We start from the raw sequence: 70,396 nt of genomic DNA on the forward strand, positions 1-70,396 counted from the left end.
TTGAGACCTTGCAAGGTAGACTAGTGGTGAAAAAAGAAGCATACATCCAATTCTGTAAGAAGATCAACAACTTTGGCCAGCAAAATAGCTCCGATAAGATCCCCCATTCTGTCAGTATCTAGTCCCAACATGCACTCGACAAACGAGATCATCTTCTGCAAAAGGCATTACCAGAAAGTAAGAAATGATGCTCTATGAATAACGAGCAAAGTCGTCGGCTAAATTGTCAGCATATAAGTGAAAAAAATCAGAAAGCATAAATTGTCAACAAAAGCTGATAGGCCAAGGAGTCAAATGCCAACTATCACTTGATATAGAAGAAGCTTTCAAGATAAGGTCATCGCACAAACATACAGAAGCTAAAATGATGGCAAATTGGCATTTATGTTCAATAAAATCTGCAGTGTTGTTGAAAGGATGTAGCCGTGTAGGGTCTAAGGATTTATGGTTAACTAGAATGTGAACTGGGGAGACCAAGACCACTTTTCAGCATTTGTGTGTTAGATAGCCTAGTATTAATTCAGGCTAATTACGAAAAGCAACTCATAGAACTCAACGGACTACGAAACAGAATATGTATTATAGAGTTCACACTTACAGCTTTGTTATCAAATAACTTCGGCATACTCCGATCTATTATATCCCTTAACATCCTTGGTGCTAAGGGTACAGTATCGGAGATCGTTTTCAAACTCCCGCACAGATGAGAAAAAATATCCTTCTTCCTCGAGACTGCCCATGTAGGCACCTCATTGCGTTCAACAATAGGCGGAGTGAAGTTGTTCACGAGCATCTGCAAACATTCTCTGAGATACTGATCTGCCACTGCAGCCTGAATGGACGAATATCAATTAGTTAGACAGTCATAAGCAGATCATGCAGGAAATAATGTAAGTGCAATTAGAAGAATACCAATCTGGTTATTAGGTCCAATAAAGCAACCATTGTATCTCTTTGCAAGTACCAGATGCGGACAGCAAATATCTGAAATGCATGTGTTTTAAGTGATGAGATTCAAGTAACTCGACAAACCAAATGGAGATGTAAGAGCAAGTAGTCAATATGAGATTACATTGTTCAAAAGCGAATGATGGTACGTGATGTCTATTTTGGATACTGCTTCTGACAATGCCTTCAAATACGTCTGGAAAAATAGGCAATATGTGCATTTTATCAGAAGTGAAGTCAAGTACAAAAAATGGTAGGATAGATTAACAGGATCAATGTCTTACCACATACAAAGCCTCGTCGTCACGATTCTTTGTCCTGCTGGTGTCTAGAGTGCCTACCATCATCCTATATTGCTCCAGATCATACGGGGCAATTAGAAACGGCTCCTAAATCAAAGACAAGGTGTCAACAGTTCAAAAGGCGTTCTTGAAATATATATAGTTGATTGATACCACACAACAAAAACCATGGACGGAATGGACTCCTCTAGTATGGATCAACCTGACGAGTGAATTACTCGATAAGTGGAGTCAGAGCAGGAACAGATTTTCACACAACATAAATCACCCATAAAACAACAGTACTTTAGGTTGTATCCCCAGTGAGTATGGTATGACAGTCACCCTCGATAGAATGTGACAGTCACTCTCGGTAGAATGCATATATACCGCAATAAGATCTGATTGAAGAAATTACTCGATAAGCAGTCAGAACAGGAAAGAATTTCAAATAATGCCCATAAACAACATAAGTGCTACCTCCGTATCAAAATATAAGACGTTTTGGTAGGCTTAACTAGCCTACCAAAACGTCTTATATTTTGGTATGGAGATAGTATAATTCTATCTAGCGAGTCGGTTATGGACTTATGGCTGTCCTGCATAAAATACATATCTACAGCAATAATAAGTACTCTCTAAAAATGCCTGAGGCTGAACAAATCTATTTGTTCGCTGGCAGAAACATGCAACATTTGGAAGCTCCTTAGTGATTTTCAGGTATGAATAGAAGAAATAACATGCACCCTCCTGCCTAACCCACAAATTGGCATTCAAAAAATTGCGTCCATAGGAAAATAATCACCTTACAATTATCCTAACTCTCACACTGCACATCCATCTGGCATAGTGTCTCACATCTTCAATAACAGCCTTGAATTTTGAACTTGAACCCACTACTAGATGTCTCGATATTATTCTGAAGAAATGCATTATTTATAAAATGATAAACGAATGCATTTATTATCTTTGATCTCAATAGTACACAACGGATGGCCTGAATGTGTAAGGGGTGGACGCAAGCACCTGGCTCCCAAAATTGACTTCAATACACACAACAGAAGTGAACAAGGTATATCATGGGGTCCAGACTCCAGAAGGCCCCAGAACCCCAACGTCTTCTCCACATAGGAAGGATGCCTTTACGATCATTACATGCTCTGCCTTTGCCCGAGCAGTCTCAGGGAAGAAGGTGGAAGCTGTATATCAAATTAGATTTTTACTCGTACCTGACTTCCACAGAGTAACAACAGCAATTTCAACCAAAAATTTAAAAATTCAGTATCACAACACCATCAAATTGGACATTAAGCATTCCAATGAAATGAGCGCTTATCCTATTCAAAAGATTCTCACATTTGGTTATCATGTAAAAGTTGTATTATTTATTGTCTCAGATCATGTCCTACCTCTAACAAGTATAGTACCATACCTGAAGTGCTAAACCGTTGGTTGGCTGCGGGGTTTCCCAATAGGATTACCAATTTAAGGGGCTTTTCAATAAGCTAGGAGACTGTATACTTTTGACTGATTTCTAAAGTAATGTACTAGTTAAGTTAGTTCGGCTCCATGATTGCAACCGGCACTCAAATGGGGGGAATTTGCAGTCCAAGGTTCCACCAGCTAAGACGCTAATTTTACTAGCGAGTGCAATTCAAGCTAAAAGCGTTCGAGGCTAACGATCCAGCAACAAAACGAGCGTCTCCCCTGCTCCAGGCTCGCGTAACCCAGATCAAAACTGCAGACGGGCAGCAAAGGGGGGCTGCTGGAGGCACGACTCACCATCCGCACGGACTGGAGCACGCGCTCGACGAGCCGGAACGCCACGGAGTCGCGGATGGTCCCCGCCTCCTCCGCCATGTCGTCGCGCCGCAGCTCGGCCACCATCGCCTCCGCGCCCGGCGGCCTCCCTGTGAGATGTGTCGCGCTTGGAATCCCTGGCGAGAAGGTAGAAATTCCGGGGCCCGGTTAGCGCGGGGAGAGAAGAGTAAGGTGGGGGAAGGGGGAGGGGTGGGGGTGGGGGGCTCACCGGCTCGCCGAGAGGGGCAGGGCGGCGGCGGCGAGGCGAGGCGGGAGGTCTCTAGGGTTTTTGCGGGGGGCGAAGCGAGAGAGAGGGAGCGGTGGAGGAGACAGGCGGGACTTTATTCCAACTGGTGACACGTGGCGTCGGAGGCGGGTCCGTTTTTTTTGTTCGGGTTCGCATCCACGTACCCGCCTCCTGGTTTCCTAGTGGGCCGGGTCGCGGACAAGGCGTCACGCGAAGCCGGGGCGTGTACGCGACGGAGCAGACGCCGCGGGATGGAGGGCGACGGCGGCAGACGGGAGACAGAAGGCAGCGAAGCGATTTTTCTTTCTTTTTTTTCTACTACTACTAGTCGAACGTTAGAGCATGTTCAACGGATGCTTAAATTTTGTATGGCCCAAAAAATGTTAGGCGAGGAGAGAGAATACTTTTAGGCGCCATAAAAGTATCTGCTTTTTTGACAGCTTTAATTTAAAACTGGTGCCTTAAAATTTGAAAAACAAATTAAACATGAGATTCGAAAAAAAAAGAGTGAGACTAGAAGGAAAGAAGTCCCCTGGCTTATTCTTATAGGAGAATGAGGAGACTCGAACCCGGGTCGATGACAGCAACCTTTGTGCTGTCCATCACTCCACCCAGAAGAGCTCCTCACTAAACATGAGATTCAACGGTGGGGAGGCAGGCAGGGAGGCGGATTTGACGATCACCGGGTTGCGAGCTTGATTTTGGCTGGCAAAGGCCTCTGGAGGCCGAGGAAAGGCGAGGAGGGGGCGGGGGACAGAGGGGAGACGTGGGTGCAGCCAATTCCAGTGGCGCAGTGTCGCCCAAACGACGAGATACTAGCCATAGTACACAATTTGATGGAAGGTTACTAATCATAACAACTATACACAAAGTGTAAATTTGACGGAAAAGCTACTAATCAAGGTAGGTAAAGTGCATAATTTGCAGGAAGGCCACTAATCTCATATACCAAATCTTGTAGTTTTTTAAGTTAACACTATAAATGAACACTTGAGGTATAGGATTAAATGGCCGGCTCTCGTATCCATGTTCGGGAACGGATACTATGTATGTGTTTTAGGGAACGGCGTTGGAGATGCCTAGCGGGGAGTGTTTCAAATTGGGCAGCTATTGGAGTTTTTTTTTAATTCTAAGTGATTCAAACGGTTGTCTTTTAGGCACAATGGCTACTTTTAGATATTATGGGAAGTTTTTCGAATCCTGCAGCCGTTGGAGGATTTTTTTTACTCTAGGTCACCTAAACAACAATTTTTTTGTTGTGAAGGCTATTTTTAGACATTATAGGAAGTGTTTCAGATTGGCGACCGATCTAGCATTCAACGAATCCAGCACCTCCAACGCCGCCCCCAAAAAAATACCTATCACGTCGACGAGATCGTGCGTCATTAGACCGGGGACCAATGCGTCGTCAGACACTACTCTGCATTGGTCAGCGGATCCAGCACCGGATCGGCCTACTCCCGCGTCATACGATGAAACCCAGTCATCCAATCTCATAACTCATCCATGTACGCAGCTCCCCTCCTCCACAAAAAGAAGGGAAATGATATTTGGCGAATGTCATAAATATTTTCCCTTCCAAAGAACGTGCTTGTTGTCATCAGATGCGTTGTACGGATTTTGAAGCAGGGAGAGTGAAAGGATCGATATAGTTGACTAGAGGGGGGTGAATAGGCAACTAACAATTTTTAGCTTTTCTTTACCAAATTAAACTTTGCACCAAAATAGGTTGTCTAGATATGCAACTAAATGAACAACCTATATGATGCAATGACAACAAGCACGCAAGCAAGTAAGAGATATAACACGAGTAAACTTGCGAAAGTAAAGGAACGAGATAACCAAGAGTGGAGCCGGTGAAGACGAGGATGTGTTACCGAAGTTCCTTCCTTTTGAAGGGAAGTACGTCTCCGTTGGAGCGGTGTGGAGGCACAATGCTCCCCAAGAAGCCACTAGGGCCACCGTATTCTCCTCACGCCCTCACACAATGCGAGATGCCGTGATTCCACTATTGGTGCCCTTGAAGGCGGCGACCGGACCTTTACAAACAAGGTTGGGGCAATCTCCACAACTTAATTGGAGGCTCCCAACGACACCACAAAGCTTCACCACAATGGACTATGGCTCCGCGGTGACCTCAACCGTCTAGGGTGCTCAAACACCCAAGAGTAACAAGATCCGCTAGGGATAAGTGGGGGGAATCAAATTTCTCTTGGTGGAAGTGTAGATCGTGGCCTTCTCAACCAATCCCGAGCAAATCAACAAGTTTGATTGGCTAGGGAGAGAGATCGGGCGAAAATGGAGCTTTTGGGGGAAGAGGTAAGTCAACTTTGGGGAAGAAGACCCCTTTATATAGTGGGGGGAACAAACCAACCGTTACCCCACTTCTGCCCCGCAGAGAGCGGTACTACCACTGTGCCAGCGGTACTACCGCTTGCCACAATAAGCGGTACTACCGCTCCTCCTCGCGGTACTACCGCTTGGCCCACAGCGGTACTACTGCGGTGGGAGGGCGGTACTACCGCATACGAGCGGTACTACGGCCCCCCACAGCCGCGGCCAGTACCGTAAAACCCGACACGAAAAAAGTGCCCTCGAATCGAGGCGGTACTAGCACGAGACCACCGCGGTACTACGGCTGGGGGCTACTAGCGGTACTACTGCTCTGGAGCGGTACTACCGCTCCCAGAGCGGTACTACCGCTTGTGGCACCCAAGCGGTACTACCGCTCCGTCCCGCGGTACCACCGCTGGGACCAGAGTGAGCACACAGTTGGGGGCTACCAGCGGTACTACTGCTCTGGGCGGTACTACCGCTGGGACCAGAGAGAGCACACTGAGAAGAGAAACGAGCCCATCATCGAAACGGAAAGGCTCGGAGGGAGGGGCAAAGGAAGTGTACGTGATGATTCCGCCCTAGCCTTTCCAAGACGGACCCCCTCTTGATAGTACGGTGATCCCTATGAAACTAGTCCACCAAACTAATCCGAAAGGACTACACCGTCTTCGCTTCAAGCTCCGAGGGGAGGGAATCGTCTCGTGCCAAAAGGATGAATCTCTAAAAAAACACTCAATGCACACGATTAGTCCGCAAAAGCATTGTCATCAATCACCAAAACATCTTAGGGATAAATATGCCCTTCCAATCTCCCCCTTTTTGGTGGATTGATGACAATACGGGATTTGCACAACTGGGAAAAGACAAAAGACATAAGCAAACCCCAAATCTCTAAAATATAGATGGGCTCCCCCTAGATGTGTGCCATCAAGATAAGTGCTTTGGACTGCACGACACACATACTAGGATCAACACTCCCCCTGTATTTTAGAGACCAACAACCTAAGCGAGATACAAGATAGCAGGATATATAACATAATGAAGCATGTAACTCATGAGATATCAAATGACTAGAGACAAAGATAAAGATATGATAAGGATAGGGTAGCATATGTCTCACACCATATGACTTGAACTAAGGTCTCACTGAACACAAAACCAAGCAAAGCACAAGGTAGCACACAACGAAAGCACAAAGGCAAAGACACACTCGCAACACAACGACGCAAATCCCTAAACTCTCTCCCCCTTTGGCATCGAGACACCAAAAGGGGCAAAGAGCTAACCTACGGCTCTAGGTGAGAGCATGCTGAGGATCTCGAACATAAGGACTCTGCGTGATCATCTGCACTGCCGTCCTCGCCCGGAAACTGCTCGGCATCTGAATCGGTCCACGGACAGTGCTGCTGGATCCACTCCTCCTCCTCAGTAATCTGACCCTCAGAGCCGCTGGTGACGGTCGCACCCATCTGACGCATAAGCTCCTTGTGACGTCCCCTTGCCTTCTTCTCAACCACATGAGTCATGTACTGACCATGAGACTCCATGCAGAACAGCTTCTTCATCTTGTGTTTGAGCTTCTCTGCCCAAGAGGGCTCTGCCGCAGAAGGCTCTGTCCCAGAAGGCACATAATCCTCATCATCATCACCGGCATCAGCCTCGTCCTCGGTCTCCATGGCAGCAGCAGAAGATGGAACTCCAGATCTACCCCAATTATCCTTCTTCCTCAGACGCTTGATCTCATGAGAGACCAACTCTCCAGTTTCCAGCTGCTCCTCAGGATAGGTATGTCTCCAGGCCCTCTCAATGAGCAACATAATGAACGGACCATAAATTGGGCACTTGCACTCAGAAACAGCCGCCAGAAGTTCAGACCACATGACATGAGAGATGTCCAGGGACTCGCCAGTGTCTGCTTCCTTCTCACGCTGGCAGAAGAGAAGCATGTCCACAAGATAAGAGTGTACCATGTCCAGATTCCCAATACGAGGGAAGAGAGTCTCGCGGAAGATACGGTGAAGGATGTCCAGATAGGCAGACAACTCATAGGTTTCCTTCCTGGTCTCAGGGTTGACCTTCCGAGTACAGTAGGGCCAGAGGGCTTGCTTGTGAGTGGAGGTAACATTTTGGTGAGGACGAAAACCGACAGGAGTCTCGAGCCCTTGATCTTCCACCTCAAGCAGCCCCATGAAGGCCTGCCACTTGACAGCTAGCACCTTCCCATTAGTCATCCAAGTCAGAGTCCTGTCTGCATCAGTTCCTAGGTAAACAGTGGCAAAGAACTGCGCCAGCAAATCTGCATCAAAGTCCTTGTTGAACTGCATGATCCTGAGAATGTTCAACTGAGAGCACATCTAAAGGGCATCACCAAAGTACTCAGGGTCCTTCTCCATAGCATCCGTGTTGATGGAATGAACATTGACAAAGAGGTTCTTCTTAGCCTTGATCACATCAAAGTATGTGGCATACTGAAATCGGTTCCAGAACGGGCGATTGACAAGGTTGGGTTCTTGGTCTTCCTCATAGGGGTTGCGCCGACGCCTGTCCCAGAATTCCTTGCTAGACATCTCAGTCACCTTCTTGCCACTTGGCTTCGGTCGGCTGGCAATCTTCTTCTTGCGAGGAGGATTAGCACTTGAGGAAGCACCCCCTGCCGGCGGTGGAGCGCTGGAAGAACCACCTGCAGTCTCAGATGAGCGGTACCGCTTTGACGTTGAACGCCCGGGGTTGACACGACGGACTTGCTGCTCAGGATGTTCATCACCTGGAACCAAACACACGGACACAAGAAACAACCAGAAGGAACGATCAAAACCAAATAAACACAACACAAATGGATCAACATGTGGTAGGAAACGATGGAACTGGGCATCCGGCGGTAGTACCGTGCCTGCACTGCGGCAGTACAGCACAAGCGGTAGTACCGTGCCCTCCCGGCGGTAGTACCGCGCAAAATGGGCGGTAGTACCGCCCGAGACGGGGCACGGAGGATCCCTACTGCTGTGGTCAGATCCGGCACTACCGGGGATGCCAAATTCAAAAATAAACCTACCAAACATCAATCCAAAGAGTCTAGTTGCCTTCTCCAACCTACTCAAGCCTAGATTTGGCCAAAAATCTAGAGATGCAACTACTACTGCCCCTAAAACGCGAGATCTGAACACTAGACAAGAAGAGAAAAGGAACGGGGGCAATACCGGCATCCATGGCAAGAGGACGAGGTGGGGATCGACTCCACCGAAGGGAATGGAGAAGGACGGTCCGGAGACGGAGGGCCGCCGGAGCCCTCCCGCGGCGAGATGGCGCTGGAGAGAGAGGAAGAGGAACCAGGGGACGAAGCAAATGTTGGGGAACGTAGAAATTTCAAAAAAATTCCTACGCACACGCAAGATCATGGTGATGCATAGCAACGAGAGGGGAGAGTGTTGTCCACGTACCCTCGTAGACCGACAGCGGAAGCGTTATCACAACGCGGTTGATGTAGTCGTACGTCTTCACGATCCGACCGATCAAGTACCGAACGCACGGCACCTCCGAGTTCTACACACATTCAGCTCGATGATGTCCCTCGAACTCCGATCCAGCCGAGTGTTGAGGGAGAGTTTCGTCAGCACGACGGCGTGGTGACGATGATGATGTTCTACCGACGCAGGGCTTCGCCTAAGCTCCGCAATGATATTATCGAGGTGTAATTTGGTGGAGGGGGGCACCGCACACGGCTAAAAGATCTCAAGGATCAATTGTTGTGTCTCTGGGGTGCCCCCTGCCCCCGTATATAAAGGAGCAAGGGAGGAGGAGGCCGGCCCTAGGAGGGGGCGCACCAAGTGTGGAGTCCTACTAGGACTCACTAGTCCTAGTAGGATTCCACCTCCCATATGGAATAGGAAAAGAGGAAGGGAAAAAGAGAAGGAAGGAAGGGGGCGCCCCCCTTCCCTAGTCCAATTCGGACCAGACCAAGGGAAGGGGTGCGGCCACCCTTGAGGCCCTTTTTCTTCTTTCCCGTATGGCCCAATAAGGCCCAATACGTATTCCCGTAACTCTCCGGTACTCCGAAAAATACCCGAATCACTTGGAACCTTTCCGAAGTCCGAATATAGTCATCCAATATATCGATCTTTACGTCTCGACCATTTCGAGACTCCTCGTCATGTCCCCGATCTCATCCGGGACTCCGAACTCCTTCGGTACATCAACATACATAAACTCATAATAAAACTGTCATCGTAACTTTAAGCGTGCGGACCCTACGGGTTCGAGAACTATGTAGACATGACCGAGACATGTCTCCGGTCAATAACCAATAGCGGGACCTGGATGCCCATATTGGCTCCCACATATTCTACGAAGATCTTTATCGGTCAGACCGCATAACAACATACGTTGTTCCCTTTGTCATCAGTATGTTACTTGCCCGAGATTCGATCGTCGGTATCTCGATACCTAGTTCAATCTCGTTACCGGCAAGTCTCTTTACTCGTTCCGTAACACATCATCCCGCAACTAACTTATTAGTCACAATGCTTGCAAGGCTTATAGTGATGTGCATTACCGAGTGGGCCCAGAGATACCTCTCCGACAATCGGAGTGACAAATCCTAATCTCGAAATACGCCAACCCAACAAGTACCTTTGGAGACACCTGTAGAGCACCTTTATAATCACCCATTTACGTTGTGACGTTTGGTAGCACACAAAGTGTTCCTCCGGTAAACGGGAGTTGCATAATCTCATAGTCAGAGGAACATGTATAAGTCATGAAGAAAGCAATAGCAACATACTAAACGATCGGGTGCTAAGCTAACGGAATGGGTCAAGTCAATCACGTCATTCTCCTAATGAGGTGATCTCGTTAATCAAATGACAACTTATGTCTATGGCTAGGAAACATAACCATCTTTGATTAACGAGCTAGTCAAGTAGAGGCATACTAGTGACACTCTGTTTGTCTATGTATTCACACATGTATTATGTTTCCGGTTAATACAATTCTAGCATGAATAATAAACATTTATCATGATACAAGGAAATAAATAATAACTTTATTATTGCCTCTAGGGCATATTTCCTTCAGCAAATGGGTATGGGGTGGAGGAAACCACCCCTGCCCACGACTTAACCCCCTGGCCCCGCCCCTCAGCGGTAGTACCGTGGTGATGGGCGGTAGTACCGCTTAGCCACATAAGCGGTAGTACCGCGCCTTCACAACGGTAGTACCGCCCAGCGCAACTCAAACCAGACTCAACACCTATGGTGCAAAACGAAAGACGGGAAACAACGGCAAGAAGACCAACAAGAGCACTAGCAAGAGAACAACAATCATACGCCTCTATACAAGAGGGCGGTGGCCGAGGCCACCTATGTTTGAGTCACTTGGTATGGCACCGCGAAGAATTATCCTTGGGCCCATGACCAAAGCTCGTCTTTGAAGCACAAGTACCATCAAAAATGGCTAATGTGAAAGAGTGAGATCAGTTTATGCATTATGGGGGGGGGAAGTTCATTGAGAGAACAACACTCCCCCTACGTCCATGCCTACACCTAGACAAGAATGCACAATGAATGTGAGGGGTGTGCAAAGGTTCAAACCACATTGCTCGAATCAATGATATTTAGCTCATGCCTTAACTCGCGAAATCTTGCTTCATCCAATGGCTTCGTGAAAATATCTGCAAGGTTATCATGAGTGTTGACATAGTTGAGCTCGATCTCCCCTCGCCTAATATGATCCCGGATGAAGTGATACCGAATCTCAATATGCTTTGTCTTGAAGTGTTGCACCGGGTTGAGAGAAATCTTGATAGCACTTTCATTGTCACACCAAAGAGGCACTTTGTCACAAATGACACCGTAATCCTTTAAAGTTTGCCTCATCCATAAGAGTTGTGCACAACAACTTCCGGCCGCCACATACTCCGCTTCGGTGGACGAGAGAGGCACACAACTTTGCTTTTTAGAAGACCAACTTACCAAAGAGCAACCAAGAATTTGGCACCCTCCGGAAGTGGACTTCCTATCCACTTTGTCTCCCGCCCAATCGGAGTCCGAATAACCTACAAGCTTGAAGTTTGCTCCTCTTGGGTACCATAGGCCAAAGTTTGGGGTATGAGCCAAATATCGAAAGATTCGCTTGACCGCCACAAAGTGGCTTTCCTTAGGTGCGGCTTGAAACCGTGCACATATTCCCACACTCAACATGATATCCGGTCTAGATGCACAAAGGTAAAGCAAGGATCCAATCATGGAGCGATATACCTTTTGATCCACCGCTTTACCATTGGGATCAATGTCAAGTTGGCACTTGGTGGGCATTGGAGTGGAAGCCGGCTTGACATCACTTAGCTTGAATCTCTTTAGCATGTCTTGAGTGTATTTGGCTTGGTTGATGAAGGTTCCTTCTCTTCTTTGTTTGATTTCGAATCCGAGAAAGAACTTCAACTCTCCCATCATAGACATCTTAAACTTTGAGGTCATGAGAGCGGCAAATTCTTCATTGAAGGCTTTGTTAGGGGAACCAAAAATAATATCATCAACATATAGTTGGCACACAAACAACTCCCCTTTGACCTTCTTAGTAAAAAGAGTGGGGTCGATTTTCCCGATTTCGAATCCACGATCTTGTAACAACTCCGTAAGATGCTCATACCACGCACGTGGGGCTTGTTTAAGGCCATAGAGTGCCTTGTGGAGTTGATACACATGATCGGGGAAATAGGGATCTTCGAACCCGGGGGGTTGTTTGACATATACCAACTCATTTATGGGACCATTAAGAAAAGCACTTTTCACATCCATTTGTTGCAATGTGAAATTATGATGAGAAGCATAGGCAATCAACAAACAAATAGATTCAAGGCGAGCGACGGGGGCAAAGGTTTCACCGTAGTCGATACCCTCGACTTGGGAGTAGCCTTGTGCCACCAAACGAGCCTTGTTGCGAACAATGATTCCATGAGCGTCTTGCTTGTTCTTGAATATCCACTTGGTTCCAATGACATTATGATTTCCGGTTGGCCTTGGCACTAACTTCCACACTTTGTTATGTTCAAAGTTGTTGAGTTCTTCATGCATGGCGTTGAGCCAATCCGGGTCCTCGAGCGCTTCATAGACCTTTTGGGGTTCGACACAAGAAACAAACGCATGATGTTCACAATAGTTTGCTAATTGTCTACGAGTGCTTACCCCCTTTCTTAGGCTTCCAACCACATTCTCCATGAGATGACCTTTGGTGGTGAGCTTGGAAGCGATCTTAGCGGCACGACGCTCCAATTCCTCCTCGGAAGTGAAGTGAGGAGGGGTTACTTGATCATCTTGAGTGTCGTCTTGAGCTTGTTCTTGATCTTGAACTTGCTCGAGGGGAGGAACTTGACCTTGGGCATCATTTGGTGGATCACCACCATCTTGAGGTTGATCTTGCCCTTGATCTTGTTCATGAGGTTGAGGGCCTTCACTTTGTTCTTCGGAAGCGTGTGGGTCTTGGGTTGGTGATGGCTCCACTTGAGTGGAGCATTGTCCTTCTCCTTCGGCCACAAGGGGTTCCTCAATGGGTAGGATATATCCAACACCCATTCTTCTTATGGCTTGGGGAGGAATTTCATCACCTACATCACAAGTACCACTTTGCTCCACTTGGGAGCCGTTATTCTCATCAAACTCCACGTTACACGTCTCCTCAATAAGTCCCGTGGACTTATTGAGAACACGGTAAGCATGGGAGTTTGTAGCATAACCAACAAATATGCCCTCATGAGCTCTAGTCTCAAATTTAGACAAACGAACACCTTTCTTGAGAATGAAACACTTACACCCGAACACCCGAAAGTACTTGAGGTTGGGCTTGTTACCGGTGAGTATCTCATATGGAGTCTTGTTCAAGCCTTTGCGGAGATAGAGCCGATTTGAAGCATGACACGCGGTGTTGATGGCTTCGGCCCAAAAGTTGTATGGAGACTTGAACTCCGCCATCATGGTCCTTGCCGCATCCATCAACGTCCGGTTCTTCCTCTCCGCAACACCATTTTGTTGAGGGGTGTAAGGTGCGGAATATTGATGCTTGATCCCCTCATCACTAAGAAACTCATCCAGGGTGTAGTTCTTGAACTCGGTGCCGTTGTCACTTCTTATAGTCAAGATCTTTGCATTGTGTTGACGTTGGGCTTCATTTGCAAAGTCAATGACTGTTTGTTGGGTCTCACTCTTCCTCTTGAAAAAGTACACCCAAGTGTATCTAGAATAGTCATCCACAATTACCAAGCAATATTTTCTACCCCCAAGACTATCAAAGGATGGAGGCCCAAAGAGATCCAAATGAAGGAGCTCCAAGGGCCTCTTCGAGTAAATGAGAGTCGTGGGAGGGTGAGCCTTCTCATGAAGCTTTCCTTCGATACAAGCACTGCAAGCACGATCTTTAGCAAAACTAACGTTCGTTAGTCCACGGACATGGTCCCCCTTGAGAAGACTTTGCAAAGATCTCATATTGACATGGGCTAAACAGCGATGCCAAAGCCATCCCACGTCAACTTTAGCCATTAGGCATGTCGCGGTCTTAGTGGGTCGCTCCGAAAAGTTAATCACATAGAGACCATTCTCGACATGCCCAACAAAGGCTACTTTAAGAGTCTTGCTCCACAAGAGGGCCACGGTATCAATATCAAAGAAAGTGGCAAAGCCCATGATAGCAAGTTGACGAACGGAAAGTAAATTGTATGCAAGGGACTCAACTAGCATGACCTTCTCGATCGTGAGATCATGAGAAATGACAACTTTGCCGAGTCCCAATACCTTAGAAGACAAGGCATCACCCCACTCGACATTGGTGGGCATAGATGGAATCTTGTGCACGTCCACCACCAAGTCCTTGCTTCCGGTCATATGATTTGTAGCTCCACTATCGAGCAACCATGATCCCCCACCGGAAGCAAACACCTACAAGAGATCAATGCTTGGTTTTAGGTACCCATTTTGTAATGGGTCCTTTGATGTTAGTAACAAGGGTCTTAGGAACCCAAATGGACCATTCAATATACTCATGAGGAGAACCAACAAATTTGGCATAAACATGCCCATCACTTGCACGACATAACACATAAGAAGGATTAAAGTCGCCGGCTTTGTTGGATGGGGTGGAATTGCCCTTCTTGACACCGTCACCCTTCGCATTGTTCTTCTTCTCCTTGGAAGTACCCTCTCCCTCTTTCACAAAAGTTTGCTTGAGAGGGGGAGGTCGTTTGGTCTTGTCATTCTTCTTCTTGTTCTTGGGCTTGGGAGCGAACCCAATCCCCTCCTTGGCTACAACTTCCTTTTGGTTTCTCAAAAGGTCGTTGAGGTTCTTCTCACCTTGTATGCATGACACAAGGCCTTTCTCAAGTTGCTCCTTCAACTTAGCATTCTCCTCAACAAGATGCACATGCTCACAACAAGGGTTAGTAGCATTTGCATTATCAATTAACACCATATGAGGAAAGGTGGCTTTCTCCTTAGTTAGCATTACTTGGAGTTGATCATGAGACTCCTTGAGGCTAGCATGAGCACCCTTCAAGACTTTGTGAGCCTTGTCGAGAATGTCAAACTCCTCTTTAAGTCTAGCAAGATCAACCCCAAGTTTTGCCTTCTCGGAGTTTAGCACACGAGACACAACAAGAGCATGATCAAGATCTTTCTTTAACTTAGCATGATCATCGTTGTATGACTCCTCAAGAGCCAAACGAAGACCACGCTCTTCGTCAAGAGCATTGGAAAGATCCGAAATCTCATCGGCATAGTCACGACTATGCCCCTCCATCTTAGAGATGGTATCTTCGTGAGCCTCGATCATGTCATTGGCTTCACCAAGTTGTTCCAAGAGAGCAACGAAGTGCTTCTTGGATTTACCCTTGAGTTTACCCATAAAGATCTCAAACTCATTTTCCTCCACATTTGTCCCCTCATGTTCATCAATGCTATCCATCGAAGAAGGATGATTAATGATGGTAGTTTTGATGTTGGAGGTTACCTTATTGGTGGCTTTAGCCATGAGGCACTTGGCGGTGATGTTCTCATTGGGTGAGTCGAAGAGAGACACCCGTGGAGTCTTCGCAATGGCAACGGAGGCCATGGCAACCGACTCACCATCTTCATCATCGTCATCATCCTCATTGTACTCTTCTTGTACCACCAACGCCTTGGGAGGAGTCTTCTTGGTGAAGTTGCTCTTGTTGGGGAACGACTTGGCCTTGTCTTTTCTAATGAGCTTGCCACCATTGTCTTCCCTCTTCTCGTAAGGGCACTCCGCAACAAAGTGGCTCACATTGCCACAATTGAAGCAAGTCCTCATCCGTTGCTTGCCCTTTGCGCCACTTGAATTGCTCTTGTTGAAGTTTGGCCTTGTGTTCTTCTTGCTCCAAAATTGCCTTGAAGCAAGAGCCATGTGTTCATGATAGGCATACTTCGTATCTTCGAGGTCGCCCTCCTCTTCTTCCTCTTCATCCTCTTCCTCCATACTAACCTTGGCCTTTAGAGCAAGGTTGGGCTTCTTTACTCTTTGAGAACGAAGAACCGCATTGTCGGCGGTCTTGTCCAAGATGCTCATAGCAACAAATTCATCCAACACTTCACTTGATGATAAGGTGTGGAAGTCCGGCCTTTGACGAATTACAGAGGACATGGCTTTGTGGTAGGGCATCATTGCCTTGAGGAATTTGCGCTTGATCCAATTGTCATCCGTGTCCTTACTTCCATGATCTCGGAGAGAGACCGCGAGTTTGGTTACTCTCCGAAAAAGCTCACGAGGTTCTTCATCTTCTTTCATTGCAAACTCGTCGGCTTCATCTTGCACCACTTCATAGTTGGAGCGTTGAATGCTTGCGCTTCCCCGATAGAGGGAAACAACTTGGAGCCAAGCATCTTTGGCCACGGTGTAAGGCCGGAGATGAGGAAGATCTTCGGGTGGGATTGCTTCTTGGATGATGAAGAGAGCATTCTCATTGAATTGATGATCCACAACTTCTCTAGGAGTGAAGTTACTTCGGTCATGCGGATAAAAACCCTCTTCAATGATTCTCCAAAGATTAGTGTTCACATGATTTAAATGACGCTTAAAACGATAGACCCAAGAATCAAAATCTACATTCTTCTCAATCTTAGGGGCCGGGCCGTCATGATTCAAATGAGTGGAAGGGAGCGGTCCACCATAGACAGGTGGAGGTTCCACATGGGCAAAGATACCGGTCCCATTTTTATCACTAGAACAAGGAGCTTTCTCGCTAGTAGCTTCCCCCTTGTCGGAGGTAGCATCCGTCACCTTGTTAGCGGGATCACCCACTTTCAACGGTGCGGTGGTAAGTTTAAGCCCTTCTAAGAATTTATTCAACATGCTTTCGACCTTGGTCGTCATGGAGGTTTTCAATGTGTCCAACGCCACATTGAATTCCTCACGAGAGGCCGCGGTTCCCCCATCTCCCGTAGACGAGACTGGATTCTCACCGGAGTGCTCCTCCACACCGTCTACGACGTCAACCATACTCTTTGGACGGTAAAGTCCTTAATAAAGAGACGAGGCTCTGATACCAATTGAAAGGATCGATATAGTTGACTAGAGGGGGGTGAATAGGCAACTAACAATTTTTAGCTTTTCTTTACCAAATTAAACTTTGCATCAAAATAGGTTGTCTAGATATGCAACTAAGTGAACAACCTATATGATGCAATGACAACAATCACGCAAGCAAGTAAGAGATATAACACGAGTAAACTTGCGAAAGTAAAGGAACGAGATAACCAAGAGTGGAGCCGGTGAAGACGAGGATGTGTTACCGAAGTTCCTTCCTTTTGAAGGGAAGTACGTCTCCGTTGGAGCGGTGTGGAGGCACAATGCTCCCCAAGAAGCCACTAGGGCCACCGTATTCTCCTCACGCCCTCACACAATGCGAGATGCCGTGATTCCACTATTGGTGCCCTTGAAGGCGGCGACCGGACCTTTACAAACAAGGTTGGGGCAATCTCCACAACTTAATTGGAGGCTCCCAACGACACCACAAAGCTTCACCACAATGGACTATGGCTCCGCGGTGACCTCAACCGTCTAGGGTGCTCAAACACCCAAGAGTAACAAGATCCGCTAGGGATAAGTGGGGGGAATCAAATTTCTCTTGGTGGAAGTGTAGATCGTGGCCTTCTCAACCAATCCCGAGCAAATCAACAAGTTTGATTGGCTAGGGAGAGAGATCGGGCGAAAATGGAGCTTTTGGGGGAAGAGGTAAGTCAACTTTGGGGAAGAAGACCCCTTTATATAGTGGGGGGAACAAACCAACCGTTACCCCACTTCTGCCCCGCAAAGAGCGGTACTACCGCTGTGCCAGCGGTACTACCGCTTGCCACTATAAGCGGTACTACCGCTCCTCCTCGCGGTACTACCGCTTGGCCCACAGCGGTACTATTGCGGTGGGAGGGCGGTACTACCGCATATGAGCGGTAGTACGGCCCCCCACAGCCGCGGCCAGTACCTAAAACCCGACACGAAAAAAGAGCCCTCGAATCGAGGCGGTACTAGCACAAGACCACCGCGGTACTACGGCTGGGGGCTACTAGCGGTACTACTGCTCTGGAGCGGTACTACCGCTTGTGGCACCCAAGCGGTACTACCGCTCCGTCCCGCGGTACCACCGCTGGGACCAGAGTGAGCACACGGTTGGGGGCTACCAGCGGTACTACTGCTCTGGGCGGTACTACCGCTTGTAGCACCCAAGCGGTACTACCGCTCCGGCCCGCGGTACTACCGCTGGGACCAGAGAGAGCACACTGAGAAGAGAAACGAGCCCATCATCGAAACGGAAAGGCTCGGAGGGAGGGGCAAAGGAAGTGTATGTGATGATTCCGCCCTAGCCTTTCCAAGACGGACCCCCTCTTGATAGTACGGTGATCCCTATGAAACTAGTCCACCAAACTAATCCGAAAGGACTACACCGTCTTCCCTTCAAGCTCTGAGGGGAGGGAATCGTCTCGTGCCAAAAGGATGAATCTCTGAAAAACACTCAATGCACACGATTAGTCCGCAAAAGCATTGTCATCAATCACCAAAACATCTTAGGGATAAATATGCCCTTACAGAGAGGAGGCATATCAGCTTTGGAAAGTCGTTCACTAGGAACAAAAGCGACGTGAACGCTCCTCTGTCCAAATATACCTACCCACCACACTGGCTAGCACCTCACGACTCCACTTGGGAGACCTCTGTTTGAATACCGGTCCTTTGTTTTTCACTTTTCTTTTTGCCAAGTGTGAAAAAAGCGAAAAATAGGTACATGGCAATTTTTGGCACTAGGTACAAATGTCATCACTACAATTTGTTTTGATTTATCTTGCAATGTTTTTAAATGCCAAACTACATGACAATTTTAATTGTATGCATCATTTCCAATTTTGCCATGTGTCTATGCCAATTTTAATTATGTAGACCATGATAGTTCTATTGTAGGTAGCATGAAAAATTAATTATTTAGACCATGGTGGGTTTTATAGATAGGATGGAAAAAAATTAGTTAGACCATGTAAATTTTGTTAATTAGACCATGTTATTTTCTTGTACACTGCATGACAATTTCATTATTTTAGATCATGACAATTTTTTCTGGTAGACTATGGCAATTTTATTAATTAGACTATGGTAATATTATTGTAGATGACATGGCAATTTCATTATTTTAGATCATGGCAATTTTTTCGGTAAGACCATGCCACTTTTATTAATTGTACCATGGCAATTTTATTGGAAGTAGCACGATTTTTTTAGAGCATGGCAGTTTTTGTTATTTTAGAGCTGGTTAGAGCGTGACAATATTTTATTACTACCTCTGTTCATTTTTATAAGACGTTCTAGACATTCAGACACTGTTCAAAACAGTACAAAGCAAGTTGTCTGAAACATCTTATAAAAACAAACAGAGGGATTATTTTTGGAGTGGTTTTTAGAGCAACACATTTTTTGTTATTTTAGAGCATCACCATTTTTGTTTTGCAGTTTTATTATGTACACCCATGGCAAATCTGTGTGTAATTTTTCTATGTTTTGTTTTCTAGATAACACGGCACATTTATTTTTAGATACCATTGTAAATTTTATGGGTTTCACCTCTAGCCTACCCCAACTTGTTTGGGACTAAAGGCTTTGTTGTTGTTGTTGTATTGTAAATTTTACAAATTACATGATGGTGGTTTTATATATTATAGCATGGCAATTTTTTAAAACTTAGATCATGAAAATTGTAAATTTATATTTCTATGCCTTTTTCATAAAAAACTTTGTTGTTCATGGCATTCCTTTTTGCAAAAAAAAAACAATTAAGTGGGCCTCTAGGCCAACCATGGGAAGCATGAAAAGTTTGCTGGAGGATTCCTCCCCCCAGTCGAGGTTCGATGCCTATTGGCATCCAAAACGTATCAAGCAAAGCTTTTCCCTAGAAATAGACTTTTTTACAAGGCGAGTGATACGCGCCGGCGCACCGGCCAAATTTGGGCCGGTCACCATATAGCCGTGCGATTCAGCACATAACACCCGTTCGATCTGCCCTTAAAAATCGTCTTCTTCCTTCCGTAGGTCAACGCAAGCAGAAAAAATGCTCGATCTGATTGTGCCTCCGGCCAGCGTGCCATCCAGCGAGGGCAGCAGCGCGCCCTCCGGCGAGGGCAGCAGCACCTCCGCTTCCCTCCTCGCGACACCGCTCGTCGCAGCTCCCCCGCATCACCACGCGCCCCCGGTTGCAGCACACAGTCTAGCTCCCCATCTCCTTCCATGAAACGCCTCGTAGCATCACATGGCCACGAGCGATGTGTCTCCCACGACGCCGGTTTCCCCCGGATGCATCTCCTCCAGCCGCCGGCCGGCTTGCCCCTCCCCCGCTCTGCCAGCATCTCGTGCTGCTCACCATTGTAGTAGCTGTGCATGGATGTAGCAAAAATCATTGCGGGTCGTAGCAAAAACCGAAGACAGTTGTAGCAAATATACCCGTCGCCATCGATGCATGTGGAAGCACTGCCATGAACGGATGTAGCAATAGTCGATGACGGTTGCAGCAGAAAAACATCGTCGCCTCCGCCGCACGTCGCAGCTAAGGCGTGAATGATGTAACAAATTTCTAGACTAGACAGTTGCAACAAAAAAATTGCCGGATGTAGCTATGCACGTTGTCGGATGCAGCAAAAACCCGACGATGTAGCTCCCCCTGTCATGTTGGTCCATCGCCGGTTCCAGCAAAAAAAAATGCCGGTTGCAGCAAAATAGACACATGGTTTCAGCAAAAATACATATGCCTTCGTCGCCTGCTCTGTTGGTTGTAACACCGCACATTGCTGGTTCCAGCTCCCTGCGGTGCTGGTTCCAGCAAAACGGCGGCGTGCCGTTATTGCCATGGAGCAGCCGGATGCAGCCGGTGCTCATGCTGGGTCGTAGCAGCGCGCATGCTGTTGCTAAAACGCGGACGTGAAGAAGTACTAGGAGACGTGGGCTGGAGGTAGAAGAAAGGGAAGAGATAAGATTGAAAAAGGGTCCAGTTGTGCAGGACCCACCATGTGCAGGGAGCAGTTTACGTGGTGCGCGTGCAATCGTGCTGCATGTGCGGGATTTGTGCGTGAGAGCGAGCGGCCGGCCGGCGCGCCGTTCCGAAACGTTTCCCTTTTTACAAATAGTTCATTGCACCACCGGAAGTGAGAAGGAAAGTACCACCGACGTCTTGTACACTTCAAAAGAGGGTGGTTCCTCAAAAAAAAAGAGGGTGAGAACGTGAGAAAGGTTGCTAAGAGCCTCTCTAGCCGATCCATTAAAGGCTTTAGAGGAGTAAAACCTTAACTTTTGAGGGGTAAAACTGCACCTAGCCTATCCCTTAGTATCTTTTAGAAGAGTAAAAAAATACTCATCATCGCGTCCGCCCCTTATATTTACTCGAGCGGCACCTCTTCTTCGGAAAATACCCTCCCCTCCCACGCTTCCACATGTGGCATAAAAAAAAGAAGTCAAATACGTATTTCTAAAATGGGCGGGTGTTTTATTGCTGGGCCGGGATTTTGTCTTTTTTGTACAACCTACAAATCACAGTATTTTCAAAAGATTTTTCACACGTTCCTGCGGACCACGTTTAAGTTTCCACAATTTTTTTTTTTTATTTTTAAACTTTCAAATATGATTTTTGTATTTTTTTTAAATACCGAGCTCACTAATGCTCGGTCTCCATTGGCATTTTCCGGCCATATAAGGGCTATCCTTTAACACTACATGCTTCATAGATCTTTTGAAAACTATCTTAATACGGTGTCAAACAATAGAACAAAAGATGCTCACGCCGGGCTACTTGTTTTCGACCACTTATCTTGATTTTGCGCAAGGTGGAGAGATCAATTGCTCTGCTTTACAAGCTCCCAAGTAAAATTACAACCGCACAGTGATGATCCAAGAGACCGCCACTCAGACTTGGGATTGAGCTGCAGTTCAAATGGCTACTCTGACCCGAGCTGCTGAAGTGAACAAACACATGCAACTATATATCTTGTAAACGCAGGCTGCCAATCCTCATCCACTGGGGCATGCATGCTGCTTAGTGTCGAGTCGCTCCAGCTTTAGACAAAAAGTGGAGCAAAATACTGCAATGACCAAACATTGTATATAATGCTAAAACTTGTACTGAATCTTCTAAAAAACCAGCCAAACGGGTGAGTACAAACTTCTATACGGCAGAAAACTCATCAAGGCGAAAATACATGGAAGCGCAAAGAGTCGGTCCAAACTTCCGAAGTCATTCTAAGTAGATTGGCACCAGGCATCAACAAATGAAACCACATTACAACCAGCCATGTCAATATACATATTAAATGGCCTTGAACACATAACACTGGTGCCAGGTGAGGAAACCATTGTAGTTGCAGGAGCTGATCGCTAACTAATAAAGTTAAAACAGCAGAAATAGCCAGTGCTTGTGCAAGACTAGCCAAAACCCTTCAGCAACATCACTGGCTAGTACCATAGACTAGACTGGGGTACAGCCAGAGGCTAGCCAGATGACTGTAGTCCGACGGGAATGAAAGACCATAGTAAAGGCTGTGAACAGTTTCTTTTCGCACTCGCTGGCCAACCTCAACAGCAGTCCAAGTTTCATCGGGATCATCAAATAGCTTGGCAACATAAACGCGGTTACTTTTCCCTCCCCATCTTTCAGGGCTCATGCAAGCAAATGCAGGATTCCTCCTATCAAGGCTAACAAACAGAGCTTGATTTTCCAGCTTCTCCTTCTTCACCCACTTGGCTGGCTCGACAGAAAAGTCAAGGTGAAAGACCTCAAAGAAGCGATAACACGAGTCATCATTCAACTCGTCAGATCCTATGCGAAGGTCAAGCATGAGAAGCATGTCACCAGAGACCACCAACCATGGGCTAATAAAAAAGGATTCAGGGTCCCGCGCGATTTTTACTTTCTGCATGCTGAATTCAGGTGACAAGTGTATAGTGTGGAGCCTCACAAGAACATCCATGACAAAGGTGACACCTTTGAAGAACACTATCTGATGGATGCGTTCACCTTTAAGGGTAAGAGGGTGTTCTGACCAGGAGTTTGTTCCAACCTGCCACTCAAACATGGAGGTTCTCGAGCATAGGAGGAGGCATGAGTTGGGTGAACTAAGTGGACCTGTAAGAATGCCTATGCCACCAAAGTACCCAAGGCGGTTGTTGGATCGAAGTTTGGGGGGCTTCACCTTCGTACCACTGTGCACATCAACAAGGAGGCAGTGCTCCTCATAGGAGGAGATAAGATACCCATATGAGCAGCCCAAATAGTGCATCTGATTTGGAGTGTTTTGGGGCACAGAACAGCAAAGGGATACGTTTTTGTGGGTAGGATCACTCAGCTTCCATTTGCAGTCAGATAAAAGGACGGGCTTAATACCATGGCTATGCGGACGAGCATAAAGATTTGGTTTTAGGTGCAAAGGCGGAAAGTTGGAGGTATAAATGGAGGGGAAGGAAGAAAATGCAACGCGCCAAGAGCGGCAAGTGCCTATAAAAGCAAGGAAGTCGTGGAAAGAATTAAAAAGAGCAATGATCTCATGAAGCAGGGTGTCCGGGAGATCTGCACAAACATGAGGTCCTGACGACAGCAAGGAGGTAGAGCCTGAGGTGCCTACAACAGCAACTTCTCTGTCCAAGAGAAAATCCAAGAGTAATGGATCAGAATAAATAAGCGAAACATATTAGAGAGTAGAGACATACAACTAATAAACTGTCAGTAGGCTTTAACTGAACAGTAAGGCAAACAGAGAGTGTCTATTTAAGCATGCTAAATTTCCACCAGAACAATATACGCCGGAACCACCTACAGCTTGATTTTTTTTTCCACAATGGCAATAACTAGAATATATTTCAGTGAGCCAACCATATGTAAAATTGTTTATTTCAAATCATGGCAGAGGTTATTTTTTTTGTAGAGTATCCTCAAACAGGCAGTGGTACCACCACTACTGACAACAGTAATACTCACGAGAGGCGCTTTTCCTTGATTTTACTTTGGATCCAACCTACCCGCCCAATAAACCAAGTCACATCAGGAGATGAATATAACATTTTACATTATATAAAAAGGGCAATAAAGCCTGTTGCATGTTTATGTGGACAGTTTCGAATTTTCGATTGTTTTTAGTTTATCCCTTGTCGATAAACGGTGTCACCGTAAAAATATCCATCAAATCCCTTGTCAATAAACATAGTTCTAGGCAGGATTTAGAAGTGGTCTGGAATTGACTTGTTCCATGTTAGACCAATACTAATGCAAACTGTATTCCTAAACTAAAAGGCTTACAGACTTGCACCGATTCAGAAATTACCACTAGTCCACTACTAGTTCACCAAAATACCCTACATATCACTGCCAGTTCATCTGTCACCAACATCACTAGTAATTCACCGAAACACCCCACGAATGCCTGCTAATTCACCAAAAGACACTTGAAATTTCACTACTGATTGATTCACTAAAGCGGCAGTGGTGATCGATTGATGCGTGGCCGGTGTTGTTCACCCCCTTATTACCTCAATTAAACAGGTCATGATCAAGGAGGGGTGGCGATCGAAGAGTGAGGCGGCGAGGGTACTGACCTGGAGCTGAGAGCAGCGGGTTCCGGCGGCGAGGGTTCGGCGGCCTGCCGCAGAGTGCGCGCTCTTCTGCGCCGGCGGGAGCGGGTGCCGGCCATCCGCAAGCCACGCCCCTCCGCGACGTCGTCAGCGAGGAGAAGGAGGCGGCGCAGCTCGTCGATGCGGCAAAGAGAAACTCGCGTCTCCTATACGAGAAGGCCTTTGAGAGGACGGGTTGGCCTTGTAGGCACGGGCCTTGTAGGCTGGCTCTTTTCAGTTTTTCCTTGGCCTCTGAAAACAAGGTCTATAAATTTTGTCTAAAGTATTTCTCAAAAAAAAATTATCTAAAGTTGTTTGAAGGAAAAACGTCCAAAGTACTAGATATTTTTACGGTAGAGGGGAATTTTTAACAAAATATAATCTGTGCAAAGGGAATTGCAAGATAGCATAAACCATTGCTTTTCCAAGAGGATAATGTCATCCTGACTTGGTCCGCAATGTTCATTAGGCCTACCGCAAATGACTTTTTTTTTACGGGATAAACTTTCAATCTATTCATCATCTTTCAAAGCAGTACAAAGAACACTAGAAGTAAAAATTACATCAAGGTCCATAGACCACCCAGCGGCGACTACAATTACTTGAGCGAGCCGAAGGCGCGCTGCCATCATCGCCCCTCCCTCACTTGAGCCGGGCAAACCTTGTTGTAGTATACAGTCGGGAAGTCGTCGTGCTAAGGTCCAAAAGGACCAACGCACCAGAACAACAATCGCCGCCGATGAAGAGAAGCGTAGAACAGAAGGATCCAATATGCAGACACATGAACACAAACTAACGAAGGACAGATCCATGTGGATCCACCGAAAACAAACGCCGACCGAATCCCGCGAGATCCGCCGGAGACACATCTCCACACGCCCTCCGATGATGCTAGACGCACCATCAAAACGGGGACTAGACGGGGAGAACTTTATTCCAACTTCAGGAAGCCGCCACCGTCTTGTCTTCCTGAGCAAAACACAAACCCTAAACGCACACAGAAAAACCTTCAAAAATGAAGCAGGAGCCCTCCCACCGGCAAGAGCCGAGATCCATCACGCCTCCATGACTCTCTAGCAGTGAGTGCTACCAGTAGAAAAGACAACAATGATCAAATGGAAAAGTCGGCATCAGTAGAATGCAGACAACATGAGCAGATGCATCACGAGGTTTACCTATCTAAGAAGTTTGATTCATCGAGATGAATGCGCAGAGATGACATCGAGCTATGCTCATGGCGTGCCGTCGATACAAACAAACCCTTACATAAAAAACAAAATTATGGCCAACTTCTTAGGGATACCGAAATCTTTCTTCTGTATCCACGAGAAAATATGAGTCATATGCCATCCTCCAGATCATCGTCCGCTGACACCCCAAACAGAAATACACACTTGTGTAACATTTCCATGATTGGTCCATGGCCACCGATGCTATAATATAATACCTCGTATAGCCAGATGCAGCAGTGTGCTACAACAAATACTAGGTATTGCTCACGTCGCTCGCTAACCGGAGAAGCCAACTAGATTGGCCTGTTTTAGTGGTAGCGAAGCTCTAGCTACAACCGGTTTTCTTTCACGGTACCAAGCTATATCTACACATGGCTTTGTTCAGCCGATTTTATGAAACTTTTGAGATCCTTCCTTTTGGGTTTGGGAAGGTTCTCCAAAAAAAACCTGCTTTTTTCAACATGGTTTTTAGGTTTTCTTTCTATCATTTTTCTGTTATTCTTCTTTTTAATTTCCTTTTTTTCCTTTTAAGTGTCTTCCTTTTTAATCCGAGAACATTTCAATTACATGAATACTATTTGAATTCACAAAGACTTTCTAAACTTGTGAACATTTTTCAGATATGGGATATTTCTTAAATTAACAAACATTTTTTAATTCATGTTTTTCACATTTGTTAATGTTTTACAGTCATGTTTTCTTAATAAGCAAAAAATCATGAATTTGTGAACATTGTTTAAAATTAATAAAAAAACTGAAGTCCTATTTTTTTTAAATTCGCAAACATTACTCAAATTTGAGAATGTTATTTTAAATTCATGAACCTTTTTTTGACCTTGCTAAAAATCATGGGTGGATAACAAAGAACAGTGGCGGAGCTAGACTGAAAATGCTGGGGGGGCGGGGAACGTAAAAGATGAAGAGTTGAGGGGGCCAAACACTAATTTTTTTCCTAACCTAAGCCCTTCAAATAAAAAATTCTTTAGGGATATCTCCAAGACTGGGGGGGGGGGGCACAGCCCCCCAGCTCACCACATAGCTCCGCCGTTGAGAAAGACGACCATATGTTTTTTTTGGGTAAACACACTCGACTTTGTTACTCAAAAAAAAGTTTTTCAGGAATAACATCGGGATCAAGTTGGTTTAATAACACATGACACCCTAATGACAAAATCAGGACATGTTTATAGCTAAACAATGCGCCTCGACATTTGACAGGCGCCCTTCATGGACAAAGGAGCAGGAACTGAACACCAAAGCTCGCTGCTTGATCTCCTTGATAATGATGATGTGAGTCATTTGTAGTCTGTGGCGGCTTCACATGAGAAAGATTGAGGTCAGCCGCCAGCGCTAAACCCTCCCTCGAAAAAGACCAAACCCTCTCAACAGTTTTGGTAGAAAGTGCACACCCATTAGACCTTGGGTCTTGGTCCATTTTCTTCTCCGCCCCACATGCACACTCGTTTTTTTCCACTTCTCACGCTAGGGTTTAGGAAACACACTGTTGGGATCTTATCCGCACCGCACGCATGTTCTGTTCATGTTATGGGTTTCTTGGCCGGTTCTGTACCTTTTTACTTCAGTTTTCACCTTTTTCTATTTGTTTTGTCCCTTTTTAAAATTTGCAAAAGTTGTTCAAATTCTTGTTTCTTTGAAATCATGAACATTTTTAAAATTCTTGATCTTCTTTTATTCATGATGTTTTTTCCAAAATAGCGAACATTAATCATCTACACAAACACATTTTAAAATCCATGAACTTTTTTGAAATGTGTGAACCTTTTCTGAGTTGGTGAGTTTTTTCAAATTCACGAAAATTTTCAATTCATGACCTTTTTTTGAATTTGCAAACTTTCCAAATTCATGATATTGTTTTTCAAATTCAAATACCTTTTTAAAATTCATGACCTTTTTCTAAAATCTAGAAACTATTTTTCGGTTTCACACTTTTTTTAACAGTATTAAAAAAACCAGCTCTTTTTTTCCTATACCAGACCAACAGCAGAAAAAATTGGACAAACTAGCGAGCGGCCGAGCAGGCGTGACACCTAGGCCCAGCCGAGCGTGAATTAGGGCGACACTAGGCCCGTGCGATGCCGCCATAATTTTGCCGCTTGTAACGGGCCGGGCCTCACAACATTGGCGTGCAGGCCTTATGCCCAGGGTTCACGTCAAGCCGGCTACAAAAGGAAGGGAGCAGAACCCTAATCTCCCCGTCCTCACGCCCCATCTGCTCCTTGCGACCCCCTCCCACCGCCGCCACGCTCCTGTGCCCTCCTCGCCTCGCCTCCTGTAACCACGCCGCCGCCCCCTCTCGCCCAGTTTCGCTCGTGCTCTGGTCATCGGCGCCGCGCGGGACGAGCTGCGGCCACGTCTCCGCCGTCGTCGTCCACCGGATACCCGGACCTGCGTAGCCTGGCAGCGCTTGAGAGCCGCACGGCCGCCCAACCTGAAACAGCTGCCGCAGCGGTTCCGCTTTCTGTTTTCAAGTAATATCGGTGAAACGGGAGGCGAGCTCCCACAGATCTGTATCGATCCCAGTAGGCTCAGTCCCGGTAGATCTTTACGTTGAACGCATGTCTTTGGCTGTTGTTTTGCTTGTGCGTTCTCGGGTTCGACTTAGCAATGAATTTCTCAGTTTATGCAGTTTCGTTGTGGTTGATTGACGTCCCAGTGAAGATAAAATTCTGGTCCGAAGACGACTGATGACTGGTTTTAGCCTCAAGCCATCTTGTCTCGCCGTTTTTGGTGAGCTGGTGGCTTGGGCCTAAAACTATTGTTGAGGGTCGTCGATGATGGCCATATTAGCTATGAGATCTGAGGGATACCTTCAATATCGTTACATAATGCTTCCTTCTCATTTGGTTTCTACTATACACCAGGGTGTAGCATTGAGTGTTTTATTATTGTCCTGTTCAGTAGTTTTGTCTGTGGTATCTAGCTCAAGTAGCAGTTAGTGTCCCAATGAAGAAAAAATTTCAGTACCAAAGATGAATGGTCGATTAGTTTTAGCTTCAAGCCATTTTAGTGTATTCTTTGTACCTGTGGCTTGTGGCTAAAACTAGTCTGCTTTTAATGTTCATCCGTGATGGCCATAGCTATGAGATCTGAGGGATGCCGACCATTAGATCCTCATACCCCATTTCATCTTTGGTCAACGTCATTTGCTCTGCTATTTATAGTATACATTCTGTGTCTGATGAGTTTGATTTGTTCCAGTTTGACTGCCCTAAGTATTTTTTCTGTTAGCAGATCTTGCACTGTACTGTCTTCTCGTCAGCCAAAGAATTTTTTAAATGGTCTTAGCTCCATATTAGCTAGGAGATCTGACGGACATAATCAAGTGGGTCCTGTTAGCCAATAATTTTTTAATTTTTTTAGGGCCATATTAGCTCGGAGATCTGATGGGCATAATCAATTGGACCTGTTAGCCAAGAATTTTTTTAAGTTGTTTTAGGGCCATATTAGCTAGGAGATCTGATGGTCATCATCAATATGATTACATGGTCCTTACTTTCTCTCTTGGTTTTTGAGACTGGGTTCTTGATGTAGATGGAAGTGAGGATCCTTTCCCCAGCTGATCGACTATGATTATACTGTGCGCACATGTAATCCTTATCAGAGGATTCCAAGCCAGAAATCTGATCCATCTCGCATGACAGCCTCTATATCTCCCCTTTCTCTCTTATACTTGACCTCTATTTTTCTTATTTGATTGGTAAATTGAATGGAAGTGAGGATCCTTTCCCCAAATGATCGACTATGATTATACTGTGCGCAACTGTAATCCTTTATCAGAGGATTCCAAGCCAGAAATCTGATCCATCTTTGTTATCTTCTGCAACCTTGGTTTTTCAATTTTGTTTTTATTTTACTAAGAAAACTCAATGGACTTAGCGTCCTTTCTAACTATACTGTGCACAAATTTAATCCTTTATAACAGGATTCCAAACCAGAGATCTGATGCACCTTGCTTTGTTTTGTTCTATTTTAACTTTCTGATTGGGCTTTGTTTCATTTTTTGAAGTTGAATGGAAGTGATTATCCTTTCCCCAAATGATCGACATTGATTAAACTGTGCGCAACTGTAATCCTTTATCAGAGGATTCCAAGCCAGAAATCTGATCCATCTCGCTCAACAATCTCAACCCCCGTTGATCTGTTGGTATTGTTTTTTTGTCCTGATTTGTAAATGGAATAGAAGTGAGGATTCTTTATCTCTTTTGATTGTGCTTTGTTTAAAAATTATCTTGTGTTTACTGTCATTTCATATTGTGTTATTGTTTTCTATTGATCTGGTCTCAAATCTTTCTCGATGAAGAGAGTACAAGCAGACGGGCGGTCTGAACTGATGCCATGTTGATATGTCTGCATCATCAGTGCTTACCCTTGTGGATAGCATCAGAGAGAAAACAAAGATCTTTCTTTTTGAACAAATAGGTTTCTGATCTCTTATTCTTAAATTCATGCCTTAGCTCAAATTCTTCCTCATAGACAGATGGTGTTCAGTTTATTACTTGACTCCAGTCTTTGTGGGACAGATCGGGTGAGGATAGTGGGATGGTTTACTTACCAACCGTTTTGCAGCATTTGCCATTGCTCTGATTCAAATGGTCTAGCCGAGATTCTCCATTTCAGCTAAGCTTTGAATTCTTTTGATTCTTCTTGTGTGGCTTTGGGTGGCAAATGAGGTGAAATATTGTATGCTAAACACTGAATCTTGGATATGTTTACAAAACTCCGCTTATTATCTGATGCCACACCTGCTTTGAACCACCTTTTCAAGTTCTCTTTTCTGCACTATTTCTTCATCACTCGTGTATTAAATTTGATTGATGGCAGTGATTTGATTCTTACCCGCGCTTCTGATTACTCCATGAAGTACAAGGGAAAACATGGTTGAATTTCTTAATATGAGCCATTCAAATCTTGTTCTCTCTCTTAGATTTGTGTGTTCTGGTTTTACCTTGGCTGTGATGATTAACACTTTCAGCAAACATGCCAGTTCTGCTTCTGAGAATTCATGACTGAAAATTTTGTTATACAAGATCTGAGCCATTTTGCACTTAGGAAAGTTGTGTTCTCCAATGGTAGATACCTGAAGATTAATGATTAATTACCTTGGTCTCTTCCATAAGTTCTATCAGCATGTAAATTCTTCTCAGCATGTAAATTCTTCTGAAACACCATCTGAATTGCCAATGACGCCACACCCAACATTTGCAGGTGCAGATAGCTCTAGGATCCTGTTTACAGGATGAACCTACCTGGAGGCGCTGTATCCACATGACATTCATGGGCAAGTCTGAGGTTCTTATGATCACGGAACTATTCTTCCTGTTTTCAAGTTGACTTCTGCTCTTTTTAATTGGTAAATTAAGTGGTTGTGTATTTATCTTTACCGAGTTTAACTATCCTCTCACAAGTACCTCTGATTTGCGGAAGAGGCTGAAAAACTCGCAGATTGTGTGTTGTCATCAGCTTCGTCTCTTTGTCCTACGAGATGGGAGTTAAATAACGACACCAGATTCACTCATATACATTCTGGCCTGAATCATCTGTGCAGCAGAACCAATGTAAAAGTTATCTTAGGAAACAAACTCATGTTCAATGTGTGGTGATAGTCAGTTCAGCGTTGCAGTCTTATTTGCCTTAAACAGAACTGATGGAATAAAAACCTGAAAACATAAATAGAAACTGCTCTATGAAATATAAAAAAGCTGGGTGTACCATTGTCCTGTTTGAGTAGCTTTGTTTGTGGTATCTAGCTTGAGCAGCATTGTCCAGATGAAGAACGATGAAGAACAACATATAGTACCTAAGATGGCTTGAATTAGTTTTAGCTTCAATCCATTGTAGTCTTTATTTCTTCTGATTTGTGGTTAAAACTAGTTATTGTTCATGCTCTATTTCATAAGAGTGGAATAGGAAATTAAGATGAGGATGGTATCATCATAAAGAAAGATAGAGTAATATAATATCGTATGCCAATAGCTATGAGATCCGAGGGATGCGTCTATTTGAGACATGATTTTTCCCCAGGAGTTGATTTGGCTCTGCAACACTTCTATTCCATTTTAAGATGTAGCCCAATAGAATGTGATGCCCACCTTATGTCGCCCTTTTGTTATCTAGGGAGGTTTTCTTCTCCATGAAATAACATTCTACAGATGATTAGAATATTTGGCTTAGATGTCCATGTGCCTCTTCCTTTCACTAGTGGACACCAGTGGCGCTTCATTCTCTTCTACATTAGTATGCTTTTGTATTTTCCTCTTCATCTTGTTTCATTAGACTTGTCAACAGTAGGTCGCCTTTGAGAGAACCTTGTGGATTTTGTCTTTCATGCTGGTTCCGTTGCGGGCGTTACACTGATCTAGAGCCTCCACCGTGTCTCACCCTCCACATCTGTTGCTGGGTGTTGGATTGGTTCTTAAACATTTTGAATCTAATCTTTGTTTTTCTATGGTTGTATGGCTGCTGTTTCTCATTTTTGTCAGTGGCCTTCATAATCCCGGATTAACTAGCTTAGCTGTTCTTCTGATTCATGGGAGGCCAAGACCGATGTCTGGGAGTTTCGCTGATAGCGCCTTCTTTACTAGTGGAGGTGCTTCATTAGTAACTTGCCACACAGACAAATTGATTTCTCCTTTTCTGTTTGTTCATGTGTTGATGTTCTGTTGGTTTGATTCGGGGAGCTCAGTCCCATTGTCCGGCCGCCGTTCTCTTGGTGGATCTGAGTTTACCAAGCTCCCGAAAGGTATTCAGGTGGCGCTTAGAGCACAAATCCGTCTGATGGATCTTGGGTTACGCTCGCCCCCAAATTCCTGTTTAATCTTTCTTCATGCTTTCTTTTGTCTTGTATAATTCGAGTTCTTGTTGCACCACTATTTTGGTGTTTTGAACTTTTGGGGGTGCAGTGATTATAAAACATTCCTTGTACTGACAGGAGATCCCTGTGAACGACTCCTATACACCCATAGAATCTGAGCATCAACAAACCATGCTTGTTTCATTGGATTCTTAATTTGTTTTCTTATTTTTAATATGCGGTTCATTGTTATTTTCACCTGATCTGTCTCTTTTCATTTCTGTGTTTTGATTTTGTTTGTTTCTTTTGGAGAGTTGCGATGAGGATAACAAGCTCCCTCTTCTGAAAGCATTGACGACATCGCTGGCAGAATCGAACCAATTAAATATTGCCACCACTGAGCAACTCCTTTTCAGTTGTTGACTATTTGGCATTCGCTTATTCTTGCCTTCAAGTCTGCAAAATCTGTTTGGATCATGAGGAGGTACTGATGCATAATCCAACACTTGATCCGAGGGCGGCTTAAGCCGCCCATGTGATGTCATCTTTGCATCTGAATCCACCATTGATTTTTTTCTCATTTGGTCCAGTTTTTTGTTAATCTGGTCAGTATCAGAGGATGAAACCTTGAAACAATCTTAGGACACCTTCTGACACAGTGCTTATTTTCCTGTGAATGAGAAGTCATTTATATTCTGATGATACACCCTGTTTCTTTGATTTTTTGGCCCAAGGTTTGATGTTTAGGGCCCTGTTTTCTATTAGAACGCAATTGGAGCCTATGATGATTAGCTTTATGTTGGAATTACCGTCAGATTCCAAATGACGATATTTTTGCGGCTTTCTGAGGCTTAATACAGCTTAGCTCTTCTACTTTTTTTTGTATTTTTAACTTTCTTAACAACTCCTCCTCCACTGCCAAGTGTCCTCCTTCGGAACCTTTGTAGTTTGGTCTGGGATGGCATCCCCAGTCGCACTTGTTTTTTTTCAGCTGTGTGAGTGATTTTAAACAGGTCTCTAGGGATTCTCTATTATGTTTGTTTGCTCTGATTTTTTTTTTGCATATAGTATCTAAAATGTGCCAGTTGCCGCATCTCAATGCTTGTGTTTTACGTGGTTATAAGAGACTACAATTCTGTTACTAGAATATAAGGTCTGTGCTTCATGAATTTCCATTGATCTAGGTTTGACAACCATGTCTGAGGTTCCAACTTCCAGGTACAGGTCGGCGATGACCGTAACTGTCCCAAGAGGCTGCAAGATAGCATTGCTTCTTTCTTAGTAGCAGAGCTTACGCCTCTTCTGTTTTTCTTTATACTTTTGAACCCAAAAAGTTGAACCAGTTGGCTGTAGATTTGTGGAGAATATACACTTTTTTGCTGTATTAATAGAACATTTATTGTAATCCTGTTACTCTTATCTTATTTTGACATTTGTAAACATGTCTCGGTGCCATCCATAAATCGACTTTCCCTCTATGTTGAGTTCCAGTATTGATAAGAATTCAAGTTCTTATGTTATGCATGGATGTTGGATGAGAGACAGGAATATACCAATTATTAGTTGGGGACTATTCGGAGTTTTGAGTATGCTGTGTCTGCCTGTGGCACCGATGGGCTTCCTGAACTGTGCATCGGAGCGTCCAACCCCTTTTCACAATTCCGTGGAGGAAATGTTAAGTAGAGGGCTTGCTGACAGAAAAAAAAGTATTTTTGCCTTTGCATTTTGTGTTCCCCTCCCACAGGAATCCCGCCGACCAGATAAACAGAATTGTTTTAGGTCGAATCATTTGCTGTGTGAAGATAAATGACTGTTTTTTATTATCTGTTGTAGCAAATTGAGAAGTGTGTTAAGTGCAATTGCAAATGGCTTGTTTTGTACACAAATACTATTCGTTGTTTTTTTTATTGGGTGACAAGTGGAGGGAACACAATCACCAGTTGATTGGTTCCCCTAGGGAATTAGCCTATCTACCATTATTTCTAATAATTTACAACCCATTTGCTAATTCTTGAGATTTTTTTGGAGCCCATATTCTTTTTGTTAGCACTACAGCCCATATTGTGGCCACGGTTAAAAAATTATACGAAATTTTGCATATTTCGGTGCGGTCCGAACTGTTTTTAATCCCGAAATTTCGACTCACATTCAAACTGATTTTAAAAATAAATGTATATCAATATAAAATCCAACAAATTCTCCACGCATAAAAATTAATGTAATTTAAAATCTTGAAATGAAAAAAAAGATATTTGAAACTAATTGCCGGTTTGATGTGTTTTAAAAATGTACAACCCATTTTTCATTACCGATGGGCCATTTTCTCGGCCAGCCGAATGAAACTCTCCTCGTCTTGAAATATTTGCAGCCCAACAGGCCTGACAAAACGACTTACTTGGCAAATCACAAAAAAACTGGGCTGTGGCCGTGGACCCAGCTGTCAGCCTCTCCACGTACAGTACTCTTCCGATGGAAGTCGTTCCTTGACCACGTTGACCACGCCGCGCGGAGAGCACCACGGCGAAGCCTAGGAAAGGGACGACGCGGAGCCGGGGAAGGCGCGGTAGTGAAAGCCCGCGCGGAGTGGAGTACGAGGGTTCACTGGTTCGGCTGCGGTGTGAGGCTGCTGTCGCCGCAGGGCCTGGCCAGCGGTGGGAATAGAAGGGGGCGGTGAGGCCTCTGCGGCAGCACAGCCGGCCACGGGAGGCAGGAGCATGCGGCACGAACGGTGCTGCTTTGGGCGGCTGGAGCAAGAAGACCAGAGGTTGAAGAAGCACTACGGCCGTTGGATGGACATCGTACGACCACTGGAGCTAGAATCGTTCATATTGACTAAGTTGACAAAGCCCTTCGTCCCCGTCAACTTAGTAGGCCCACAAGTCAGCCTCCCACCAAGGTGGGTCCCAGCTAGCCGGGGGAATATTCTTTTTTTGTGCGTAATAAGGAGGCACTTCCGGTGGGTTCGAGCTGACAGCGGGGGGAACGTTTTTTTGCGAAATACGGTGGCCCGTCCGGTGGGCCCCAGCAGTCAAGGGGAAACGATATTTTTTCACAAAATACTGGTGGCCCGTACGATGGGTCCCTGCTGTCAGGTGGAGGAATAATTATTTTCCGCATAATAAGGAGGCACTTCCTTGCGGCTGCCGTGGACCCAGCTGTCAGCCTCTCCACGTACAGTCCATGTCCGATGGAAGTCGTTCCTTGACCACGTTGACCACGCCGCGCCGAGAGCACCAGGGCGGTGGACGACGGCGAGGCCCAGGAAGGGGACGACGCGGAGCCGGGGAAGACGCGGCAGTGGATGCACACGCGGAGAGGAGTACGAGGGTTCACTGGTTCGGCTGCGCTGCTGTCGCCGCAGAATAATAGGGGGTGTGGGTGAGTGGAGGGATGGCCTGGCCAGCGGTGGAGTAGTAGGGGGCGGTGAGGCCTCCGCGGCAGCACAGCCGGCCACGGGAAGCAGGAGCAGGCGGCACGACCGGCGCAGCTTTGGGCGGCTGGAGCAAGAAGACCAGAGGTTGAAGAAGCACGACGACCGTTGGATGGACATCGTACGGTCACTGCAGCTAGAATCATTTATATTGACTTAGTTGACAAAGCCCTTGGTACGTCAACTTAGTAGGCCCACAGGTCAGCTTCCGAAACGGTGCGCCCCAGATGTCAGGGGGAGGAATCATTTTTTGGGCGGGTGAAGCTAGAATATCTGAGATTGAAGAAGAAGCACGTCATCCATTGGATGGACATCCAACGGCCACTGCTACTAGAACCGTGTGTTGACTATAAGTTGACAAAGCCTTGCATACGCGTCAACTCTGTTTTTTTAGGGGACGCGTCAACTTAGTAAGGCCAGAAGTGTGTGGCAGAGAACTTATAGCCCATTTGAGATTTGTAAGAATGTGTAGCCCATTTTGAATTATAATGGAATTTACTACAGCCCATTTACAGTTTGTTAAAAGTACAGCCCATTTCAACCAACCGTTCAAAACAGAATTCAATAAAATTTCCCACATTTTGATGGGATCCGAAATATTTTTATCCTGAAATTTCTAGTCAGATTAAATATAATTTCAATATAAATTTATATTACGTAAAAATCCAACGAAACATTGCGCTCGCAATAATTAATGAAATTAAAATTTTCAATATCCAAAAATAATATTTTATAAAGTAATCACGTGTTTGGTGCATTTTTTATAGTTACTGCCCAGTTTTTATAATTACATCCCATTTATTATTTCTTAAAGCCCATTTTTTTGTTAAGCCTAATGCATCCCTCCTAGGAAAGATTTGTAGCCCAGCGGGGTGGAGAATAACAACTTGACCTTGCCTTGGTATTCCTAAAAAAAGTATAGCTGGGCTAGCCATTTTCAGCTTGAAAAAAATTAATATCTGGCCTGGGCTAGACGGGCCACAGCCCGCCCAGTTAATACCTGCAACGATGTTTTTGTTGTTGTTCAGAGGAGAAAAATTAATATCTGGGCTAAACATCGAAAAACTCTGCAGTTGAAAGAACATGCGGTGCCCCCATGTTTGGTTTTGGTAATTGATGACAATCTCTATGGACTAATGGTTGCCTTGAGTTATATTTGAAGGATTTGTCCATAGGCATTTCTTGAAGTCCATGTGTTGGTTTCAAGGAGTTTATGTGGTGACCAAGGTGTTATTAAGGAATTATCCAAAGATTGGTCATGTGAGAGTAGAACTTATTGCAAGCATGTCTTGAAGAAGAAGATTGTGTGATCATTCATGTTTACCTTCAAGACATCATCCAAATGAAGAGAGTTGGAAAGAGTCAAGGTTGATCAAGACTAAGTCAAGAGTGAATCAAGTTGATCAACACACAAAGCGCATAAGATGTACCGAGAGGGATCAAGCGATCCCATGGTGTGGTAAGCATTGTCGATTACGCTTTGTGTACTAACCCATGATCTTCGTGAGAGTTCTTTGTGGGGTTAGGTTGCGGTGTGCAAGTTCAAGTGAAGCATCATGAAGAGATCAAATGCTTGAAGCTTGCCGTCCATTGTGGCGACAATGGACTTGTGAAGATGTTGCGGTGCGCAAGTTCAAGTGAAGCATCATGACGAGATCAAATGCTTGAAGCTTGCCGTCCATTGTGGTGACAATGGACTGGTGAAGATGTGCGGAAGAGTGGCTCACCCATAGTGGAGTATGGGGGAGCAATCAACTAGTCTTCATCGAGCCAACACAACCAAGAAAGGTGGTCCAACTTGAGGGAGTCAAGATCGTCATCATCTAGCTCAAGTGGACCATGTGCAAGGCAAAGGTTTGCTCTTGATAGGTTTTCTATTTTACCGGTCTCATGATGGTAGTTGGGAGACCGGGTTATAGGATCGATTGCCGTACTATCAAGGGGGGCTCTCGATGAGTAGCTTGATCGTATCGTTCATAGAGAGCTCAAACCATTGCATCCTTGCATCATCTTTGTTGGTTCTTGTTTGGTTCTTCTCTTTGTGAGTTTTGGAGCTTATGGTCATCTTGATGACAAGCTCGAGTTCATCGAAAACGGAGTTCACTCGCATCTTCTATGATGTTTTCGATGTTGGAGGTTATGCCGGTTCTTCTCGGTTGGAGGTTTCACTCCTCTATTTTTTGGCATACCTCCCCTGCCTCTTCTTACTATAACCAGTCGCTGTTTTGATGCTACTCGTCTTTCTCAATCCAACAAGCTTGAGTTTGCTCAATTCGGAGCTCATATGCAGAAGTTATGGCAGTTTTGGTTTCCTAGCGGTAGTACCGCGGCCAGAGCGGCAGTACCGCTTATCACCCCAAGCGGTAGTACCGCTGTCCAAAGCGGTAGTACCGCCTATGGCCATAAGCGGTAGTACGGCTACGGTTCCGCGCTGGTACCGCCTCGATTTTGGGTCTTGCATTTTTCGTGTCGAGTTTTGCAGTAGTTGCACGGCAGTAAGGCACGGCAGTTCCACCTATAAGCGGTAGTACCGCCCTGATGGGCGGTAGTACCGCCTATAAGCGGTAGTACCGCTCCGGTCGGGCGGTAGTACCGCTACTGCATTTTTGGTCCCGTGTTCTGCTCCTCCAGCGGTAGTACCGCTGGGGTGCGCGGTAGTACCGCTTATAAGCGGTACTACCGCCCCAAGGTTCATGTTTGGTTGCTCCTTTTCCCTGCTTCTTCCGCCAGAGCGGTAGTACCGCTCGTGGAGCGGTAGTACCGCTCGTGTGTGGGCTGAGCACATAACGGTTGGATTTTCCCCTTCTATAAAAGGGGGTCTTCTTCCCCATTGAACCTTATCTTTTTTGAGCTCGTGTTCTTCCCCCATTGTTGACCTTCTTCGAGCTTGCTAACTCTCAATCCCTCCATGGATTCTTGCTAGTTTTTGAGGGAAAAGAGAGAGGAGATCTAGATCCACATTTCCACCAATCACTTTCTCCTCTATGTGAGGGGAACCCCTTGGATCTAGATCTTGGAGTTCTTGGTGTTCTCCTTCTTGTTCTTCCTCTCATTTTCCTCCCTAGCATTAGTTGCTTCGGTGGGATTTGAGAGAGAAGGACTTGGGCACTCCGTGTGCCCTTGCCATTGCATTTGGTGCATCGGTTTGAGTTCTCCACGGTGATACGTGGAAGTTACAAGTTGAGAAGCTTATTACTCTTGGGTGCTTGGTGCCCTTGAGCTTGTTCCTCTTGGGTGCTTGGGCGCCCTAGACGGTTGGTGGTGTTCGGAGCTCAATCATTGTGGTGTAAAGCTCCGGACAAGCGTCGGGGTCTCCAATTAGGTTGTGGAGATCGCCCCGAGCAATTTGATGGGTACCGGTGACCGCCCCCAAGGGTTGCCAAAGTGTACGGGTTCGGTGACCGCCCCCAAGGGTTGCCATTTGTACGGGTTCGGTGACCGCCCTCAAGGGTCCCTTAGTGGAATCACGGCATCTTGCATTGTGCGAGGGCGTGAGGAGATTACGGTGGCCCTAGTGGCTTCTTGGGGAGCATTGTGCCTCCACACCGCTCCAAACGGAGATTAGCATCCGCAAGGGTGTGAACTTCGGGATACATCGTCGTCTCCGCGTGTCTCGGTTATATCTTACCCGAACCCTTTACTTATGCACTTTACTTTGTGATAGCCATATTGTTTCTTGTCATATATCTTGCTATCACTTAGTTGTTTATCTTGCTTAGCATAAGTCGTTGGTGCACATAGGTGAGCCTAGTTGTTGTAGGTTTTGTGCTTGTCAAATTAACCGCTAGGTTTATTCCGCATTTGTTCAAGCCTAAACCGTAATTATTTTAAAACGCCTATTCACCCCCCTCTAGGCGACATCCACGATCTTTCAGCAGTGCTCACACCTCAAAAACACAAATACTGCTCGAGCCGCTTGGTCCCAGCTGTCGGCCGCTTCTTGTGCAATTCTCTCGTTTATTGACTACTACATAGGTTGACAATGGTGTGGGACCGTGATGTCAGGAAACCAGGAGGAAGCAAAATAAATTATAGTTATATATATATATATATATAATAAGAAGGCACTTGCGTATGTGAGGCTATGGACCTGGTGGGTCCCCATTGTCATCCTCTCCAAGTAAAGTCATCTCCTCGCCCGCGCGCGCTTTCCGCGTGAAACAGTCAGCGCCGCCCGCCCCGCTTCCCGGTGCAGGCGATTGCTCCGCCTTCAAACGACACAAGTGCCGTCCGCCCGTCCGTCTGCCGCCCACATTAATGATACGCTGTTGCCGAGGCGGCTACTCCGGCGTCACACTCCGTCCCTCCGCCCGCCCACCATTGCTATATAAACTACTGCGCCGGCCATAGCCGCAGTCATCCGCATCCGTTCCCTTTCTCCTTTCCACACCACTACTGCCCACCATGGCTTCCTCACGCTCCAGCGCTCTTCGGGACGGGCGGACGACGGACCACAAGGAGATGGCAGCCATGGCTGCCGACCGGCTGGCCGGCAGGCAGCCGGAGGACGACGACGTCCCAATGGGGAACATGGTAGTCGACGATCCGGCGCCAACCCCCTCCTCCGCGCCATCCTCGCCAGTGCATTGCACCATGACCATCGGCGAGGCCCGTGCCCAATATATGGACAGGGTGAGGCAGATGCGTGAGGAGCAGTTCCGGGAGGCGCAGGCCGACGCCGCCTACAACCACCATCTCCTCCAGGAGCACCTGCACGCGGAGGAGCAGATCGCCGCGGAGTGGGCGGAGCAGGAGGCGCTGCTCGACTCGTACCGCTCCGCCCGCAAGGGCCGCCTCGAGCGCTGGCGGTACCGCATGCGGGTGGCGGAGGCTGCGGCCGCCTACAAAGAGGCTAGCAAAGAGGGCGATGAAGCGGGCGAGGCGCTGTTTGGCGAGACCGAGGACGAGGCAGAGGACAATGCCGGCTCCGACGAGTCCCCGCTCCGCTGGCGTCGACGAGGCCCTGCTCCGCCGAGGCCCCGCGGCGCCAACAACGAGGCAGAGGACACCGCCGGCTCCGCCGAGGCCCCGCCCCGCCAACAACGAGGCAGAGGACATCGCCGGCTCAGCCGAGGCCCCACCCTGCCGGCAACGTGGGGGAGGATTTCCACCGCTCCGCTGAGGCGCCGCCCGCCGGCAACGAGACAGAGGACATCGCCGGCTCCGCCGAGGCCCCGCCCCGCTGCCAACGAGGCCGCGCCACACAGAAAACGAGGAAGAGTAGAACACGGTAGGTCGCCGCCGCTCGGGTCCAAGTAAGGCCACCGCTGCTACCCTCCGGTTGAAGCCAAGCTAGGCGGGTTGACCATTGACGGCCGGTTAGCTTCTTGGCGGCGACGTGGAGTCGGAGAGCTGCGCTGGAGAAGAACGCTGCTTCTACTTAACTGCTGGTGCAGTTGGCTGACTGACACGTGGGCCCAACAGGCCACATGTCAGTTACGCAATTGCACCTGCAGTTAAGTCACTGAAGCTTCTGTTCGGCTCAGCGGGACACAGGTGGGTAGCTTCGGTTAATTAATTATACCTCCAGCGCACCCCTTTTTAGTTGAAGAATGTATGAAATGTAATGAAATCCGGCATGTTTATATGAAATCCGACCGTGTATGAATGAATTTATTTCGATTAGTTCGAATTCCTGTATCACTGGCATTGGATGAACATGCAAAACAATACGTACTAGCATTATTCCCAGGGTGATCACCTCGTTTGCAGCAGTTTCACATGTACTCCCTCCGGTCCTTTCTAGTCTGCATACAAGTTTTGTCTGCAGTCAAAGTATCTCTACTTTGACCAATCTTATACAAAAAAGTATGCACTTTCACAATGTGCGAAGTAAAAAGGAACAGAAGGAGTACAAAGAGTTTGAGCAGCTTTTTAGCGTTTCTGTACATTGCAATCAAACACACAGGCCTGGCAATTCATAGAGAACATTCAAAACAATCGATGATTATGCATCTCAGCGACTCACATGTCAGAGGCAATATTTACTTCACAACTAAAGAATAAAGAAAAAATTGATCGACGCTGCTGACAGCAAAGGGCGTCCCATTCGAAAATATCAAACGCATGTCTTGCTAAAATCAATGAGCAAAATTTGACAAGGTTGTCCCATTCCAAAATATCAAATGCCTACGATTGTGGAATGGGCAGGGTTTGCCATCAGTTCGGACATTGACATGGCACCTCGTGCTAAATAAACCAGCTGTTCTTTTTGTGCAGTTCCACCAAAATCAACCAAATTCGCGCGTAGCTTGTATGATTTCGCCCTTATATGTTGCAACGCCTTGAACTTATCGGCACCTCCTTTCTTGTGGTGGAAATGAATGATTCGATGTATTCATGAACATTTTGTGTAGTTCCCATTGAAATCAAGCTGAGCACCCCTGTTTGCACAAATACAAAAAAGTGATTAGTATAAAGCAAACTGTACTATGAATTGACAGTTTCAACAGGCACATACATGGTCCATGTAGAGCACACTTTTAGAAAAATGGAACTCACCAGAAAGAATCCTAGAACAACATTGTACTCGCGCATCACAGCAAAAAAATGGAGATTTGTCAGTCCTTCTGAGCTGAAGTTAGTTTGGTCTTGTGGGGAGTAATGTAACCATCCTTCAACTGCTCCTTCTGATGAGAAGATAGACAGGGCTTCTTCATCCTGGCATAATCGGAACTAGTCACTTCACGTACTCCATATTCTTCTTCAGAGGAAGATGATCCTGTTGTGCAAAGACAAGAGGACTACTAAATGCTAGCATCCCTGTTTGCTCGAAAAAAAGGAAAGGAAATATTTAAAACAGCACAGATGAAGCACTTCTCAAGGACAATACCACTTTTTCATGACAGTATCTAAACAGTAGCACAACACCAATAGAGATGACAAAGCTCAATCATATGGATGAAATCAGTGGGCGAGTACCAACCTTTGTCAGGAGGCTTATTGTGTAGAGCATACAGATGAAGCACTTCTCCGGAACCATCTGTTGCTATCTACGGTGGTGGCCATGCTTACTATATACTCCTCGATTAATTTAATGTTTCCAACATCTTCTTGTGCAGTTCCACTAAAATATATGGTATCTTCAAAGAAGATCCCTGTTTGCACAAGTAGAGATAATTACATATTACATTAAGAGTGGCATCAAATCAGTGGCAAAACAATTGCTCGTTCCAGCCATAGCAATAAATTAAGATGCAAAACTATATCATTACTTGTGTCATCACAGTTCCAGTGCTTCATTACAGCACCGGGAGTTGATTTTTGTTTTTCTTCCGCTTGTTCTTCCCCTTCATCACTTGGTTCAATAACAGACAAGCTTCGCCTTCAATGTAAGATTTGGCATGTCAATTAGGGAGCACAAGTATAGTACTAAACTTAATTTTCTGATGAAAGTGGCAAAATACAGGCCAGCAGTTGTGAAATATCCTTATCTTACCTCAATGGGATATTACGGTGCACATACAGATTGGAAGTCTTGTCTCCATTTGTGCAGTTCACTAAAATCAAGCAACATTATCATACAAGTAGCACAACATATGAAAGCACACTGCAGAATCATGTGAAAGAAGGCTAGTACTGACCTCTCATGATGCGGAATTCAAACAACTCACAAGAAGAAGATCTGAACCAAATTCGCCTTAACGGATAGGAAGTAAGATCTCCTCTTGTGCAGTTCCACTAAGATCAAGCAATCAAGCAACGTTGTCGGTGTGACATTTTGGTTGAACTGCACAAAACACTCTTAAAACAAAAGTGTTTTGTGCAGTGCAACAAAAGGTCACAATGGCAACGAGGTGAAGTAGATAACCCTGTTTACACAGAGGTGCAAAGGAAACAATTAGTGGTCAATAACGGTGGATGACACAGAAGCCAACAAAAAGAAGCATCTACCTTATCTAAATGGGAAAGAAAGCAAGACAGTAGCATTTCTCAAACGGTGGCATTGATTAATATTAACATAGAGATTATATTAACAATAAAATTCGTTAAACATGTAATTTGCTTTTAACTGTGGCATTGCATCAATTTTCCAGCGGCATTATTAGAGGGTGTTTGTTTACAGGGACATTTTGGTGTAGGGACTAAAAAAACTCCGTGTCAGTCCCATCTAAACCAAACAGGAGGGACTTTTAGGGACTAAAAGTGGGCATTTGGGACTAAAGAAAGAAGACCCCGAGGGAGTCTTTTTGGGACTTTTTCCAACAGTTGCCCCTGCCACGCATCGCACCTTGTCTCTATTAGTTCATTACTAGGGGTAACATGGTCTTTTAGCATGTCATTTAATAACCTCTAGTCCATGTTTAGTCCCTGGAACCAAGCAGGTAGGGACTAGGGAGTTTTTAACCAAACAGGGCCTTAGATTAACAACAGCTAATGAGTTGCACGGGACAGTGGACGCACCAGCACCATGTGCATCTACCGATGTACTGTGGTCATGCACAGTCTGTTGCAACAAAGAACAAACAACCAAGGAGCATATTTGTGTTGGTCCCAGTTTTGTTATCTTTAGACACCTTTCCCTATGTGAGCGCAGCAAATCTAGTCCTGCTCAAACTCTACAGCCTTGTCCCTTCCTTTCCTTTTTGAACTAGTACTTTCGCCCCTTCCTTTCCTCTTTGAACCACGTCCTAGATTTATGCGATACAACTTTCCCCACTACTTTCCCCCATTCCTTTCCTCTTTGAACCACGTCCTAGATTCATGCTATACAACTTTCCCCCTTCATTTCCTCTTTGAACCACGTCCTAGATTCATGCTATATACAACTTTTCCCACTACTTTCCCCCACTCCTTTCCTCTTTGAACCACGTCCTAGATTCATGGTATACATGCAGCTAGAGCAATGCATGTGGAGTAAGTAAATTATACCTTAAGGTTCTTGGGGCGTGGTTCGGTGGGCGACGGGACGGCGGCGAAGAAGAAGGGGTCGGAGGCCCTCCCGCGCCGCCGCTGGGTGGAAAGTGAACAGCTGCGCCGGTAGTCCCTCGCCGACGGCGACAGCGTTAAGCCTCCTTCCCTTCCCGGCGGACGGATCCTGCCGGCTCTTTGAGCAGCAGTGAGGGGAGAGAGAGGCCAACGAAGTCTTGTTTAGATCTGGAGAGGGCGAGAGAGTGTGAAGAGAGCAACTACAAGCGCTGAGGCTCCAGCGGGAGAGGGCGAGAGAGTGTGAAGAGAGCAACTACAAGCGCTGAGGCTCCAGCGTGTATATATATACTGGAGAGAGAGTGTGAAGCGTGCAAACCCTAGAAAACATTTTGACCAGTCAAAGAATCCACCCGAGACCTCAAGTTTGATGAGCGAACAGGCTAACCAGCTACACAACCCTCCCGTTATGTTCAACGAGAGGGAAATAACCTTTTATACATTCCTGCATTCGTGTGACAAGCATGCCGTGTTTTTTTGTGTGTGTGGGAGTCATTGGGATTTCAATCATAATCGTGTCATGTGGCTTTGGTGGTAAGACTATCCACAGTGGTGCAGAAATAATGCAGCCTTAGTCACCTTACCTCTCTCCACGTAGTACGTTGGGTCCCACCAGTCAGAGGGTGAAACAAACAAATTAATAAGAAAAATTAAAAGCGCCAGCGGTGTATCTTACCTCACACATCTCGCTACTGCTCGGGAACACTGTCCAATTGATCCCTCTGTTCGCTCACGTACTATTTTAAGTGAATCCTTATTATAACATGCACACAAATTTTGGGCACTTGTATTCGACTTAAGTCAGTGTGCCACCGTATCTCGTATACTTACTACTCCCTCCGTCTAGGTGTAATAAGTCACGTTAGAAGGTGCAACGGGACCAAGGTGCGTGCGTGTGCGTGTGTGTGTGTGTGTTAACACATGTGTGTTAGAGAGAGCGACAGATCGACCTACTCCTACAGAGAGATGTTGTGTAGTGTAGTACGATTTTAGCCGCGAGAGTCGGTGCATCCTCTCGTTTCCGGGCGTGTCCGGTAGGGACATGTGGACAGCTGCCACGCCCGCTCCTGACCAGCCTGGCCCACCCAAAGCCCCTCCATCGCCCGCGCGCGCTTCCCGCCCGAAACGGTCAGCGCCGCTCCAAAGAATCGGTGCCGCATTCATGCCCGGGCAGAGCGGACGCGACCTCTCACTGGCGCAAGAGTGATGGTTGCTTCGTCCGTCCAACTTACTGCTGGGTCTATGTGATTTGACGGCTCATTGGTCTTTATTACTGAGGTGGTAGGACTGCTGGATGTCCCACGCTTTCGGCGAAAGGAGGTACTACTACTAGATTACAATTTTCTCCATTCTTACAGCGGAGGCGTGCAAGAGCAGTGAAAACACACAGGCTCAGTGATTACATGGCCCACCTCACACTATCACCGTGCGACACCTAACTCTTTACATAGTACTCCCTCCGTTCCTAAATATTACTAGATGAGTCCCCGCGCGTTGCCGCGGAACAGCGGTATATCTCTCTGCGCAAAATTATCGATTTCATAGAACTAAAAAAAACTCTATAACCGCATGACAAATGTGGTAGCCAAACTAAATAAACTCCCATCATCATTTAGATCATCCCACGTAAGGAAAAAAGATCAGCCAACTCCTACTGCATAATGGGATTATATTTTTCTTTTTGACATGTTAATGGGACTTAAAAGCTCACTTACATGCATGCTACCGGTGCATGCTTGCATGCAGACATGTTGATGTGATTTAAAACCCACTCACATGCATGTGCCACGGTATTTCTGCATGCTTGCATGTGGCTTAGTGCGGAGCCTCTCAACGTCTAGATCAGACGGCTATTATGGACTGATTTACTTCATCTAACGGCTACATCAATTTTGATGATGTGGCTCAAGGAGAGGATAGAGAATTCCTAGTAGTGGGGGCTAGCTATTACTAGTAGATAAGTCTTTGTAGAGATTCCACTACATACGGAACAAAATGAATGAATCTACACTTAAAATGCATCTATATACATCCGCATGTGGTTCATGGTGAAATCTCTACAAAGACTTATATTTAGGAACGGAGGAAGTACTAGTATAGTACGTACTGTAATTTATCAGCGAGATAAATTTGTACAATGCTATGAAGCTTCCAGCTTCTGTTACATGTATCTTGCGTCCAAGGTTGCCCGTTGCAACATTTCATCAAATACAAAGGAGACTAACATGCATGCTATTGCATCTCAATGATTGACAGATCATAGCAAATATGTACTCCCTCCGTTCCAAAATAAGTGTCTCAACTTTGTGCAAACTTTAGTACAAAGTTGTACTACTACTAAAGTTGACACTTATTTTGGAACAGAGGCAGCTAAAGAAAAAAACGATCCATGCAGTCCCTAGCCCTTGAACCGTGAACCCTGACCAGGCTTCAATTTGCTGGCAACGTTCGAGCTTCCTAATAAATGAAGTTTGCAACCTTTTGACCATCGGATCATTTTGTGCAGTTTCACCAAAATCGAGATGAGCATCCCTGTGGCAAAGAAATTGAAGAAGCGTGATTAGAATAAGATTACTGGGACTAGTTGATGAGACATAAACTCATCACAAATACAGTACGTAGAAGCCAGTAGAGGTATGTGCGGGGCAAAGAAGTAGAGAAATATCCACAGGGAGTGATGTGGGCAGCTGGAGCAGTGGTGCAAGCCGGCTGTAAAGGGAGTTGTACCTGAGGGACGTAGCTCAACCTTGAGGAGGGCGGCGGGAGGCGGCAACTGCCCACGTCGCGGCAGTGAGCAAGGGACGAAGGCAACCTCACCGGCTTTGTGAGAGAGAACGGCGGGGACCCCTGATCGGGACGTGCCGACAGTGGGTTTTCGCCGTCGGCGACGGCCACCGCATCTACACTAAGCATCCACCCCTTCCCCAAGCGGACGTGATCCGCCGGGATGTTAGAGATGTGGCCACAGTCGTTTTGTGCGAGAGAGTGTGAAGAGAGCAACCCCAGCAAGCAACCGTGTAGGCTGGCCCGTCCTGACTATGTATATAGTGGAGCGGTTTCCTTTTCTCTCCATATGAACCTATCATATTGCGTACGTGCCACTGAAGAAAAAAAACTTTATTTATAAATGACGCGGCACCTACTACTCGTTCTCCTATAACCTTGCGCTTGGCATCTCCAAAATATTAACCTTGCGATTGGCTCTTCGCCTCTTCGGGAAGTCGAGCAATAATGGTAGTGCAGTATATATCGTTCTGGCTATATGAGACCGAATGAATTGCTGCACGTCCACCACGTGGGCGAGGGTCGAGGGGCGAGGGAGAGTGCTACATACGGAGCAAAATGAGTGAATCTACACTCTAAAATACGTCTATATACATCAGTGTTTGGAGTATGTACTAGTAGTTCATATTGAAATCTACTAAAGGACATATATATTCCAAACAATATGATATAATCTCTATAACCAAGGTAGTAGGGACGAGGAGTAAACGGAGGGAGTAGTAAATTTTTCTCCTCGTCCTGCGAGCCACCGCGCGCATGGGCGAGGGAGCGGGCGTAAGGCGGAGCAAGCTTCACCTCATCCTGCGAGCCACCGCGCCCGTGGGCGGGGGAGACGGCGTACTAAGCAAGCTTCTCCTCGTTCTGCGAGTTGACGGGACACATCAAAAGTACTCCAGTGTATAGAGCCTTGCCTCTAAGGTAGGCCCCACATGGTTTGCCTCTTTTTTTAACATAACACGTCAAGTCGCAATTTGTTTGTTCACCCGTGGTAGACGATCCTCCCTCCACCAAGTGGACAACCAGTACACGTGCCAAATTACCACGTGGGCTGCCTTTTTCGTACAGAAATGAGCTCCACCGTGTACCCGCGCGGGTGTGGTTGGGAAAGAGACGGGAGTACGTGCGCCGTGCATGCACCTCTTCTCTTCGTGCACGTCCCCCACCTACGTGGGTGTGTGTGAGAGATACAAACCGCGTTCGTGAGTGTTTTTTGTTTTGGGGTGGGGGGGGGTTGATTTCGTGAATTATTTGTGGGAATATGTGTCGATGACATCTCAAACAAATTTTTGCATGCAATGTGTGTGAAATGGAGGCCTATCCATATCATACATAGAGGGTCGGGCAATCCACGAGAAGAGAGGGAGGGGTCATAGCTATCGATAGAGTCGAAGAGAGGATCAAGTGGGTGGGTGCGAGATCGATGAAGAGAGCCATCGAAATTGTGTGTGTGTGCAAGTCAAAGATATAGGGCGACTGGCCTACCGGAACGTTAGAGGGCACATGTCAAGTTTGTGTGTGGCAGGGAGACATGACTAGAGCGCTCGATGTATCGGTGTGTGGGGGGGAGGGGGTGGGGGAGGGGTAGGCAGAGGCCTAACTATAGAGGTAGAACGACTCGTATATGTGTTGAGAAGGAGAGACCCAGCTATGTCTTGAGGGAGATCGGTCGACATCCATACATAACTGAAGGACGGGAAATATGATGGGACAGAGAGAGAGAGAGGAGAGAGAGGAGGGAGGGAGAGGGAGGGAGAGGGGTAGAGTGCTGGATGGGTGATGGAGTTGCTTCTCGAAGATGGTGGGAGAGGCCTACTAGACAAACTGAGGGTGGAACTGCAATGTTATCAATAAGAGTGGGGATGTGTTTCTGTGTGTGCCTGTGCGTGATAGATCTGTCGGGACGCATCCATGGATGATGAAGGGGAACCATGTGTTTGGTAAGCAAACCTAACTAGATCGGTAGATCAATTGTTGTTTGTCGGAGGAAGGGAGAGACACAACTAATGAGGTAGATCGATTGACGTGTGGGTAAAAACGAGTTATAAGGACCTAGCTAGCTATATGTATAGCGAGAGATCGGTCGGTGTACGTCCATTTGTTAGAGGCAAATAAGGCCCAGCGAGACGGATAGACAGAGAGAATGGAGCTAGGAGGTGGTGCGAGAGGCCCAACTACTAGCTAGATAGGGGGAGGAGTGTGCGGTTGTGAGATCGATGAAAAGAGGGGCGAGAGTTTACACGTGTGTCTGACCGTATGAGAGACACGAGGCAAGGACACATAAAGGAGGAGATTGAAGGTGTGTGTGTATGTTGTAGGCAGGCATCGCTGGAGAGGTTTATCGATCGGTGTGTGTCGGAAAGGAGTTGTGGAGACTCTGGGAGAACGACCTAAAGAAAAAAATGAATGTGCCCGGTGGATAGAATGCCGAGGGAGGGGGAGGGCGAGGAGGGCGTGTGCATGCACGAGAGAAAGTTAGTGGTAGCTACAAAGGTTAGAGGATTGTGTGGGTGTAAGAGACTAACAAAGATCATAATTTGATATGAAAGCGGATTCATATATTTGAATAGGAGATCATAGTGTTTTAAACATTGCATGCATGAATATAGCGGTGATACACGTGTTGTGCACATGTTATACCATAATGTGATAATGCATGGCGTTTGCAACTCACAGCTAAATGCCGAACAATCTAAACCATACTATACATCAAACAATCTCACATTTTATTTGAATTTGTGATAATGTGTGGCGTTTGCAGCTTACAACTAAATATCGAACAATCTAAACAATACTATATATCGAACATTCTCACATTTTATTTGAATTTGTGGTAATGTGTGGTGTTTGCAACTCACATCTAAATACTTGTAGGCGTAGGGGCGGGGCACCATACATAATGTGATAAACACATTATACATATGAGACATGGTTTAGATTATGAAGATCTAGCTAGAGCTAGAAATGTAATGTGATTTGAAATCAAAATAAAGTGGATTCAAAAAATCTAGTTCGAGTTCATATAGTACACATAGTTCATATGTAACTCGAGACTAATCATGTGGTGTGCTGTGAAGATAATACACAAACGATGGTTTAACTTGACAATAATGATGATTGTAGATCTTATTAAAACAGAGAAACGAATTCAAATGCTTTGACTTCACAACAATCATTACTGTAGATCTTATTCAAATAGAGAAACGAATTCAAATTTAGTTCATATTGAAGCGGTAGTATATACGTTTGGAATGCACTAAAACGTTCATTTGAGTAGTAGGTTGCATGCATTATACACGTAGCGAAATATTTTAATTGAACATAACATGAATTCAAAGTTTTGAATGACATTTGTAGTGCGCATTGATTTGGTACAGTACACGTTAGGCTTGTCCGGAAATTTCAACCCGCGCCTTGTTAGCCCGAAATATTTAAGATATATCTTTGTCTCGTTGTGCTCCGACAACTCCCTCCATCTCAACCCGCGCCTTGCTATTCCGAAATTACAACGCGCGCGAAAACTCCCACCTCCTGTGAAATCCCGACACGCGAAATGCCCGTGGTACCCCTGAACCGAAAGAACCGCCTCAAATCGGTGGGGGTACTTTCGTAACTTACCCCACATTTCAGACAAGTGCGTCTCTAAGCCATGGTTCCCCACTGCCATCCCATCCGCCCACCCATTCATACACCGAGGCCGCGAAAACCTGCGACGAAACCCCACACCCTGCTCCGTCCGCCACCCAGCCGGAGCCTCTTCCCCGACGACGTCGTCCACAGCAACACCTCGACGTCCCTCATCCACCGTACCGGATGAGGATCCGTCGTCGATCTCATCGTCCCGCCGGTTCAGCCACCCCGTCCTCCACCTCCAAGGAGCTGCCCCGACGTTCCCCTCGTCTTTCGCGCCACCTCCATTCCCACACCGCCGTCTTCACCTGCACCACCGAAAGAGCATCCTCATCACCATTTCCTCGGATGAAGCTGCGGCCTAATCGGCGCCACCAAAGGGGTTGTACACTAATCGCCGCATTTTCTTCTTGATTAGATCTCACGGTGCTGCCGGCGCTCGGTCCCGAGCCGACACGGCGCGGCTCCATCCACGGTGGCGTCGCCGGCCACTTCCTCCACGGCGTCGCTCCCTCGGCGGCGACGTCCACATCAGTAGGAGCTGCTGCTGCTTTAGCTCTCGCTCACGCTGCTGCTCTGCTCTTGCTCTCGGTCCCCTGCCTGGTCTGCTCTTGCTATTGCTCTTACTCGCACTGCTGCTCTAGCTCTTGCTCTTGCTCTTGCTTGCGATGCTGCTCCGATTTAGCTACACTTCAGTCGACTGAATCGACTTTTGGGTCAGTCGATTTTCAGGGGTGGGGGGGGGCTCGCCGGGGTGAAGGAAGAACCAGCCGCAGCAGGGAGGGGGGCTCGCCGAAGAGGTACCCCACTATCTATCTTAGGGTTCAGGATGGGGGCGGTGGTCGCCGGCGGTGGTGGCGCGTTGGCGGGGCGGTGGCGTGGGGATCGCCGGAGAAAAAGCTCAGCACGGGGGGGCCTAGAGGAATGGCCGGGGCGGCGGCGGACCGGCGGTGGGGAGTGTTTTCGGGGGCGGGCGGGCCGGGCGGCGGGGGGCTGCTGTTTGGCCGGTGGTGGCTGGCGGCTCAGGGGGGTGGAGGTTGAAGATGAACCGCGGGCCCTTGAATTCGTATCCAACGGCTGCAAAATCGACTGACCAGAGATGAAAAATTCAGTCGACCGACGTGTAGCCTCACCTTGCTAGTGCGTTCAGTCTCGACAGCAAAATTCAGTTTCGACAGCAAATTCAGTTTCGACAGTTAAGTTCAGTTTCGACAGTTAAGTTCAGTTTCGACAGTTAAGTTCAGTTTCGACAGTTAAGTTCAGAGATGAGCGGCTGATGTATTTTACATCTAGCACTTTGTGGTTATGTATTTTACGTCATGTATTGGAGATGCTATTAGAATTCCACTCAGGTTAACGTTGTTCGTTGTCTCTCTTGTCCTGCTTCAGCCTCGGCGTCGTACAACTCACCGGAGCTGCTCCAACGACGAAACCCTCCATCACAGCGGAGCAGTACCTCGGGCTCCATCTCCAGACGCCTAAGATCTTCTTCCCCTCCTCCGACAGCAAACTCAGCCGGAGCATCCTCACCGGCCAACCCAATCACGCTGAGATCGACATGGCTTCGCCAAAGAGGTTGTACACTTGTTGCATCTCTTTTTTACTCTACATGTTATATATATTGTCCACTGAGCACACGGATTTGTTCCTTTAGTGTCTCCTTGAAAGAAAAAATGTAGGAATTTTAATTTTCACTTGTCCTCCTTTTCAAATTCCTATTCATGAAGCACAAGACTAAGAGATAGTAGCATAATAGCATTATAACCGTACATTTTCTTATGGTTTGACTTAATCTCACCATGCTTCTTTGCATCCTGTGATCTTCCAATTGTTGTGAATCAAACACCCAGATTGGTAGAAATCCTGTGTTTTTAAATTCTCTATTTTGCACGTGCATTCCTATCCTATTCCTGTCTATTTCCTATCCCTGCATTGTTGGAATCCTCCAATTCAAACGAGCCCTTACAGAATTACTTCTCTTACAGATAGTTGTCAAAGAAAACCTTGCGTGGTTTGTCCCGCTCCTGCTGCGCCGTCGTCCACCCCAGCTCAGCTGCTCCAACGACAGAAGGGTCCAGCACAGCAGGGATCCGGCCTCCAGACTGTCTTTCGCCGCCTCAGATCTTCTTCCCCACCGCTGGCAGCCATGAAAACTGCATTACCATCATCAACCGAGCAGATGACCTCGAGGACTACACGGGTCCGCAAGAGAGGTCGCACTCTTTCGTGTCTGCTTACGTTATGCATCGCTTAATATTACATGCTACTTTATCGTCCTGTTCACCGATTAGACTCTGAGTCAGCTCCAAACTAATGGTCAAACTTGAGTTTTTAAATGGTTGTGGGGTACATATCGGGGCCGCTATCAATAGTATCTATCTACTATCTGGTTAATCTCCGGTGTCTACTATGAGTTTCATGTTGGGTGGGAAACAAACAGTAAAGAAGCCATTATCTGTATTTTTTAACTGAAGCCATTGTCTGCCTGCTATTATTGGTTTTGGGTCTATCCACAGGTTGCTACCATCACTCTGGATTTCTGCATGCACTCCTTACATAATCTCACTATGTTTTATTCCTATGCATGACAGTTATTGTAAACAATGGAACTGAACATGTAGAGCAAAATAGACGAGCCTTGCGTGGCAATAAAATTTCATGCAGACGTCGCTCCATGGTAGGCGCAATGGCAGCCCCCCTCCACGCATTTTGGATTGTAATCGAGAGGAAGATATCTGTTGTGAGGGGGATTCATAAGGAGAAGACAACTCCTATTTACCCCCCCCTGAGGTCTTCGCTCTAAGTTGGCATGCTGATGTTGGTTATATCATGCATATGGTGTCTTGCATTGCTTACTTTATACATCAAATATGTCATCTGCTTAGTTTAGACATCCTTTGTGCGAATGCCATCTGTTTAGTTTATTCATCGTTTATGTGAATTATGCAACGCCATCTTGTTTAGCCACGCATCATATATGTGAATTTTGCAATGCCATCCTGCTTAGCCAGTCATCTTATATGTAAATTATATCAGGTCATCCTTTTTTTCGTTACATATTACATTTGTCAACAATGTTAGTACATTCAACTGCTCTTCGTGTGCATCAGCCATTTGACACGCTGATGGAAAATTCTGGAGTGAAAACAAGGTCTTTAGCAGACTATGCTATCTGACGAAGCGCATATCTCGCTGGCTACGGATAGCTCCTCAGAGGAGGATTCAGAGACAGATGACCAGTCCTATTCCCCCCCCCCCCCGAGGTGTATGCTCTAACTTGGCAGGGTTATGTTGCTCATATCGTGCGTATGGTGTCTCGCATTGCTATGTCATTTGAGTAGTTTAGACATGCTTTGTGTGAATGCCACCTGTTCAGTGTCTAATTACCATATATGTGAATTATGCATTGCCATCTTGTTGCAAGACATTATATATGTGAATTATACAATGCTATCTTGTTGCAAAGGCATTATATATGTGAATTATGCAATGCCATGCTGTTTAGCCAATCATCATGTATGTGAATTATATCATGCTATCATTTTTTGTATTACGTGTTCCATTTGTCGACATACGTTTGTATATTCAACTACTCTTCCTGTGCATCATCCATTTGAAGCGGTGATGGAAGTATCTGGAGTGAAAACAAGGTATTCAGAGCAGACAATGCTACCTGCTGAAGCAGACATCTTGCTGGTTACAGAGAGCTCCTCAGAGGAGGATTCAGAGACTGATGACCAGTCCTATTTCCCCCCTGAGGTCTATGCTCAAACTTGGCAGGGTTATATTACCCATGTCATGCATGTTGTCTTGCATTGCTTGGTTTTTACATCATATATGGATTGTCATCTGCTTACTTGCTTACTATATAAATCATATATTTGAATTATATCATGCCATCATGTTTACATAGTACATACACATCATCTATCTGAATTATGGCATGACAACCCATTTAATAAAGACATCATATAGTTATATCATCTCATCCTGTTTAGTGTTTACAGTCATCATATTTTGAATTATGGCATTCTATCCGTGAATGTATGTGAATTATGGCATGCCAACCTATTTAATAAACACATTATATAGTTATGTCATGTCATCCTGTTTACATAGTCTCATATTTTGAACTATGTCTTTCCATCTTTTTTAGTTAGCCATCATAATGTGAAATTGTGTCATGATATCCTGTTTAGTTAGCCATCATATATGTGAAATTGTGTTATGCTATCCTGTTTGGTTAGACAACATAAATATGAATTGTTTCATGCCCTCTTTTATTCCCCACTATCCATTGCACCTGTCTATCATACAATGTCTATACTTTCAATTACTTTTCTTGTTTATCAGCCATTTGAATTGGAGAGCGTGATGGCAGTTGATGCAGATAGAACCACAGTTGTACTTGCCCAAGGACCAGATCCACCACACATAACCCAGACTCTCGCAGATTGTACCCCTACCCAGTTGGACAGAGAACCAGCTACACCCCTTCTAACCCCAACCTCGGCAGATAGTAACCCAGTTCCAATTGACACAGCACCATCTCCACCACAGAGCACCCAAACATGAGCAGTTAGTAAGGGAACTACAGTGCCCAAAGCACGAGGACCACCACTCCGAATCCCAACTCAACGCTTAAAGGAGAAGTAGATTTGTTCTCAGGTCAGGTTCTGTAGCTATGGTTCATACTCCTTTGCTCTTGCATTACTGTATTTACTCATACCAACTATTTTCAAATTTGAAGGATGGAATTGAAACTCCAATGGCGCAACAGGTATGTTTTAAACCTGTTTCTTTAACTGGTTTGCTGTTGTAACCTGCTCTATGTTGATTTCAGTTTCAATTGAATAAACAGTTATGTTCTCATGTCATGCACATTACAAGTGTTGTTATTGCTCTATAGTTACCCACACTTATATTCTGTCTATTCTGCTTTGTCTTGAACAAATATTATTTGAACTGTGTCTCTATCTTGATTTGGCACAAAAACTAGAATGATATAGACCATAAAGTGACCATGGTACATAGATATATGTTTGTTTCATGTTGTTATCCTGTCCACTTTAGTACTGAACTCATTTACCAAAATGAGTTTCATATACAACATGGTAAACATGTGATGTGTCTGCTTGTTTCTCTTTTAGAATGCGGACAAAATATTGGAGAACAGTCCCGCGTTATCCAATGGTAAAGGAAGTAATGCAGATAAGGTTCAAGATAGTGAGACATCCCTGTTGGTCTCCAAGAAAGCTGATAAAAACTATCTTGACGATAGTGAGGGAACCCAAAAGTCCTGTCTTGATGTAGTGTTCGAGTTACTGGCCACTACTGCTGGCACAAGCTCTTCGAACTCGCTGCCTGAATCAGTTCGTCTTCTTGAGTCTCAACTTCAAGTTGAAAGACATCGATCAGATGTGCTGCGACAGGAAGCTGAAGGACTGAGGAAGTCCCTGCAGAATTCAGATGCATATTTTCTGGTGCAACAGCAAGCGCTGGAGGATTTAAGCGCCAAACAAGAGAAAGTTAATAAGCTTGCTAAGCATCTTGCCAGCATTATGGGTACCCAGGATATTGTTTCTTGAGATCTTTTGAAGTGGTTTCAGTTCTGGATTTGTTTTGCTGCGGCGTTTATTTGCGCTGGTCGCCAACTTTGACAACCAGTGTATATGATATGCTGCTTTGTTCCCTATATTTGCAGTGGTGGCAAACTTTGATGCCCAGTGGATGTAATATGTGTAATAGCCATGATAGCCTAGCGTTAGTTGCTTGCTTATTTATTTCCTCGTTGTCTTGCTTATTTGTTTGCTTGTAGTAATTGCAGTTCTTTTTCCGCGGTTAGCTAGTGGCTGCAATAACCTATTTTTTTAAACTAGGCCACAATAACCATGGGCTAATATTTACTGTAGTGACACTGGGCCTCCTACTGGCCGTAGAAACAGTGGGCCTTCTACGGGCCATAGAAACAATGGGCCTTCTACGGGTCGTAGAAACAATGGGCCTTCTGCGGGCCGTATCATCAATGGGCCTTATCCGGGCCGTATGATCGATTGGCCAAACATGGGCCAAACAGACCGCATTATGGCCGTAAACGGGCTAGAGTTGGAATCGTCCGTTCATGGGCCGACCATAACGGGCCATCGTTAATAGGCCGTATTTGATGACGCTATGAAAACGGCCCAACGTATTAACGGACCACAAACGGGCCGACTGTAACCACGGGTTGAATTTGGCCCGCAAGCAGAAAATGACAGTAACAGGCCGTAAGTAAACGAATGCTGGAAATGAGCCCAAGAATAAATGGGCTCTGAGAAGGCCGAAAGATAACATGGGCTGGAAATGGCTCAATGGAATAATGGGCCGTTAATGGGTATAAAGTGATACACTGTTCATTACGGGCCAGTTTCACCACGGGCCGTTAATGGGTGTAAAGTGATACATTGTTCATTACGGGCCAGTTTCACCACGGGCCGTTAATAGGCCAAGAGTTACATAGGGCCTCATATGGGCCGAAAGACGTCATGGGCCATACATGGGCCAGAAGTGAAAACGGGCTGGAATCATATTGGATGGCCCAGATGACGCTACTGGGCCTAATTCAGATAGGGCGTAACGGCTGTAAATGGGCTATATGCGAACAGGCCGTTAACAGGCTTTCCATGGGCCGACCCGCCACCTTTTGACCAAGTCAAACGGGCCGGCCTTTTCACAGGAATGGGCCTCTGTTGGGCCGTGCCACGTGTCGACGTATCATAGGCGCCTTCTGTCCAATGAGTGGATGCCATCTGTCCCAACGATGAGCCGACACGTGTTTCCTCCAGCCAATGATGATTTTACACGTGGAAAATCCCCATTGGTCGGGCCTGTTAACGGGTTATCGGATCCAAAAGCCGACCCGATAGCTTAACGGCGTTCCGTTACGGTGGATGCCACGTGTCGGTCACCCTTGGCGAAAGCACTTCTGTGACGCGCGATTTATCGTCATGGAAGTGGACACTTCCGTGATGATAATTTTGGTAATGTCATGGAACACTTCTACGACAGCACATGTATGACTATCTTGATTCTGTCATAAATTTTTCATGGATGTACATGCATGACAAAAAACGCGACCTACTGTGACAAACACGTATCATCACGGAAGTGTATTTTTTTTGTAGTGTTAACTCTTTGGGATATAGGATTCTAACAAACCATTTTGAGTCTAGAAATTAGGACAAATTGCTAAACTTCAATCCAAGGGCCATAGAGAAGGCACTCAAGGAGAATTCTGCAATGTTATCCATTCGATTTGCTTGAAATTGATGTCAGGATAATGAGCCAATTGTTTCATGTGGAAAAACCACACTTGGGACCATCATATAGATGTGTATTTTAGAACCATGGAACACCTGAATAGTCTAGTCAATGGATGGGAAGATCCACTTACCTCAACTTGATGCATTCAAGGAGTCTGAGTGGTTCAGCGTAGACTTTAAGGTGCGTGAGCCTTAAAATTAGCTTCCCCGTGTCACATGTAGTGCACACAAAATCCAAATATTGTTAGAATTTAGCATCATAATAATCATAAACCAATGGAATTTCTGATAGTTCCGGTTTCAACCCAATGTCTGGATGACCAAGGCGAGTATGCCAAGTTTGTCATGTACAAGACACTCTAGAAAACTATCTCGTACGCAACATGTACTCGGTTGTGTCGTATGTGTAGTACAATCCAAATGATACATAGATAATGTGCTTGCCATATCCGTTGCATATGGTAAAGAGAAGTTATTTCTCTTTGTTGTCATCATAAGTTTCGTTAGAGAAACTATTTTGACGGATACCTCTATAGTTTAGTAGGGTACGAGTTAAACCGGGAAGCAATAAAGCATCCTTAAGTTACTTGAGTACCCACAGGGATAGTAAACCGGGAAGCAACAAATACCTCATCGCGTCTAGCGATTTTAAAATATCTCATTTTCTCCCGACGAGAGTGGAAACATTTTACTTCCCTGGGTATAGAGTTCGTGGTGCATATATCCACAAGGTACAAATCATCTTTCATCAGATTGACCCCTGTAGAAATCTATATATAGACATGAAGATTCTCAATATGAAAATCACTCAGATATATAGAATACATACAAATGTACTTGTACCAAAATGCTGATACAATATATGATGACAACAATACTTATGTTCTTATTAGAACATCGTAAATGGACATAAATTATGTTAACCACTCAGGAGATTGAGAGACTAGACGAAGTCTTCAAACATGTTAGTTGAGTCATATTTAACCATCATATTCTCCGTGCCCATAAGGTCCCGTCACTGTTGGTGATGTCAGGTTGAAGGTTGAAGTGAGCTTCAAACCTTTACCCTTGAGGTCTGTTGTGTCCTAGGAATTGCTGATACAGAATAACCAGATGCAGAGATCTGAATTGATATAATGCCTTATGATGTATAAGACAATATTTTTCTGTTAGCGGTGTGATTCCGACCAGAGGTTAATCATGTGGTCTTGGATTGCACACACTATTCCATGAGACACAGGAGTGATCATAATGTCCATACCCAGGTAGGGTAGTGGTGGCGATTGAGGGCGAATGCCTCAAATTCTCTAGCCATCAGTTACCAGAGATAATTAATTTATTATTAGTAAATTAAATACCATCATGGTAATGTTGCAAAATTAATGGATATTTCAAGAAGTTATTTGGAAACCATTAATGTGAATCTCAAATAGCTAAGCATGACACCTTGAAGATAATCTCCAAAATGAAGTAGATCTCGCAGCACTAGGATGGGTGTCATGCTTAGCTAAGCATACCGCGCCCTCGAATGGCTTGCCCGGTGATAACCCACAAGTATAGGGGATCGCACATTTTTTCGAGTGTAGAGTATTCAACCCAAATTTATAGATTCGAGACAAGGGGAGCCAAAGAATATTTGAAGGTATTAGCAGCTGAGTGGTCAATTCAACCACACCTGGAGATTAATTATCTGCAGCAAAGTGATTAGTAGCAAAGTAGTTTGATAGTTTTGATAGTAGTAACAGTAGCAACGGTAACAGTAACAGTTATAACAGTATTTTGTAGCAAGTGTAACAGTGATGATAGCAATAGTAACGCAGCAAGATCAATATAAATAAATTTGTATGCATTGGATCAGTGACTTGTTGGATGATATTCATCATGTGACAGTTATAACCAAGGGCGATACGGCACTAGCTCCAGTTCATCGATATAATGTAAGCATGTATTCCGTAAATAGCATACGTGCTTTATTAAAAGAACTTGCATGGCATCTTTTGTCCTACCCTCCCGTGGCAGCGGGGTCCATATTGGAAACTAAGGGATATTAATGCCTCCTTTTAATAGAGAACCAGAACAAAGCATTAACACATAGTGAATACATGAACTCCTCAAACTACGGTCATCACCGAGAGTGGGCCTGTTGTCACTTCGGGGTTGTCGGATCATAACACGTAGTAGGTGACTATAACTTGCAAGATCGGATCTAAAACATGGATATAATGATGAATTCATAAATGGTTCAGATCTAAGTTCATGGCACCCGGGCCCAAAGTGACAAGCATTAAGCATAGCAAAGTCATAGCAACATCAATATAAGAACATAGTGGATACTAGGGACCGGGCCCTAACAAAACTAACTCGATTACATGATGAATCTCATCCAACTCCTCACCGACCAGCGAGCCTACGAAGGAATTACTCGCTCCCGGTGGGGAGCATCATGGAATTGGCGATGGAGATGGGTTGGTGATGACGAAGAACGAAGATCCCCCCTCCGGAGCCCCAAACGGACTCCAGATCTGCCCTCTCGAGGAAGAACACGGCTTGGCGGCGGCTCCATCTCGTGGAACGCGATAATTCTTTCTCCCTGATTTTTTTGGAAATATGTGATTTTATAGTATTAGGGGATCGTCTGCGGGGCCACCAGGTGGGTACAACCCACCTGGGCACGCCAGGAGAGGGGGGCGCGCCCTAGTGGGTTGTGCCCACCCAGGGCCCCCTCTCTGGTGGGTCTTGGCTCCAGTAATTCTCATTTATTCCATAAAAAATCCTCGCAAAGTTTCGTTTCATTCCGAGAACTTTTATTTCTGCACAAAAACAACACCATGGTAGTTCTGCTGAAAACAGCGTCAGCCTGGGGTTAGTTTCATTCAAATCATGCAAATTAGAGTCCAAAACAAGAGGAAAAGCGTGAGTACACTGGAGACATATCAACTCCCCCAAGCTTAAACCTTTGCTTGTCCTTAAGCAATTCAGTTGATAAACTGAAAGTGAGAAAGAAAAAACTTTTACGAACTCTTTTGCTCTTGTTTGCATAAATAAGCTTAAGCAACACCTAGGTTTTCAGCCAGCATTATAACTAACCATGTCGATAATAACATTTAAAGATTATATTAGCTCATATCAATGACATAATCAGCTAGCGAACGATAATAAGAGATCTCAAACAGCAACACGTTGTCAAAACAACCATGATATAATATGACAATAATGGTATCTCGCTAGCCCTTTCTGAGACCGCAAAACATAAATGTAGAGCACCTCCAAAGTTCAAGCAGCGACTAAACATTGTAATTCATGGTAGAAAAGATCCAATCATGATGCACCCAACATTAGCTATACACAATGCATAAATCATGACAGCTGTGCTCTCTCAATTTCTAGCGCTTGTTTCAGAAGGTGATGACGCAACATAAAAGTAAATAGAAAGTCCCTTCACAGAGGGAAGCAGTGATTTGCAGAGGTGCCAGAGCTCAATTTTTTTTAAAACAGAGATAAATGATATTTTGAGACATGGACCCTTCTTATTCACTTCACGACCATCAGTTATCAACATCTTCCATGCTAAGCACGCTAGTGGCGGTTCCCAAGCGATAAAAGTAAAGGTTTACTCCCCCTCCATCAATCGCACTCCACGGCTTGTCCGAAACAACGGGTGCCGTCCATACCAACATCAGTCCCAGGGGAGTTTTGTTTAATTATTTGCATTTTTGAGTTCAGGACTTGGAATCCCTATTACCGCCCATTTTCTCGTGCGATGGCGAGTGAATAAACACTCGACCTGAGAATAACCCGCTTAGCATGGAAGATACCGACCACCTCCTGTCGTTCCATGAATGATCCAAGCACACAAAAAGGATATTTTTTTAGAAGTTTTTAGAGGTGGCACATGCAAATTTACTTAGGACGGCAGGGTAATACCGTATATAGGTAGGTATGGCGGACTCATCTGGAATAACTTTGGGTTCAAGGTTTTTGATGTACAAGCATAATTCCCACTTAGTACAGGCGAAGGCTAGCAATTAGATTGAGAAGCGGCCAGCTAGAGAGCAACAACGATCATAACCAGGCATTATGCATAAGTAACATTGGACACTAGCATGAGTAGGATATGAACACCATGAACATAAATATCATAGAGCCTATGTTGGTTTTGATTCAACTACATGCATGAACATGTGCCAAGTCAAGCCACTCGAACATTCAGAGGAGGATACCATATCATCATACTACATCACAATCATTTTAACGCTATGTTGATATCCAAGATAAATCATTATCCACTCCTAGCTACTTATGCATGGCATGAGAAACTATAATCTCTAATTGTCATTGCAAACATGTTTAATCATAACGGGCTGAAGCATGGATACTAGGTTAAACATATTTACACAAACAAAACAAGTCGAGTTCATACCAGTTTCTCTTTGCCACGGCCAGTTCATCGAATATCGTCATTATTGCCTTTCACTTGCACGACCGAATGATGTGAAAATAATAATAGTGCAAGAGTGCCGTGGACTAAGCTGGAATCTCCAAACATTTTATTCAACAGGAGAAGACAAGAAATTCAGAGAAACATACTGAAATATTTTTGGAGTTTTTGGTTTTCTTGAACAAGCAAATAAAAGGGAAAAGCAAAAATGAGAAAAATTATTTACATGGGAAAGCTCCCAACAAGCAAAAGAAGAACAAGGAAATCTTTTTGGGTTTTCTCTTTTTAATACTGCTACTAAGCATGCAAAGAAAGTAAATTACTACAACTAATTTTTTGGTTTTTCTAAGGTTTTTCAAACACACAAGAAGAAAGCAAGAAAATAAATCTAAGCATGGATGATACAATGAAAAAGTGTGAACACCGACAACTAGAATGATATGTGTGAACATGAATGTAATGTCGGTGAGAACACGTACTCCCCCAAGCTTAGGCTTTTGGCCTAGCTTGGTAGTCGATCAGTAGTCTGGATAGTAGTTGGCGTGGTAGCTCACAGAGGCTCTCGATGCAGAGGCCTCAGCCTGCTGTGCTGCCTTCACTGCTGCGTTGTGAGCTCGAGCCTCGCTCTCAAGAACAAAATATCTTCCTCTGCTGTGATAATCAAAAAGAGCGGGCGCAAGCAAATATGTGTCCACAACAGATGTTTGGTTAAACAACAGATTGTAAGTGAAGTCATGAATATTTCCTTTAAGGATTTTATGCTCTTTTAAAGCATCAAAATCTAAATACTACGTGGGTAGGATAGGATCAAAGGGCAAAGGTGAAACACCCAACCCTCTTGCTAGACGTGTAGCATAAATTCCACCATAGAATCAACCACTGTTAGCATTGTGCTGAAGTCTGCGTGCAACAATCGCCCCAAGGTTATAACTCCTTTCACCGGTGAGGGCAGTGCGAATGAGGCTCAAGTCTGGAGCACAAAATGTACTACAGTCTTGTTTGCCTACAATACATTTCCCGTTGAATAATGCAAAGTACTGAACCTTGTGTCACTCCCCTCCCCTCACCGTTGCAAAGACTAGTTAAGAAAGCTTCGAACTTAGCCCTTGGTGGTTTGTCAAGCGAACCCCAAAATGGAAGTTTGCAATGGTGAGCAAAATTTTCCAGTGAGATAGTAAATGGATTATCATAAATCTTAAAAGACACCCTAGACTCACGAGGGAAAAATTTAAATCCTTTGACAAACGTCTCAGTGAGAATGTGGCGTTGTTCACACTTATCTGAAATGTAGGGATCGAGACCGTTATTGTGAACATATTGCTCAAAATTCCTCCTTAATGCCCACTCGCATCATATACTCACCGCAAGACCATAAGCATGTTTTGGTAGCGGCACCTCGTGTGGAACTTTCACTTGGTTTAACATAAGACCGGCGGGCAGAACTGTCACTAGAAGATGCCCCCGAGGATCTTCTCCTTGAGGAAATCCTTCCAAACAAGTTCATAATGTCTGCGTACAATTTTCCTATGAACAAAAATCTGAATTTTTAGTCCACAAAATTTTCTCAACAAAACTTCACAAAATTGATAGCAACTACTCATAGGGATACATAGAGGACATAGCAAGCATTCAAACTACTTAGAACTCTAAGAATTCAACATGCAAGCTCATCTACAATAGCACCAAGAGTAGCTAATTATTCAAAATATAAACCACTAAAACAAAAACTAATTGGACAAACGGTGGAGTCACATACCAAGCAACAATCCTCCGAAACAGTTTCGAAAACGGAGCTTCGAGCAAAGATATCAAAATCCGCGGGTTTGAGAGCAAGAACACGGGAGAGAGAGCAATAGAGATTTTTTTTCTGGAGGTAAGTGATGATGTGCGATGAAGAGGTAAGTGAGGGGGCCCACGTGGGGACCACAACCTACCAGGGCGCGCCTGGGGGTCCTGGCACGCCCAGGTGGGTTGTGCCCACCTAGTACACCCCCCTCTGGTATTATTTGCACCAGAAATTCAGAAAAAAATGTATAAAATTTTCAGGGCATTCTGAGAACTTTTATTTTTGGGTCATTTTTTATTGCACGAGAAATTCAGAAAACAGACAAAACATGGCATTTTATTTTATTTAACTAATAAAAACAGAAAACAAAAAGGGTAGGGACAGAAGGTAGTGCTTACTAAATTCATCAACTTCATACCGCTCAAAAATGATTCATTAATAAGGTTGATCAAGTCTTATTAACAACCACTTACGATTAGCATGAAACCGAAGAACTTCCGTAAATTACTAAGTTACGTCAATGGGGATATGCATGTCTGAAAGGATCGATATAGTTGACTAGAGGGGGGGGGGGTGAATAGGCAACTAACAATTTTTAGCTTTTCTTTACCAAATTAAACTTTGCATCAAAGTAGGTTGTCTAGATACGCAACTAGGTGGGCAACCTATATGATGCAACAACAACAAGCACACAAGCAAGCAAGGGATATAACACAAATAAGCTTGCACAAGTAAAGGCACGAGATAACCAAGAGTGGAGCCGGTGAAGACGAGGATGTGTTACCGAAGTTCCTTCCTTTTGAGGGGAAGTACGTCTCCGTTGGAGCGGTGTGGAGGCACAATGCTCCCCAAGAAGCCACTAGGGCCACCGTATTCTCCTCACGCCCTCACACAATGCGAGATGCCGTGATTCCACTATTGGTGCCCTTGGAGGCGGCGACCGGACCTTTACAAACAAGGTTGGGGCAATCTCCACAACTTAATTGGAGGCTCCCAACGACACCACGAAGCTTCACCACAATGGAATATGGCTCCGCGGTGACCTCAACCGTCTAGGGTGCTCAAACACCCAAGAGTAACAAGATCCGCAAAGGATTAGTGGGGGAATCAAATTTCTCTTGGTGGAAGTGTAGATCGGGGCCTTCTCAACCAATCCCTAGAAAATCAACAAGTTTGATTGGCTAGGGAGAGAGATCGGGCGAAAATGGAGCTTGGAGCAACAATGGAGCTTTGGGGTGGAAGAGGTGGTCAACTAGAGGAAGAAGACACCCCTTATATAGTGGAAGAACAAATCCAACCGTTATCCACCAACCCAGCCTGCGTAGCACGGTACTACCGTGCCAGGGCCGCGGTACTACTGCAAGGCCACGCGGTACTACCGCTCCCCCTTGCGGTACTACCGCAAGGCAAGGATGGACTGGATATTGGAAGGGCACGGACATATAAAAATACATCCGTGGCAACTTCCGCTGAGTTGGGACCTATGCAAACATCCGACACGGTAGTACTGTACGTTAGGAGCAGTACTACCGCGCGGCTGCTGAGCCAGGCCAGAACGCACGGTACTACCGTGCACAGGGCGCGGTACTACCGCGTAGGGCGCGAATGTAAAAAATTACATCCGCCCCTACTACTGCTGCCGCAGCAGCACCTGGCCTGGGGATCACGGTACTACAGCTCCAAAGGAGCGGTACTACTGTGGGCGCTTGCGGTACTACCGCACCAGGGTCTGGTACTACCGCAAGGGCCTGCGGTACTACCGCTCCTAGGAGCAGTACTACCGCATGCCCAAGCTCAGCAAACAAGACAAACTGCATAGACGAGAAAAGACGGAGGATGCTCCAAAGTGCCAAAGGAAAGGAGGTGCAAATGGAGTAGACGTGTACGTGATGATTCCACCCAAACCTTTCCAAAGCGGACCCCCTCTTAATAGTACGGCTTTCCTATGACTCAAATCCACCGAAAAGAAACGTAGAGAAACGCCGTCTTCAATAGTCTTCGAGGGGCACCAAATCGTCTTGTGCATAGTGATGAGATGTCTGAAATACTCAATGCACACGATTAGGCCGCAAAAAGCATTGTCATCAATCACCAAAACAACTAAGGGATAAATATGCCCTTACAATCTCCCCCTTTTTGGTGGATTGATGACAATACGGGATTTGCACAACAAGGAGATAAAATGAACATGGGCAAACCCAACATCTATAAAATATCGACGGGCTCCCCCTAGATGTGTGCTATCTAGATAAGTGCTTTGGACTGCACGACACCCATACTAGGATCAATACTCCCCCTATATTTTATAGACAAGGCATATCTTGCAACAACAAGGCTAACATAAAGCAAGATAGTAAATATGAGCATAATATAAATAGCACAAGATAGCATAAGCTCAATAAGGTACGATAGAGTGCATATGTCTTACACCATATGATAGATAAGTCTCACAAATGCAAACCAAACCAAAGCAAACGAGGTTCAACAGAACAAAAGCAAACGAAACAAACACGATAAACGACTCGCAAATCCTACACTCTCTCCCCCTTCGGCATCGAGATGCCAAAAAGGCAGAGAGGACACCTACAACACACGTGGTGGCTCAAGCGGAGTAATCACTCGCACACTCCTCGTCAGACTCGGCAGCGGGGATGGGCTCCTCCTCAGACTTAGTCCACTGATATCCTTGCTTCGCCATCCATTCGGCCTCTTAAGTGATGTGCTTCTCAGACCCACTGGATACCTCCTCCCCAAATATCTTGAAGATCTTCTTGTCGCGGCGGCGACTCTCCTTGGAAGTAACATGAGCCTTGTATTGCCCCTGAGCTTGCATGCAGAACAGGCCTTCAGCTTCTTAGCCCATGAGGGCTCAGTGGAGGGAGGGGCATACCCAACAGAGCTGTCCTCATCTGCGTCCTCCTCCTCAATCTCCTCCTCATCAACATCCATCCTAGCAGCCGCTGCCTCAGCACGAGTAGTAGTGTTAGCCCACTGGGGCTTGATGCGAAGTTTGATGGGGTCATGACGGATCCAGTCAGGGGCCAAAAACTCATCCTACGAGAAGAGCTTCTCCCACGTCTTCCAGATCAATAGAAATAGGTATGGTCCATAGATAGGAACCTTACGGTTGAACACCGCAAACTGAAGCTCGCACCACATGATGTGGGAGACGTCCAATGGTTGGGTCTGAGTGAGACGCGCCGCCTCACAGATGAGCATCATGTCCACAAGATAGGCATGCACCTTGTCCTTGTCCCCAATGCGTGGGAAGAGAGAGTTGCGGAAGATCCGGTGCATAATGTCAACGAAAGGGTTCATAACCCACGCCTTCTTGCCACTTGGAAGGAGCTTCTCAACATAATACTGCTGGAGCTTGTTCTTGTTAGCAGACTCGGAGTTGGCATGAGGGCGAACACCAACGGGCATGTTGAGCCCCTCATCAGGTACGCGGAGCAAATCCATGAATTCCTTCCATGTAGCAGTCAGCTGACGTCCATTGGTCATCCAGGTCATCCTCCGTTCCTCATCAGTATGAAAGTGAACCGAAGCAAAGAATTGGGCCACAAGCTCGGGATCAAAGTCCAGGTGAAAAGAGATCACATCCTCAATGGCAAACTGCTCCACGAGATCCAAGGCCTCACCAAAGTAGGCACGGTGTTTATCCTCCCTCATGTGATTCATATCAATCCAGTGCACGTCCACATATGTGTTCTGCTTGCCCTTGATCACATCCTAATAAATGAGATTCTGCTGCTTGGTCTAGAACAGATCATTCCCTCTGAAGTTGGCACGAGGATTCACATAAGGGTTGATCCTCCTTCGAGAGATAAACTCAGCCAGTGGTATCTCATCCATGCCCATGGAGGGCTCCTTGTGCTTGGTGGCGGTGGTCTTGGTCCTGCGTTGGGGGGCATTGGAGCCCACTGGAGCTTCATCTTGGTTGCGCAGACGCTTGGAACCTGTGTCACGGCTGGGATTGGAACGGTGAGCAGGTGCACCGGAGCCACCACCTAAGACATAAAACACAAAAACACGCAAGAGAAGCGAGAAGGATCAATGCAAAGACCACAGCAAAACGGGTGAAACAAGTAGAAAGCGCACTTGGTAATTGCCATGAAGGAGATTTGACAACAACGGTAGTACTGCATGTCTGCGCGGTACTAAAATTTTAGTGCCGCTCCTAGTCACGGTAGTACCGCGCGGAGGCACGGTAGTACCGGGGCTCGGAGCGGCAGTAGAGCTTTAGTACCGCGTCTCGTGCGGTAGTACCGCTCCTGAGGAGCGGTAGTACCGCATCTGGGATGCGGTAGTACCGCACGGCGTCAGATCCGAATCAACTGAATATGAGAACAACCGTGACAACAAGGCGGTACTACGGTTGATCAAATCTACCACGGGACAACATATCAAGTACAATCTCTACACATCACTACTCTCCTACATCCTACTCTTGCAAAGATTTGGCCTAAAATCTCAAGAACAACATGCATCTCCCCAAAAACCTAGAAGCGAAAGAACGAACAAAGGAGAGAGGGATTTGGGGAGAAACCTCGTTCCATGGCAAGAGGAAGTGGTGGGGAGCGATCCCACCGGACGGAATCCGAGGAGAGCGGCCGGAGACGGAGATCCGGCGAGGGTCTCCGGCGCCATTCTTGAGCGAGAGAGAGATGGCGTGGAGAGAAACAGACGAATGGGTATGGGGGAGTTGGAACTCCCCCTGCTCGCTCTTAACCCCCACGCGCCCTCGATAGCGCGGTAGTACCGCGCGTCATCGCGGTAGTACCGCCCGGGCGGAAGTACCGCTCCCCCAGGCGGCAGTAAAAAATTACTGCCGCGCTGGGTGCGGAAGTACCGTGCGCTGCTCACGCGGTAGTACCGTGGCAGGCCGCGGTAGTACCGTGTGCTCAAGAAGATGCAAGTTTCAAGAACAAGGGAAAACAAAAGGCCTTTGCAAAGCAACCTCCAAGCGAACGGACACACCAAGACGCTGACACACGAGACAACACACACAAGCTCGACACGACGAAAGGGAGACAAGAAACAACAAGGACTAAAACATGCAACACAACCTCTCCAGAGAGAGGGCGGTGGCCGGAGCCACCTATGTTTGAGTCAATTGGTATGGCACCGTGAAGAATTATCCTTGGGCCCATGACCAAAACTCGTCTTTGAAGCGCAAGTACCATCAACAATGGCTAATGTGAAAGAGTTGATCAATTTATGCATAATGGGGGGAGGGAGAGTTCATTGAGAGAACAACACTCCCCCTATGTCCATGCCTACACCTAAACAAGATAACAAGTTGAGTATGGTGGGGTGTGCAAGGGTTC

The 70,396-nt window shown here is 45.7% G+C and overlaps 2 protein-coding genes, 14 non-coding genes and 1 pseudogene across 17 annotated transcripts in view; 15 read left to right on the forward strand and 2 right to left on the reverse strand.

Annotated features, from left to right (window-relative positions):
- The window catches only part of LOC123163919 (RNA polymerase I-specific transcription initiation factor RRN3), a 6,854-nt gene extending 3,474 nt beyond the window's left edge, over positions 1 to 3,380 (reverse strand). Inside the window, exons 1-8 of one of the 2 annotated variants that reach the window (XM_044581323.1) lie at positions 3,012 to 3,166; positions 2,256 to 2,428; positions 2,035 to 2,148; positions 1,233 to 1,337; positions 1,073 to 1,144; positions 913 to 984; positions 599 to 832; positions 45 to 155 (exon numbers count right to left, since the gene is read on the reverse strand). In XM_044581323.1, coding sequence (XP_044437258.1) covers positions 45 to 155; positions 599 to 832; positions 913 to 984; positions 1,073 to 1,144; positions 1,233 to 1,295 — 552 coding nt within the window. In that variant the 5' untranslated portion in view covers positions 1,296 to 1,337; positions 2,035 to 2,148; positions 2,256 to 2,428; positions 3,012 to 3,166. Of the gene's footprint in view, positions 1 to 44; positions 156 to 598; positions 833 to 912; positions 985 to 1,072; positions 1,145 to 1,232; positions 1,338 to 2,034; positions 2,149 to 2,255; positions 2,429 to 3,011; positions 3,167 to 3,258 lie in introns of those variants that run through there. The other variant, XM_044581322.1, reaches the window with a different exon arrangement.
- Positions 3,381 to 22,240: 18,860 nt separating this feature from the next.
- LOC123167117 (uncharacterized) lies at positions 22,241 to 24,926 on the reverse strand. Its single transcript, XM_044584950.1, has 2 exons — positions 24,718 to 24,926; positions 22,241 to 23,763 (listed from the first exon to the last, which is right to left on the reverse strand). Exons 1-2 carry the CDS (start codon positions 24,810 to 24,812, stop codon positions 22,578 to 22,580), a joined length of 1,281 nt encoding a protein of 426 aa, XP_044440885.1. The 5' UTR covers positions 24,813 to 24,926; the 3' UTR covers positions 22,241 to 22,577.
- Positions 24,927 to 29,516: 4,590 nt separating this feature from the next.
- Positions 29,517 to 29,614, forward strand: LOC123171685 (small nucleolar RNA Z103). The gene has a single exon (XR_006485361.1). It is a non-coding gene; the product is annotated as a small nucleolar RNA Z103 (small nucleolar RNA).
- A 77-nt stretch (positions 29,615 to 29,691) lies between these two features.
- LOC123171684 (small nucleolar RNA Z103) lies at positions 29,692 to 29,790 on the forward strand. The gene has a single exon (XR_006485360.1). It is a non-coding gene; the product is annotated as a small nucleolar RNA Z103 (small nucleolar RNA).
- Positions 29,791 to 29,995: 205 nt separating this feature from the next.
- On the forward strand, positions 29,996 to 30,094 carry LOC123171686 (small nucleolar RNA Z103). The gene has a single exon (XR_006485362.1). It is a non-coding gene; the product is annotated as a small nucleolar RNA Z103 (small nucleolar RNA).
- Positions 30,095 to 30,642: 548 nt separating this feature from the next.
- LOC123171703 (small nucleolar RNA R16) lies at positions 30,643 to 30,726 on the forward strand. Its single transcript, XR_006485373.1, has one exon. It is a non-coding gene; the product is annotated as a small nucleolar RNA R16 (small nucleolar RNA).
- Positions 30,727 to 30,800: 74 nt separating this feature from the next.
- Positions 30,801 to 30,885, forward strand: LOC123171786 (small nucleolar RNA U36a). Its single transcript, XR_006485403.1, has one exon. It is a non-coding gene; the product is annotated as a small nucleolar RNA U36a (small nucleolar RNA).
- A 44-nt stretch (positions 30,886 to 30,929) lies between these two features.
- Positions 30,930 to 31,025, forward strand: LOC123171678 (small nucleolar RNA Z223). Its single transcript, XR_006485354.1, has one exon. It is a non-coding gene; the product is annotated as a small nucleolar RNA Z223 (small nucleolar RNA).
- Positions 31,026 to 31,161: 136 nt separating this feature from the next.
- LOC123171697 (small nucleolar RNA Z278) lies at positions 31,162 to 31,276 on the forward strand. The gene has a single exon (XR_006485367.1). It is a non-coding gene; the product is annotated as a small nucleolar RNA Z278 (small nucleolar RNA).
- Positions 31,277 to 31,390: 114 nt separating this feature from the next.
- Positions 31,391 to 31,495, forward strand: LOC123171770 (small nucleolar RNA snoR97). Its single transcript, XR_006485389.1, has one exon. It is a non-coding gene; the product is annotated as a small nucleolar RNA snoR97 (small nucleolar RNA).
- A 980-nt stretch (positions 31,496 to 32,475) lies between these two features.
- Positions 32,476 to 32,600, forward strand: LOC123171775 (small nucleolar RNA snoR83). Its single transcript, XR_006485394.1, has one exon. It is a non-coding gene; the product is annotated as a small nucleolar RNA snoR83 (small nucleolar RNA).
- Positions 32,601 to 32,874: 274 nt separating this feature from the next.
- Positions 32,875 to 32,959, forward strand: LOC123171780 (small nucleolar RNA snoR8a). The gene has a single exon (XR_006485397.1). It is a non-coding gene; the product is annotated as a small nucleolar RNA snoR8a (small nucleolar RNA).
- Positions 32,960 to 33,084: 125 nt separating this feature from the next.
- On the forward strand, positions 33,085 to 33,180 carry LOC123171661 (small nucleolar RNA R30/Z108). The gene has a single exon (XR_006485342.1). It is a non-coding gene; the product is annotated as a small nucleolar RNA R30/Z108 (small nucleolar RNA).
- A 65-nt stretch (positions 33,181 to 33,245) lies between these two features.
- Positions 33,246 to 33,338, forward strand: LOC123171782 (small nucleolar RNA snoR31). Its single transcript, XR_006485400.1, has one exon. It is a non-coding gene; the product is annotated as a small nucleolar RNA snoR31 (small nucleolar RNA).
- A 45-nt stretch (positions 33,339 to 33,383) lies between these two features.
- LOC123171762 (small nucleolar RNA snoR31/Z110/Z27) lies at positions 33,384 to 33,481 on the forward strand. Its single transcript, XR_006485385.1, has one exon. It is a non-coding gene; the product is annotated as a small nucleolar RNA snoR31/Z110/Z27 (small nucleolar RNA).
- A 69-nt stretch (positions 33,482 to 33,550) lies between these two features.
- On the forward strand, positions 33,551 to 33,631 carry LOC123171768 (small nucleolar RNA snoR77Y). Its single transcript, XR_006485387.1, has one exon. It is a non-coding gene; the product is annotated as a small nucleolar RNA snoR77Y (small nucleolar RNA).
- A 31-nt stretch (positions 33,632 to 33,662) lies between these two features.
- LOC123171758 (uncharacterized) lies at positions 33,663 to 33,796 on the forward strand (annotated as a pseudogene).
- Positions 33,797 to 70,396: the final 36,600 nt, after the last annotated feature.

This window comes from Triticum aestivum, chromosome 7D, assembly GCF_018294505.1.
Source record: "Triticum aestivum cultivar Chinese Spring chromosome 7D, IWGSC CS RefSeq v2.1, whole genome shotgun sequence".
Taxonomy (NCBI): Eukaryota; Viridiplantae; Streptophyta; class Magnoliopsida; order Poales; family Poaceae; genus Triticum; species Triticum aestivum.

What these genes read in the sequence shown, in the direction of transcription:
- LOC123167117 (XM_044584950.1), bottom strand. Translation starts at nt 24,812, where the DNA reads ATGGCCGGCACCCGCTCCCGCCGGCGCAGAAGAGCGCGCACTCTGCGG. An exon ending in CCCGCTGCTCTCAGCTCCAG is followed by an intron (nt 23,764 to 24,717) that starts GTCAGTACCCTC and finishes TCTCTTGGACAG; the next exon opens with AGAAGTTGCTGTTGTAGGCA.